Source organism: Dryobates pubescens, chromosome 6 (assembly GCF_014839835.1).
Source record: "Dryobates pubescens isolate bDryPub1 chromosome 6, bDryPub1.pri, whole genome shotgun sequence".
Classification (NCBI taxonomy): domain Eukaryota; kingdom Metazoa; phylum Chordata; class Aves; order Piciformes; family Picidae; genus Dryobates; species Dryobates pubescens.
This window is the reverse complement of record NC_071617.1, coordinates 48268-119092: the sequence shown is the minus strand read 5'-3', so window position 1 is coordinate 119092 and position 70825 is coordinate 48268. Positions and strand designations below refer to the sequence as shown.

Genomic DNA, 70825 nt, shown 5'->3' with positions numbered 1-70825 from the left:
AGAGGCCAAGGGCAGGAGATTGAACACATCCAAGTGCCAAGTTCTACACATTGGCCACAGCAAGGGAGGACACCACAGACAGCAAGGGAGGTTATAGCCATGTGGGGGTTGGTCTCTTCTCCCAGGCAACCAGCACCAGAACAAAAAGACACAGTCTCAAGCTGCAGGGAGGTTTAGGCTGGATGTTAGGAAGAAGTTCTTCCCAGAAAGAGAGATTTGCCATTGGAATGTGCTGCCCAGGGAGGTGGTGGAGTTACCATCGCTGGAGGTGTTTAGGAAGAGCCTGGATGAGGCACTTGGTGCCATGGTTGAGTTGATTAGATGGTGCTGGGTGATAGGTCGGACTCAATGATCTCAAAGGTCTTTTCCAGACTGGTTAATTCTATTCTAGTCTAGTCTATTCTAGTCTATTCTATTCTGTGTCATTTAGCATTCTCATTTGAAAATGCATCTTTTTTCCCCACTTGATTTGTTTTCCCTGCCACCAGCCTGATGACTGGCGTCTTTGATTTACACCGTAGAATTTTCTGACAGCATACTATTCATGGCCTGCTTTGTGTGGTATTCTTGCATTTTATAAATAATTTGGCCAGCATTGTACAGAATCCAACCTTCAGTCAGATTTTTAGATTGCTATGCAACAACACAGTCTTTAGGTCATAGAATCATAGATTCACAGAATGCTTTGGGTTGGAAGGGACCTTAAACATCACCTGGTCCCAACCCTCCTACCATGGGCCTGGACACCTTCCACTAGTCCTGGTTGCTTAAGGCCTCATCCAGCCTCCCCTCCAGGGAGGGGTCATCCACAGCCTCCCTGGGCAACGTGTTCCAGTGCCTCCCCACCCTCATTGTAAAGAACGTCTTCCTGATGTCCAATCTAAGTCTGCCCTGCTCTAGTTTCAAGCCACTGGCCCTTGTCCTAGACAAGCCATTATAGAAAGTCCCGTCTCCAGCCTTCTCATAGTCCCCTTCAGGTACCAGAAGGCTGCTCTAAAGTCTCCGTGGAGCCTTCTCTTCTCCAGGCCAAACATATGAACTAAGTAAAACTCTCATGCCTGTAATTTCCTAAGGGCCACACATGGCCATTACAAACCTCCTGAGAAGAGAGTAACTGCTCTGAGCAAGCAATGCCTGCAGTGGCACGTGCTGAATCCCAGCAAACTTCTAAAGCTTGAGATTTCCCTGCCCACCATTCTGCAAAATGAAACCTCCTCCGCAGGGTCAGCTGCAGGTAACGACAATGACCTCCCACAGGATGCATTTACTGACTTTACAGGTCAGATCATGAGAGGGAATCTCTGATGCAGTACCAGAGCCCCAGCACTCTCTCCAATGGATGGCAAGTTGGTTAAGCCTTCGAGTTACTACAAATGAATTATTTTAATTCTAGGACTGTTCCACAATTTAGTTTCATTTTATTCCTATTTAATCTCTCAAGCACAAAGAGCACTTAAGTATCTCTCAAGTATCACACACCCATGGTGTGCCATGGCGATGCTTTTGTTTCCTGCATCCTATGACACACTGTGCTTAGGGTCACTACCTCTGCACCCATCTGAGTGCAAGAAGTTGCAGATACAGAAGGAACTTCAACGGATTCTCTTTTTTCATTTTCATTCCACTCCAACTGAGAGAGAGGAAAATCTTCTATTAATTATTTTCATAATATTTAATAATGAATAGATTCATAGATCCACAGAATGGTTTGGGTTGGAAGGACCTTAAAGATCATCCAGTTCCAACCCCACTGCCATGGGCAGGGACACCTCCATCAGCCCAGGCTGCCCAGGGCCCAGTCCAGCCTGGCCTTGAACACCTCCAGGGAGGAGGCAGCCACAGCCTCCCTGGGCAACCTGTGCCAGTGACTCCCCACCATCACTGTCAAGAATTTCTTCCTAATCTGCAGTCTCAATCTGCCCTCCTCCAGCTTCAATCCATTCCCTCTCATCCATGGCTTGGATGGGAGCACACTGCGATGGGTTAGGAACTGGCTGGAGGCTGAGCCCAGAGAGTGGTGGTGAATGGTGCCACATCCAGCTGGCAGCCAGGCACTAGTGGTGTCCCCCAGGGATCAGTACTGGGCCCCTTGCTCTTTAACATCTTTATTGATGATCTGGACGAGGGCATTGAGTCCATCATCAGTAAATTTGCTGACGACACCAAGCTGGGGGCAGGAGTTGATCTGCTGGAGGGTAGAGAGGCTCTGCAGAGGGACCTCGACAGGCTGGGCAGATGGGCAGAGTCCAAGGGCCTGAGATTGAACACATCCAAGTGCCGGGTTCTGCACATTGGCCACAGCAACCCCATGCAGAGCTACAGGCTGGGGTCAGAGTGGCTGGAGAGCAGTCAGGCTGAGAGGGACCTGGGGGTGCTGGTCGACGGTAGACTGAACATGAGCCTGCAGTGTGCCCAGGCAGCCAGGAGGGCCAAGGGCATCCTGGCCTGCATCAGGAACACTGTGGCCAGCAGGAGCAGGGAGGTCATTCTGCCCCTGTACACTGCACTGGTTAGGCCACACCTCGAGTCCTGTGTCCAGTTCTGGGCCCCTCAGTTTAGGAAGGAGGTTGACTTGCTGGAACGAGTCCAGAGAAGAGCAACAAAGTTGGTGAGGGGTTTGGAACATAAGCCCTACGAGGAGAGGCTGAGGGAGCTGGGGTTGCTTAGCCTGGAGAAGAGGAGGCTCAGGGGTGACCTTATTACTCTCTACAACTACCTGAAGGGAGGTTGTAGACAGACGGATGTTGGTCTCTTCTCCCAGGCAAGCAGTACCAGAACAAGAGGACACAGTCTCAGGCTGTGCCAGGGGAGGTTCAGGCTGGATGTTAGAAGAAAGTTCTATACAGAAAGAGTGATTGCCCATTGGAATGGGCTGCCTGGGGAGGTGGTGGGGTCGCCATCACTGGAGGTGTTCAGGAGGAGACTTGACAGGGTGCTTGGTGCCATGGGTTAGTACCGCGATTGAGAGATGGAGACAACGCTTGATGCAAGCAAAGTGTCTACTTTATTGTACCAAGTCATTTCTTTATATAGGCTAACAGATCAGAAGGCTACTTGTAATTGGTAATTAGATGTGCTCGTGACAGTTACAGAATCGTGGTTGGCTGCCGAGGAAATGCAAGGGAACACACATTCCTAAGCAAGTCTCAGACAGATGTTAAACAAATGGCAAATGGTCAAGTATCTCTTATCTAAGTTCAGAGAGCAGACAGAAGGCTCTCTTGCAATGCTAACTCGCACTCGTTATCAGGTAGCTTCGTGCCTTCCTGAGGCACAAAGGCCGTAGGTAATTAGCTAAATACTTTTTTCTCTTCTACATAATTGCAGTTTGCTCACAGGGTTTGTGGCCCACAAGAGTAAAAACTTTTCCTTCTATCAGCTGACCATTGCTTGAGATTAATCCCTAAAATCAGTGCATCATTTCCCCCTTTCTGTTGCACAACAAGAACCTTCTTATGAGAACGCTCAAGCAAGCATCATTACAATATACAAGGCAACAGAAGTAATAAAAAGTAAAATAACAAAAGCATAAATGATTGTTTTAAGAAAGCTACATAATCACATAAAAAGGATGATGGGACTGGCCACTTATCCAAAGGCTATCCCATAAGGCAAGTAGAAAAAGGCTTATCAGGAAAGGCAGTAGCCAGACATAAAGCAAAACACAGCAAACCTAATCTTCACTATCTTGTACAACCTGCTTTAAAGGTATGTTACATCTTTACTTTTCTAAGATGGTCAAAAATCATCAATTGTTTGGTAGCAAGATTTCTCTAATCTGTAAAGGTAGATCTGGCCAGGCTCTAGCTTTACAGACAGAAGACTTGCAGGCAAAGGGTTAGAGCAAAAGTGCTTCATTGCTGGTTCAGAGATGGCATCCTGAATATTCATGGCTCTGCCCAATACAAAATAGAAGATAATACAATAATGCATTTTCACTCATCCTAATAATACTGATCTGTTGGTGCTTTGTTTTTGCTAAGGAGAGGTACTGAGTCCTAGTGATACTCACTTCGGCCTAATGCTGTTTCTTTTTCTTTCAAATTTCTCCTAGCTAAAACTTCCATAATTCTTATATCCTCTATACATTTTTCACATTTAAAATCACATATAAAATGAAAATTTGAGAATACAACATGCTTCAACCATTCTTTCTTGCAACATAATACCTGAATTCCCCTCTTTTGTTTTTATAACCTAAAATGAAAATGTATTTTGTGCTATAATCAATTTTGATTTTTTCCTCTAGGTGTATAGAATTATATCAAACTGGTGGGATAACATATAAGTCCATATAAACATATTTTTCTGATCATACAATCATTAAGCAATTATGATATTCAGTCTTAATTCAGATTGTTTTTGGTACATTCTTCTCGTTGTTGCTTTTGGTCTCAGATTATTATTGCAGTCGGTCTTAGGTAGTTCTGGTGATTTCCAGATTCATGGGAAATGCTGTTTTTAACTCTTCTTGATTCTTGTGCTGTTGTTGAGATGGTTGCAGTACTGCATTGCTGGTATCACTAAAACCCTAGTTATAAACCATGCCTCTTTTTTCTTTTTTCCCTTTTTTTTTTTTTTTATTATGCTTCTATTTAGGCACCTGACACAGGCAGAATCATTTCAAAAGACCTGTGTACCTTCAGAGAGTTTTGGGTAAACCTTTTGTATAAAAGTTATCTGTCTATAATGACAGAGGTATGTTAATATTTCACAGAAAGTCCAGAGGCTTCCTATCTATACAAAGGTTATCTGTCTAAACATAACAGAAGTATCCATATCATCCAGGTATCCTTTATCTTATACAAAAGATCATCTTGTCTAAGACTAACAGAAGTAAATCGCTGAAAAATCCTGTTATTCCTTATCTATGCAGAGGCTGTCTGCCAACTCCTCTCTGCCTCCATGCATTCCAGCATTTTGGCTAACAAGAGGAAGTTTCTCATCAACTCTGTTATTCTGTTAGAAAAATAAGCATTTTCTGTTCATCAATTCCTTAAAGCTACTATGAATACAAAGTAAGGCCCAAAAAAACCCCATTCAATAATATACCTATAAGAAATCCTTAACTTATGCTAATACCAAAAATCCTTACAAACTTAAACTACTATGTTAAAATTAATCCATCAAATTCATGTCTAAAGCGAAATAAGAAAGTTGTTACATTAACTAAAGAACACTTTCTAAAATTAAAATCTGTTTCCTACAATCCTTAACTATATTACAAGGAGCTCCTTTGAAATGCCTAGACAGACACAAAAAACAAAGTCAAGAAGGTTCGAACCAAAAGACTTAACATTTGAAGTCATTACTAAATACCTATACCTTACTATAATTACTAAATACTTATTATTACTAAATACTTACTATTCATTATGCTTACTGGTAAAACTTAACATCAAAATTACAAATCTATAAACCACATTACAATCAATAACAATGAAATTTGTACCGTTGCTTTAAATCAGAACACAACTTTCATGAACGAATCTTATCAGAAAGACAAGGAGGGGGGGTGGAAAGGGTGGCTGTCTCAGCAAAGCACCGTAGGTTCAGAGACAAGGGTGGAAGGGGGGTCGCCGCCCAGTTCACAGCCTAAGGTAGCTTTCCCTCGAAGGCAGGGCTGTGTCAATAGGTAGTAACAGCAGTGATTTGAGCTTAATTGCTGTTTGCTGTCCTTTTTGTTCTTTCTGTGGCTGTTTTGGCGGAGCAAAAGTCACTGCCTTGTCACCTTGTCCGATCTTAATTTCCCTTCTTAACATAGTCTCAACACCGAGAATGTCCCTTCTGTCCACAGTCAAAACTCGTTGGAGAACTTTCAGGAGAACTTTAAAGACTCAGCGGTGGGGGGGTCCAGTGGCGGGCGGGTAGAGGGCTGCTGTTGCTGTTGGGCCTGGCGTCTGCAGCTCCAAGGTTGCAGGAGGGCCTAGCAAAGTGCTGTTGATTACTGCTGAAGTTTCCTTAGGCTCTTCTTGCGCTTTAAGCCTCTCGAAAACGATCCGCCACCACGGGAGCATGCAATGCGCCTCAACCTTCCCTGTCGTAGCAGCATCCCATAACTTCACCCCCATCTGATTCCAAATTTTACACGTGAACACACTAGATGGTGTAACTGTCGGGATTTTCTCTTGTACCCACTTCTGCAGCACCTTAAGATCATGGCCATAAATGACTTTGCCATGCTTTTTAAGGAGTTCCTGCATGAGTTCATAAACATCTCTTTCTGAGGAAGACGCTTGATTCCCCATTTTTCGTTTCCCACGGCTCACCTCTCGTCCAGCGGGAGGGATTGCTCTGGCCGGCCGGCTTTTCCTGCTTCCTTTCAGCAGCTCATTCAAAGTTCCGTGGGACGTCGCGGCAGGTCGCAGCTTAGCGATTCTTCACCATCACGTCGGAGGTCACCATTTTACCGCGATTGAGAGATGGAGACAACGCTTGATGCAAGCAAAGTGTCTACTTTATTGTACCAAGTCATTTCTTTATATAGGCTAACAGATCAGAAGGCTACTTGTAATTGGTAATTAGATGTGCTCGTGACAGTTACAGAATCGTGGTTGGCTGCCGAGGAAATGCAAGGGAACACACATTCCTAAGCAAGTCTCAGACAGATGTTAAACAAATGGCAAATGGTCAAGTATCTCTTATCTAAGTTCAGAGAGCAGACAGAAGGCTCTCTTGCAATGCTAACTCGCACTCGTTATCAGGTAGCTTCGTGCCTTCCTGAGGCACAAAGGCCGTAGGTAATTAGCTAAATACTTTTTTCTCTTCTACATAATTGCAGTTTGCTCACAGGGTTTGTGGCCCACAAGAGTAAAAACTTTTCCTTCTATCAGCTGACCATTGCTTGAGATTAATCCCTAAAATCAGTGCATCAGGTTAGTTGTTTGGGTGGTGTTGGATTGGTTGATGGGTTGGACGCAATGATCTTGAAGGTCTCTTCCAACCTGGTTTATTCTATGTATTCTATGTATTCTATGTATTCTGTCACTACAAGTCTTTGCAAAAAGTCCCACAGTGGTGCTGGAGCACTGGAACAGGCTGCCCAGGGAGGATGGAGTCTCCATCTCTGGAGACAATCAATACCCACCACCTAGACACGTTCCTGTGTGAGCTTTTTAGCTGAATAATGGTAGACAATGACAGGGACTGGAAGAAGGAACTGCCCGTGGTGAGTGAAGAACAGGTTCATGACCATCTGAAGAACCTGAAAGTGTTCAAGTCCATGGGACCTGGTGGGATACACCCACAGGTGCTGAGGGAGCTGGAGAGGAGGTTGCTAAACCACTCTCCATCACATTCCAAAAGTCCTAGCAGTCCAGGGACTGGAAAAGGGGAAACATAACTCCCATTTTCAAGAAGTGAAAGGATAACCCAGGGAACTACAGGCCAGGCAGTCTCATCTCTGTGCCCGGTAAGATCACGGAGCAGATCCTCCTGGAGGCACTGCTGAGGCAGAAGAATAACAAAGAGGTGATTTGGCACAATCAGCAGGGCTGCACCAAGGGCAAATCCTGCCTGACAAACCTGGTGGCCTTCTGTGACAAGGTCACAACATCAATAGATGAAGGCCAAACAACTGACATCATTGACCTGGATCTGAGCAAAGCCTTCAACACTGTCCTGAAGCACATCCTGCTCTCCAGGCTGGTGCAGGATGGGTTCCATGGAAGGACCATTCAGTGGGTACAGAACTGGCTTGATGGCCACACCCAAAGGGTGGCTGTCAATAGTCCATGGCCAAGTGGAATCCCTCAGGGATCAGCACTGGGACCAGGCTTGTTTAACATCTTTGTTGGTGACATGGACAGTGGCACTGAGTGCACCCTCAGCAGGCTGGCCAATGACACCAAGCTGTGTGGGGCAGCAGACAGCTGGAGGGAAGGGATCCATCCAGAGGGACCTGGACAGGCTGGAGAGGTGGGCACAAGCCAACCTCAGGAGCTTCAACAAGACCAAATGCGAGGTCCCGCAGCTGGGTCAGGGCAATGTCAGGCACTGATATAGGCTGGGCAGGGACTGGCTGGAGAGCAGCCCTGAAGAAAAGGACCTGGGGAGGAGAAGCTCAACAGGAGCCAGCAGGGAGCACTTGCAGCCCAGAGAGCCAAGCAGAGCCTGGGCTGCAGCAAGAGAAGTGTGGCCAGCAGGGCCAGGGAGGGGATTCTGCCCCTCTGCTCCACTCTGCTGAGACCACAGCTGCAGCTCTGGGGCCAGCTCTGGAGCCTCTGTGCCTGGAAGGATCTGGAGGGGCTGGAAGGTGTCCAGAGAAGGGCCACGAGGATGAGCAGAGGGCTGGAGCTACGGAGACAGACTGAGGAAGTTGGGGTTGTTCAGTCAGGAGAGGAGAAGGCTCCCAGGAGACCTTGTTGTGGCCTTCCAGGATCTGAAGGGGGCTCCAAGAAAGCTGGGGAGGGACTTCTGAGGGTGTCAGGGAGGGATAGGACTTGGGGGAATGGAGCAAAACTGGAAGTGGGGAGATTGAGATTGGCTGTGAGGAAGAAGTTGTTCCCCATGAGGGTGGTGAGAGCCTGGCACAGGCTGCCCAGGGAGGTGGTGGAAGCCTCCTGCCTGGAGGTGTTTGCAGCCAGGCTGGAGGTGGCTGTGAGCAACCTGCTGTGGTGTGAGGTGTCCCTGCCCATGGCAGGGGTGTTGGAACTGGATGATCCTTGAGGTCCCTTCCAACCCCAACAATAATGTGATTCTATGAACCAGCCTTTGCAGTGGGGTTGGACTAGATGATCTCCTGAGGTCCTTTTCAACCACTACCATTTTGTGAGTTTGACCTATTTTGTGCAAACCTTTCTCCTGAAGGCATTCTGTATTCTGACAGGGCCACCTAAAATTTTTACCATGGAAATTTCTGTCCCCTTCAGTAAGATACATAGAATACATAGAATAAACCAGGTTGGAAGAGACCTTCAAGATCACCGCGTCCAACCCATCAACCAATCAATCACCACCCAAACAACTAACCCACGGCACCAAGCACCCCATCAAGTCTCCTCCTGAAAACCTCCAGTGATGGCGACCCCACCACCTCCCCAGGCAGCCCATTCCAATGGGCAATCACTCTTTCTGTATAGAACTTTTTCCTAACATCTAGCCTGATCCCACACAGGACACAATAGTTAGAACCGAGCCTTCCTTTCTGCTAAGCTGTATTATAAATCTGCCTGGAAATTCAGAGACTCATAGAATGTTTAGGTTGGAAAAGACCTCTAAGATCATCCATCAGGTCATGAAACCTTGCCCCAAAGAAGCAACATTAAAGCAAATGCATTCTAAAGTATTTTTGAAAGTAATGATTGTGCTGCCTAAAATACAGGTTAAGCTAAACCCTCTGTTTTGATGACAGCCTTTAACATGTTAATTGTATAGCTTTAAGAACAAAGAGAACTGTGTTTTTCCTAATCTAATCAAAATGTGAAGACAAAATAAAGGCAGGAGAGGCATGTAAGAGAAATGCTTCCTAAATCTTCAGGGTTTAAGGGCTTACAGCTCTTTGCAAGTGTTTTTGGCTAGGGGCATGGGGTTGAACTGAAGCAACTTCAATTCCTGCCAGCTCTGAGGGTGTCAATCCCTGGGAGACCTCATAACCCTCCAGAACTACCTCAAAGGAGGCTGGAGAGAGGTGTGGGGTGGTCTCTTCTCACATCCAACTAGTGACAGGACAAGAGGAAATGGCCTCAAGTTGTGCCAAGGGAGGTTCAGGTTGGACATTAGGAACAATGTCTTCACAGAAAGGGTCTTCAGGCACTGGAACAGGCTGCCCAGGGGGTGGAGGAGTCACCATCCCTGGGGGTATTTAAAATGACAGGTGGTTGTGGTGCCTAGGGATATGGTTTGGTGGTAGTAGCATTGCAGTAGTGGTGGGATTGTGAGCTCTAGGCAGGCTGCTAGACTTGATGCTCTCAAAGGTCTCTTCCAACCTTGATTCTATGGTTCTGTAATCTTCTGTGTTTCTAGGATTCTATGATCCTCTCTGAAGGAATCGCTCCAGACATCCCCTGCACATACTGGGGAGCTGTAAGCTTCTGCCAGACAAACATGCTGCACACATGTAGTATGCAAATCAGCCAAAATTGTTTGAAAGCCTTTTGCAGACAGGATGCAAAGCTTGGGATAAACAGAGAATGAAAAATAATCTCAAAATATTGAACTTGATCTGCCTTCTGTGAAGTTAAAGTGATCAGAGTGGAGCAGGCTGGCATTTACAGACTGCACATTGTGTGAGGGACTTCAAAACACAGAGGTGATACATCAACAAGCTTTCTCAGACCCGCAGTGACAAAAATGCAAGATGATTTCAGGGCTCTTGTAAGAAGAGGAAGAAAAGGAAAACAAAAATGTCTGGTTTTAGTCTCTGACAATTGTCCTTGTTGCAGTTGGGTTGCCTTGTGTCTAAGACACCTCAAATGCACCTTCAGCAGAGCACAAGGCTGATGAATGCTGATAAACTCTCAGTAAACATACGACACAGAGATGGGAACCACCAGGACTGTTTTAGCTTTGAAAACTGGTCAAGCCCATCTGTGCTTGTTTCAGAACTAGGATCTGAACTGGGATTTCCCACAACCAGTTCTGCATTACAGGCTGCTCTGTCTATTCCCCCAGCACACAGATTTCATAGAATCACATAAATGTTGAGGTTGGAATAGACCTTTGAGATCATCAAGTCCAACCACTTGTCTTGAGCTCACAATCCCAACACTACTGCTAAGCCACTGCTTCCTAGAGAGCTGCCTATGTGTGTCTCTCTGGTAGGACCACCCCACTGTGTATGAAATACTGGGAGCAGTAAAATGAGAACTTCTTGTTTGGTACAATTACATTAAAAAAAAAAAAAACAAAAAACAAAAAAGTGATTCTCAGAGAAACAGTTGGGTTTTTTCTTACCACTTCTCTACATGGCAGCATGCCCTTTGCAATGAAATTATGGTAAGAAGTGATTTACAGGCTTAACTGAATTGTGCACGTGAATTGAGTTATGCTACACGCATGATTTTTTGCAGAGCGTGACCTGAGCATCCGAATGCCACAGGCATCTCCTTGAGAGAGAGGAAAGGGCCAGGTTTGCAAGCTGCTTGAACTAGTGGTTGTGTTTCCACCTGTTTATGGCTCTAGCCTTGATCAACTGTGTGCTCCTACAATCTAAGTAATACAGCACAGAACACTGCTTTCTGTTCTACATCATGTTTTGAAGGCTTTAAAACAGTTCATGGATAGCAGACAAGTTGTTATAGAAACATTTACTCACAGAAAAAGGAAACACTGTGCATATAGAATCAGAGAATCATTTCAGTTGGAAAAGATTTTTAAGCTCATCCAGTCCAACCATTCTCTAACTCGATGGTGCTAAGCCATGGCCCTCAGCACCACAGCTCTGCCTCTTTGAAACACCTCCGGAGATGGGGACTCGACCACCTCCCTGTGCAACCTATTCCAGTCTTTGTGATCCCCTTAAGACAAGGAGTTTTTCTTCTAATATCCAACCTAAACCTGCCCTGGGGCAACTTGAGGCCATTTCCTCTCATTCTATAGCTTGTCACTAGGGAGAAGGGACCATCATCCACCTGGCTCCAACCTTCTTTCAGGGTGCTGTGGAGAGCAATGATGTCCCCCCTCAGCCTCCTTTTCCCCAGATGAAACAACTCTAGCTCATGGATTCACAGACTGCATTGAGTTGGAAGGGACCCCAAAGCTCAGCTTGTCTAGCACCCCTGCAGTCAGCAGGGACACCTCCAACTGGATCAAGCTGCCCAGGGACACATCCAGTCTGACTGTGAATGTCTCCAGGGACAGGGCCTCAACCACTTTCCTGTGCAGCCTGTTCCAGTGTGTCACCACTCTCACTGTGCAGAACTTCCTCCTGATGTCCAAGCTAACTCTGCCCTGCTCAAGTTTCAAACCATTGCTCCTGTCACTGCAAGCCTTTCTAAACAGTCCCTCCCCAGCCTTCCTGTAGGTCTCCTTCAGATACTGAAATGCAGCTATAAGGTCTTCCCAGAGCCTTCTCTTCTCCAGGCTTCTTCAGTTCCCTCAGCTGCTCCTCATAAGACCTGTCCTCCAGAACATGAGTTAAGAGAGTTACATCTCAATGGATTTTACTTTCTTTGCGGGTTCTTATAATTAAATTTTCAAGGAGATTCTACAGTAATTTTATCTCCAGAAGCAGGAGGACATGTCCTTAATTATATGGGTTCTGCAGGAAAAGAGGAGGCATTTTACTCACTTGAGATGCAGAGCAGACCCCATGATATCAGGCCATTCTCATACACATGTTCCCTGCCTGTGGGGATGAATTCCTTCCCCACTTCAGCCCTCTAGCCTTTACTCACCTGTGGTAGCACATTCCCACCTCTTTCAAGTAGCCTACAAGCAGGAAATCTTATCTCCACCAGGCTGCACGTGCAAAAGGATTCATCTATTCAGTGTATTTTTAAAATTGCTTCTCTGGCAATTCTAACATGTGAAGCTCTCTTAAGAACATGACAGGCTGGACAGATGGGCAGAGGCCAAGGGCAGGAGATTGAACACATCCAAGTGCCAGGTTCTACACATTGGCCACAGCAACCCCAGGCAGTGCTGCAGGCTAGGGGCAGAGTGGCTGAGAGCAGCCAGTCAGAGAGGGACCTGGGGGTACTGGTTGATAGTAGGCTGAACATGAGCCTGCAGTGTGCCCAGGCAGCCAAGAAGGCCAATGGCATCCTGGCCTGCATTAGGAACAGTGCGGCCAGCAGGAACAGGGAGGTCATTCTGCCCTGTGCTCAGCACTGGTTAGGTCACACCTGGAGTCCTGTGTCCAGCTCTGGGCCCCTCATTTTTGGAAAGATATTGATTTGCTGGAAGGTGTCCAGAGAAGAGCAACAAAGCTGGGGAGGGGTCTGGAGCACAGCCCTGTGAGGAGAGGCTGAGGGAGCTGGGGTTGCTTAGCCTGGAGAAGAGGAGGCTCAGGGGAGACCTTCTTGCCTTCTACAACTCCCTGAAGGGAGGTTGTAGACAGGTGGGGGTTGGTCTCTTCTCCCAGGCAAGCAGGACCAGAACATAAGGACAGTCTCAAGCTGCACCAGGGGAGGTTCAGGCTGGATGTTAGGAAGAGATTCTACACAGAGAGAGTGATTGCCCATTGGAATGTGCTGCCCAGGGAGCTGGTGGAGTCACCATCATTGGAGGTGTTTAGGAAGAGCCTGGATGAGGCACTTGGTGCCATGGTTTAGTTGATTAGATGGTGTTGGGTGATAGGTTGGACTGGATGATCTCAAAGGCCTCTTCCAACCTGGTTAATTCTATTCTAGTCTAGTCTAGTCTAGTCTAACATGAGCAAGAATAAAATCAATAGGTTTCTACAGTAATTATTTTAAAATGATCCCAGCAGTTTCCCTAGCTTTAGGACAGATTCCTGACACACAATTCCATATGGTGATTTTTAAAAACTACATAATAGTTATAAAAGTAAAACCAATATTTTTCCAGTAAGTTCCGAGAAGCTTTACAGGAGGGGAGATCTCATCGCTCTTACAACTACCACAAAGGAAGATGGAGCAAGGTGGAGAGCGTTCTCTTCTCACAACAAGTGACAGGGCAAGAGGGAACAACCTCAAGTCGTATGAGGTGAGGTTCAGGTTGGACACTAGCAAGAACGTCTTCACAGAAAGGGTTGTCAGGCACTGGGACAGGATGCCTGGGGAGGTGGAGGAGTCTCCACCCCTGGAGGTGTTTAAGAGGTGTGTGGATGTGGTACTTAAGAACATGGTTTAGTGGTATTGGCTTTAAGAGTAGTGGTGAGATGAGAGCTCAAGGTGAGTGGTTGGACTTGATCTCAAAGGTCTCTTCCAACCTCAACAGTTCTAAGATTCTATGATTTAAAAAAGAATTTTAAATCATTTGACCACAATGGCAAACATGGTTGCCAATGAGGGCTGAAGGTAGGAAACCACTGTAGAGATGGACTAGTCCAGTTCTATCAAGTGACACACTTGACTTGCTGGATTGTAACTGATAATTAAACATTTGAGCATAAGTTTACTATCTAAATTTAGTTTTCAGTTGCCCATGCAAGCAAATGAAACAATTTAAACTACCTAGTTTTGATATCACCTCTGAAAGCAAGACAAATATTCCATACAAGCAGTACTCGCAATTAATTCACAGATGAAATTTTAACTTCCCCTTGTTAATCCTACAGGTGACACTGAAAAAACAGAGTGATTCCTTTTAATTAAACCACACCAATTCATGTTAAACCAATCTTCAGGATCCAAACAGATCTGACCTTGAGTGACTGCACGTTGCCATAAACATTCATCCTTTTGCACAGCCGTGTCACCTCAACTGCTTGCATGGTTGCAATAGGCTGCACTCATCAGACTCCCTGCAGCACAGCCTAGAGCCACGAAACAGACAGAAAAGCAAAGACCTGTGAGAAAATGGTCAGGGAAAAAGGCCAGCTGCTCACTGGGAAGAGTTTGTGTAACTTTTGAGAAGTATTTGTTTATATTTTTACTTCAAAAGCAAGGAACACTGGAATTTTTATTTATTTTTTTAAGGACCCTACAAATATTTTTCCTTTTCAGGAAGAACTTTTTTAGTAGTTCTTTTTAGAGAAAACCAATTGATTCTTCCACCATCAGCCTAGTATTTTAAAAGCACTAATAGTAAATAGCAAGTTTATTTCTTGCCTTTGCAATTTATTTGGGATCAGCTCATCCCCATCTGGTTTGCAGCAACGCGACGGCAGGCTGGGACATGTGCTGGTGACAATCTCAGGCTACAAGACCTCCCCTATGCTTTAAATGTATTGCCCTCTTGCAGTGTTTTGGGTGTATTGAAGTGTCCATTTATTTACTCTTAACTGTCTTCCAATACGACAGTTGGGATGCACCTATCAATACCAGCAAATCTTTGTACTTCTATACATCAGGTTCATAATGCCACGATGGCTGCTAGTAAAGACAAGTTGTAACACAGGACCCTTTGCACCTCCTCTGTGATCACAGGGCTCCCTTTCTGCCTGTTACACCTTCCTCGTGTCACTTACATACACCATCATTTCAACTATTTGGAGATAGAAAACAGTGACTTTTGGCCACATCTGAAGGACGGTGAAAAAGGAAAGGAGAGGAGAAGGCTGAGGGCAGACCTTGCTCTCTACGACTACCTGGAAGGAGGCTGGAATGAGGTGGATGTTGTTTTCTTCACCCAGGTAACAAGAGACAGGATGAGAGGAAATGGCTTCAGGTTGCACCAGGTGAGGCTTAGGTTGGACATCAGTGAACATTTCTTCACTGGAGTGTTTCAGCCCTGGAACAGGCTGCCCAGGGAGGTGGTGGAGTCACCATCCCTGGAAAGCAGTGCTCTGGGACATGGGTTAGTGGGGACTGGGCAGTGCTGGGTTAACAGTTGATCTCTTCTCCCAGGCAACCAGCACCAGAACAAGAGGACACAGTCTCAGGCTGCACCAGGGGAGGTTTTAGGCTGGAGGTTAGGAAGAAGTTCTACACAGAGAGAGTGATTGCCCATTGGAATGGGCTGCCCAGAGAGGTGGTGGAGTCACCATCACTGGAGGTGTTCAGGAGGAGACTTGACAGGGTGCTTGGTTGCATGGGTTAGTTGATTAGGTGGTGTTGGATGATAGGTTGGACACGATGATCTTGAAGGTCTCTTCCAACCTGGTTTATTCTATACATTCTATACAAAGTCTTCATCATCTTGGAGGTCTTCTCCAACCCCAATGGATCTGTGATTGTGTCACACCATCCCCAGCACTGCCCCGAGGCCTAGAGCCTCTTGCATCTTTCGAGGTGGCAGCCCGAGCTTTGGGACAGGTAACAAGGCAGCCTGGTCAGGGAAGAGGGGCAGGGTGGCTCTCGTATTTGGATCGCGGGGAGAAGCGCCACTTCCTAGTGAACCTGAGGGGAAAGCAAGTACAGGCAAGCTGGTGCCCCTCCGGCAGCACGCACCGCGCTCCCGCGGCTGAGGAAGGAGCGCACTCATAGCGCCACGCTCTGCTTCCACCGCGCGTGGGGTCGCGCTGCTCCCTCCGGCCCTGAGGCAGCGGCGCCCGGCCCCTGGCCGGGGTGCGTACGGCGCGGTGAGCGCCGGGCGAACGGCAGCACGCCGCCATCTTAACTGCGGTCAGCGCTAAGCGCAGGCGGGGAGCGCCATTCCTGCTGAGGGCAGTGAAGCCGCCTGGCGCAGGGCTGCCCGCTCGCAGCCGCCGGTCCCGCCCTGCAGTGTGGCCGGAACGCCGGGGAGCTGCAGGTGGGCTCCGAGTCGGCGCTGTCCCCTCTGGGCTTGGGCGGGTGAGGCCGAGCGGCCGCGCTGGGGCGGGCAGGAGGGCCACCGTCCGCGGCTGGGGACAGTCCGTGCTGAGTTCCTTCTCCCTTAGCCTCCTACCCTGGCGCCCGCGGAGGGAAGAGCGTAGGTGCGCGTTGAAAAAGGCTCGAAACGCCTCGCTTAGGGCATCCGCGGTGGAAAGGAGGCCGTTTCGGCCCCACGTCGGGCTGTGAGCTGAGCCGCACCGGGGCAGTGCTGCTCCCGAGGCTGCCGAGCAGGTTCCGGGCTGGCCTGGGTGACGGAGAGACGCGAAAGGGTTTGCGTGTAGGAGGAGGGGAAAGGCCGTTGCATGTTGTTCTTCACCGGCTCCCGACATCGCTGGTACGGTATTCTCATGTGCAGAGATTTCTCTCTGTGGTGCCCTAGATTTCGGTGGCAGATGAGGCTGCTTCTCCTTGGCGTTTGTTCTGGAAGCACAGACGTGATGGCCATCACCAACGATGTGTAGCAGCGCTCATTTGTCGCTCGCAGGCGGCTGGGAGCTGTACCAACAAACCCTTGCCTGCCAGCTTTGAATGTCTTGTTCTCCTGCATCAAGTACAAGGTTTTGCAAGAGGTCAGAGGCTGGAAATGCAGGCAGTCGAGCTGGTTAAGCTCTTAACTCGGGTCGTGTCCCTTTATTGCTGGTTTTATTGCTGCAAACAGTGGGGCTGCTGGCCTAGTGAAGAGCAGTTAGCAGGATCAAGGGTTGCTCAGGTGCTTGTTTCTGTTTAACTTACAATACCATCAGACAGGGTTCATGCTACCTCATGAGACGGTAGAGTAACTGAGGCTGGAAGGGGCCTTCAGAGGTCATCTGGCCCAGCCCATGCTCAAAACAGGGAAAGCTTCAATGCTGCATTGAGGTTGCCTCCATTCTGGACTTGAAATGGGAGCTCTGTCGTGTGGGTACTCATCTTCCTGAAAGGTAGAATGAATTGTAGAATGCCAGGTTGGAAGGTCCAACCTTTCTAGGTGATAGGATTGTTGAAATCACAGTATCACAGTATAACTAAGGTTGGAAGAGGCCCCAAGGATCACTGAGTCCAACCTGTCTCCACAGACCTCAGGACTAGACCATGGCACCAAGTGCCACGTCCAGTCTCCTCTTGAACACCTCCAGGGACGGTGACTCCACCACCTCCCTGGGCAGCCCATTCCAATGACGAACAACTCGCTCAGTGAAGAACTTCCTCCTCATTTTGAGTTTAAACCTCCCCTGGAGCAGCTTGAGACTGTGTCCCCTTGTTCTGAGCTGGCCTAGCACCCTGTCAGGATGAGTCTTAAACCTGAGCACTGCAGGGGAGTCCACTGCTTCCCTTGGGAGGTGATTCCAGTCTCTGACTGTTCCCATGGGGAAACATTTCTGGAGTCCAATGGGAATCTCCTCAGCAGTAACTTGTGCCCATTGCCCCTTGTCTTTTCCATGGGACTCCTTGCTAAAAGGGAGTCTCCATGCTCCTGGCAGCCACCCTTTATGCACTGCTTCTCTTCTGAAGGCTGAACAACCCCATCTCTCTCAGCCTTTCCTTGTGTCAGGTCTTCAGTCCTCTATCGTTCTGGGCACAAGAAGTTTGCAGTCAAACTAACCATAATCTATTAACTAACATGCAGATCTCTCTCCATGTGGAAGGGAACACATGCTAATTGGCAGTAACCTGTGTGCAGAGCTGGGAACCTCAGGAGGACTTTGCTGGAATGAAACCTGTGATTGTGGTGCATGGTGGAGCTGGGCGGATCTTTAAGGAACGAGAAGAGGGATGTCGTGCTGGTGTGATCAGAGCTGCTCTGCAAGGGTATAGCCTCCTGAAACAGGGAGGCAGTGCCCTAGATGCAGTTGAGGAGGCAGTGCGGTCCATGGAGGATGATCCTCACTTTAATGCAGGTAACTTTGCAAGGACAAAGTGGGTTTAGAATCATAATTTAATGGTCATAGAATGATCTGGGCCAGAAGGGACATCCAAAGCTCATCCAGTCCAACCCCTCTGCACTCAGCAGGGACATCCCCAACTGGATCAGGTTGCCCAGAGCCCTGTCCAGCCTCGTCTTGAACATCTCCAGGGATGGGGCCTCAACCATTGGGCAACCTGTGCCAGGGTTCCACCACCCTCCTGCTGCAGAACTTGTTCCTCACCTCCAAGCTCAAGCTGCTCTGCTTTGAAGCCATTGTCCCTGCTGCTGTCCCTGCAGGCCTTTGCCAACAGTCTCTCTGCAGCCTTCTTGCAGCCCCTTCAGGTCCTGCAAGGCTGCTCTTAGGTTTCCCTGGAGCCTTCTCTTCTCCAGGCTGAACACCCCCCGTTCCCTCAGTGTGTCCTTGTGGCAGAGCTGCTCCAACTCCTGAGCATTTTCATGGCCCTCCTCTGGACCCTCTCCATCAGGTCCATGTCCTTCCTGTGCTGAGGGCTCCAGAGCTGGACACAGCACTGCAGATGAGGTCTCCTGAGAACAGAGTGGCAGAATCTCCTCTGTCTCGTTTCTGGCCACGCTGCTTTTGATGCTGCCCAGGCTGCCCTTGGCCTTCTGTGCTGCAAGCCCACACTGTCAGCCAAGTGTTTTGCCCTGCTTCTGCAAAAGCTGGCTTGCCTTTTCTTTGAATTATACACATTGCAGTGCAGTAAATACTGATAACACAAAGTAGTTTACCCAATAAAACAGTGTGGTATGTACTATAGTTTCTTGTGAGTACACTTAGACGGATGAATTGCTCTCATTTTTCATTGTTTTATACCTGCCAGTTTTGTATCTTCTCAGAGATATCCAGTGACATGAGGCAGCGGCTGCAAGCTGAAGCAGAGGAGGTTCTATGTGAACATAAGGAAAAACTTTTTCATTGTGACAGTGATAAAACACAGGAGCAGGCTGCCCAGAGAAGTTGTGGAGTCTCCTTCCTGGAGACATTCAAAACCCAGCTGGATGTGTGCCTGTGTAACCTGCTTTGTGTGGTCCTGGTTTGGTGGGGGGGGCAGACTGGATGCTCTTTTGAGGTCCTTTCCAACCCCTAACATTCTGTGATGACTTTATTTTTGCGGTGTCATAGCACTTTGAGGTTAATCTTTTCCTCTTGCTGTACTGTGTATTGAGTTTTAAGACACAAACCCCTTAATGGAGTATGTTTAGCCCATGTTCATGTTTAAGGCACTTGAATACATCTTGCAGCAGTGTTTAAGCCTTCATACTTGACCTTTTGCTGCAGCAAATCTAAGTTTTGGTAACAGGAGCTCTGGGTTGGGTCATTCGTGCTTGTAGTTAGGGCTTTTGTAAATATGCCAGGATGATGGAGACATTCATACCTGCCTGGATGTGTTCTTGTCCAGTGTGATCTAGACAAACCTTTAGCAGTGGGGTTGGACTCGGTGATCTGCAGAGGTCCCTTCCCACCCCTACCATTCTATTGGTCTATGATACGAATGATGGATTTATCCTGTAAGGGTCCATAACTGCATTTCCTGACGTTGAATGTTAATTAATGTCAATACCTGAACAATATTTCCCCACTCTCACTAAGGTGTGTCAGGAATGGACATGGAGAGAGCTGTCAGTGTTGAGTGTTTCAGATAACACATCTATTAGTTGTATGCACACTTGGGTTGCAGAGCTTCTCTTGTTCCTCCTCATCTTGTAATTGAAAGTCTGGGAGAGCTTCTACTTCACGTGAAGTGCTTTGTTACTAACTTGGGTTGACCATCTTGATTTCGGGGGGATTCAGCCTGAAATGATGAAGGGGACTTAGAGGTGTGTACTATTATAAGGGTGAGATTCTCTCATTTAACTTTTACTTGTGCCTTAAGCCCTAGGTCACGTTTGACTAAATGGTAATCACTTACAGATACATCTAATTGTGTTAACACTTATTAGATAAATCTGCTCTCAGTAGCTGGCAAAAATGAGCTGAAAGCTGTGTGGGAAAGGCCCTGATTGCAGTGGCTGCTTAAAACTCACTGTGTGGTATCTGTCCTTGTACAAGAAAAAACAGGTTTATGGTAATATTTTCTAGGAAAAGACAGACATTGCCAAGAGACAGCCCTAAAGAGTGGGCATAACAATCAGTGGTGTCCTTCTCTGAATGCTGTGCATGTACACAGCCATGCTGTGTAGATGCTGCTAGACATATTAGAAGGAAATTCTTTACAGTGAGGGTGGGGAGACACTGGAACAGGTTGCCCCAGGAGGTCATGGGTGTTCCCTCCCTGGAGGTGTTTGAGGCCAGGCTGGACAGGGCATTCAGCAACCTGTTTTAGTGGAAGGTGTCCCTGCCCATGGCAGTGGGGCTGGAACTAGATGATCTCTAAGGCCCCTTGCAACCCAAACCATTCAATGAATCTTGGTAGAGGGGCCAAGAAACAATACAGTTGCCTGAAACTACCATTTTAGTGACTTGTGCATTGGAAGTGCAGCAGGTCTAGGGAGGTTCTCCTCCCTCTCTGCTCTGCCCTGGTGAGACCACACCTGCAATACTGTGTCCAGTTTTGGGATCCCCAGTTCAAGAGAGAAAGACCTGCTGGAGAGAGTCCAAGGGAGAGCTACAAGATTGCTTGGGAGACTTGAACATCTCTGCTGTGAAGAGAGACTGAGAGCCCTGGGGCTGTTTAATCTGGAGAGGAGAAGGCTGGGATGGGATGTGATCAATGTCTATCAATAGCTGAGGGGTGGGCGTCAGGATGAAGGTGCAAGGCCCTTTTTGGTGGTGCCCAGTGATAGCGCCAGAAACAGTGGGTATAAGCTGGAACACAGGCTTCAACATGAGGAGGAATTTCTTTGCTGTGAGGATGCTGGAACCCTGGAGCAGGCTGCCCACAGAGGTTGTGGAGTCTCCTTCTCTGGAGACTTTAAAAACCGGTCTGGATGCATTGCTGTATGACCTGTCCTGCATGGTCCTGCTCTGGCAGGGGGGTTGCACTTGGTGATCTCTGGGGGTGTCTTCCTATCATTCTATGATTCTATGGTTCTGTGATCTGTGGGATAAGGAATTCTGTTCATGATTATTGGTCATTTTGACTTCCACACCTAGTATTTCATTTTAGGCAGCATTAGAAGTGTATTTTTCACATTATAAAAATAAAACAATTTTAAAGTAAATGTTTGTACTCTGCAAGGCTTCAGTTAACAGTTTGTGGTTACACTCAGCAGAGTTTCTGCTGCTTTCTTTGTATTCAGGGGATACTTTCAGTAAGTCAGGCAGCAAACTGGAAAAGAGTTTGCTTGACAAGATTTGCTAATTCAATCACCTGATGGGTAACTCTTAATGCCTTTTTCTCTTCCTTCCTGATTCTTCTATTTATATTATCTTTATTTTTATCTTTAGGCTGTGGATCTGTTCTAAATGAAAAAGGTGAAGTAGAAATGGATGCCATTATCATGGATGGAAAAAATTTAGACTCTGGAGCAGTGTCTGCAGTTAAATGTGTAGCAAATCCAATCAAACTTGCTCGACTTGTCATGGAAAAGGTATGCTGAGAATGCACTGCAGTGGGATGTGCTTTTCTCCCTTAGAAATTCAGCTGGTGTATTGATACATTGCAATCACAGGATGGTAGGGGTTGGAAGGGACCTTGGGAGATCATCCACTCCACCCCCCTGCCACCGCAGGAGCACTCAGGGCAGGTCACACAGGAACACATCCAGGGTGGTTTGGAAAGTCTCCAGAGAGGGAGACTCCACAGCCGCTCTGGGCAGCCAGCTCCAGGGCTCTGCACCCTCACAGTTAAGAAGTCTCTCCCTATGTAGAGGTAGAGTCTCCTGGCTTCCAGCTTGTAACTGTTTTTCCTTGTCCTGCCAGTGGGCACCCCTGAAAAGAGCCTGGCACCTTCATGCTGACACCCATCCCTCAGCTATTGATAGACATTGATCAGATCCCCTCTCAGCCTTCTCCACACCAAACAACCCCTGGGCTCTCAGTCTCTCTTCATAGCAGAAAGGTTCAGGTCTCCACTGGACTCTCTGCAGCAGATCCCTTGTACTCTCCCTGCACAGAGGGAGAGCACCTCTGGATTCTGTGGGTTTATTTGTGTAGGAAACTCTCCCAGTATGGACAGTGCTGTGAGAATGTGCTCCTGCTACAAGCCAGGAACCCTCTGGACTACCTGAGCTTGCTGAAATGTGGAGCAGAAGTCCCACTAATATCTGCCACTTCAGGCCTCTCATTTTCCAGAAACACAGAACTGGTGTGGATTAGGCTGTCCATGTCCATGTGTTCTGCCGTTACCTGGAGTTTACATTTTCCATCCTGTTAGTGCAGCTGTCCCATGTCAGGCACTGGCACAGGCTGCCCAGGGAGGTGATGCAGTCACTGTCCCTGGAGGCATTCAAGAAACCTGTGCCCATGGCAGTCTGGGACATGGTTTAGTGGCCATGGTGGTGTTGGGTTGATGTGGGACTGGATGATCTTAGAAGGCTTTTCCAACCCAAAAAATTCTAGGGTTGTTGTAAAGGGTTCATATTTGCAAAACCACTCATTAACAAAGAAGATTTATTTTTAACCTTTCAGTAGAACTTTGGAGGAAACAAAACCTCTTGATGATCTATAAAGATGACTGCAATATAATTTGTCCTCAGCAACCTCTGAAGAAGACTGGAATTCTGTTTTGCCCTGAACAGCAAGATAGTTCTGCTTTTCAAACCAGAACTTCCCACTAAAGTATTTAATACAAATTCTTTAGTGGGCAGTTCTGGTTTCACTGAAGCCTTTATGATAAATACTTTTCTAGGAGACATACATTTCACTTAAGCTTCTTAAAGTAAGTGACGAACAAGCTTTTTATTCCTTCAGATTGGTTTTATTCTGTCCTTTAGCTAGAACAAATAAATAGGTGACCAAATCTTTCAAGATTTGAGAATGTAGGTAGAAGGTTGGGGGCAGAGATTTCTTCTGGCATGTTGTAGTTTATTTTTCTTTCTCTAAATAACTTCTTTTAGTGCCCCTTGTACAGTTCATATTCTGCCCAATGACTTTTTTTCCTGTTGTCCTCTCTGTGACAAAATCTCATTTAAGTCAACAAGAAGGAAATCATAACAACTGTTGGGTTTTGGGAACATAATTTTCCAAAGAGTTCTTAAAAAATAAACCAAAGTAAAAAGGTCCCCCAGCAAAACCCCCTTTGCTCTTGACTCCTACAGGGGCTTCTTGTCATTGTGTGGTGCTTCTGGTGTTCAGAAGGGTTGAGGCCACATTTGAAAGGAAATCTTAACATTCATCTACAAGGATGATTAAGGGGGGGATCGAGTAAATGATTATAAATATCTGAGGGCTGGGTGTCAGGAGGGAGAGGACAGGCTCTGCTCAGCTAGGATAGGACAAGGGGCAGTGGATGGAAACTACAGCACAGGAGGTTCCCCCTCAACATGAGGAGAAACTTCTTTACTTTGAGGGTCACAGAGCACTTTATAACAGGCTGCCCAGTGAGTTTGTGGAGTCTCCTCTGGAGACTTTTCAAGACCCATCTTGATAAGTTCCTGTGTGACCTGTGTTGGATTCTGTGGTCCTGCTCTGGCAGGGGGGGTTGGACTGGGTGATCTCCAGAGGTCCCTTCCAACCCCTAACATCCTCTGAGCCTGTGAGGTATAATCATACAGTCATAGAATGTTAGGTTGGAAGGTACCTCAGAGCTCCTCTACTCCAACCTCCTCACCATGGGCAGGGTCACCTCTCAACTAGACTCAGCTGCTCAAGGTCTTATCCAGCCCCCTGTCAGGAGGCATCTACAGCCTTCCTGGGCATCCTGTTCCAGAGTCTCACTGTTCCCAGAGCAGAGGGGCAGGATCCCTGCTCTCCATCTCTGGCCGCACTGCTTTGGATGCAGTCCAGGCTGCCATTAGCCTTCTGTGCTGCAGTCTCACACTGCCTGCTCCTGGCCAGCTTCTCCCCCACCAGCATCCCCAAGTCCTTTTCCTCAGGGCTGCTTTCTATCCCCTCCTCCCCCAGTCTGTACTGACAGAGTTCCACCCCAGGTGCAGAGCCCTGCATTTGCTCTTGTTGAAACTCATGAGGCTCGCCTGAGCCACCTCTGCAGCTTGTCTAGGTCCCTCTGGATCCCATCCTGTCCCTCTGAGGTATTGACAGCACCACTCAGCTTGGTGCCATCTGCACACTGCTGATGGTGCCTGGATCCCTTTGTCTATGGCAGTGATACAAACATTGAACAGCACAGGTCTCAGTACAGAGCCCTGAGGGACACCACTTCCACTGCAGTGTTACTGTATGTTAGGATGCTTATTGCCCAGTAATTCTGAGATGCCTTGGTGCCCTAAGGAATTCTGAAATCTGCAGCTTCCCAGAACAACCAACCCTTAAATGCCCTCCCCACCTGCTTGTAGTTTTTTGTCATTCTAATCTGGAACAATCTGGGCTCCATCTGGTGGCCAGAGCAGCTCTTCTAGAGTGGTGGTGCACGTTCATCCTGTGTGCTGTCCCATTCCCACTGGGCTCAAACTTGTCTAAGAAGAAAAAAGGGCACCGGAATAATTTCTATTCATGATTTACTCCGTCTTTAGAGATAGAAGTAGGTTAGTCTGTTAACTAATTCAACAAATCCTTAAGCAAGCAGTTAAATTCCTGCTGAATTACTCCCGTTTGATGTATTGAAATGGCTTTTTTTTTTTTTAATGGGACATTGTAGTGCTCTCAGCTCCCACATTTCATGAGATGAACAGCTGGTGAACATTAGAGCACTCATTCATTGCTATAGGTAACTTGAGTCTATATTTTCCCCTACTATATCAGCCAGCCCTTTAGACCAAAGAGAATTGAGCTTAGAAGGCAAAGGTACACATTTTGCTGTGCCCTGCACACTACCAGCCTTGTTAAGTAAAGAACTGTGATCAGCTGAAGTTCAGGCCAGCTGCAGAGCTCTGAGGGTTTTTCCTCTTCTGTGTTTCCCATGAAATTAATTAAACTTGCCAACATTTGTTGTTTGCTGGTAAGACCTGTGGAAACTTATGGGTTACTTTGTATGAATATGTCCTCAGAAAAACAAAGCACTTCCAAGTTAGCAAACAGATTCATGAAACTGCAGAAAGATGAGACAGAAAAATGTGCTTTTGGTTGTTTGTGTTAGGTTGGAAAGGACCTTCAAGATCATCTAGTTCCAACACCTCTCACCACCCCAGGTTGCCCAAGGCGTCATCCAGCCTGGCCTTGAACATACCCATGGAGGGAGCGTCCACAACTTCCCTCTCCTACCTGTAGTTTTGATTGGCAGGGTGCATTGAAGAGAAAACCAAATGAAATTCTTGTTAAAAGACCTTCTTTCACTGAGAACAGAAAAAAACCCCAAAATATAAACCCCACAAAAAACCCAACCAACCAACCAAAAACCAAAACAAACAAAACCCCCAAACAAACAAAACCCAAAGCCAAACACAAAGTCTTACCAGTCTACCAACCCTTCTGCCAAGGCAGGTTCACCTGAAGAAGGTCACACAGGAACATGTCCAGGTGGGTTTTGAATGTCTCCAGAGAAGGAGACTTCACAGCCTCCCTGGGCAGCCTGTTCCAGTGCTCTGGAAGTTCCTCCTCATGTTTAGGTGAAAGTTCTTATGTTCCAGTTTGTGCCCATTGCCCCTTGCCCTGTTGCTGCGCACCACTGAACAAAGCCTTGTCCCACCCTCCTGACACCCATCCTTCAAGTATTGATCAGCATTGATGAGATCCCCCTCCTGGTGTTTTCCAGAGCAGCTTATTCCTCTCCATGCAAGTGTTTGTTGTTTGTGCGGCTGAGAGAGGTGGGTGTGTTATCAGAATCTGCATTGGGGGGGGGAACCCTTTGAATTAGTTATTGTAAAAAAATGGAAGTTTTTTCATAAAATCATTTAAAAAAAACCCAAGAACCTCCATTAAAGGGTGATACAGAGTCTTGTTTGCTGAAGAAAGCAAGTGCTGGATGACACAGGCCTCTGGCACAGACAAAGTCAAAAGAAAAGTTCAATGTGTTTCCTAATAATAACACCCAAAGTACACAAAGCCAATCCCAACCTGAATTATTTGGCCTTGTTTTTTGGAGGTTTAGTGGCAGAGGAGGGCAGTGTTGCACAAAGAAGTTGGCTTTCAAGTTGGCTCTGTTAGAGACAGGGAGGTCTCTGGTTGTCTTCACAGCATGAAAGCCTGCTGCTCACTTTTACATACACAGAAGGCTTCTTCCTTCTAACCCTTATTCTTGTTTCCTAAAACAATGCTCTCATGAATTGAGGACTTCATTTGTCAATAAAATGGCATGGGAATTTGCAAACCAAGGATCATGGAATGGTTTAGGTTGGTAGGGACCTCCAAAGATCCAGTTCAACCCCTCTAGACTCAGCAGGGACATCCCCAACCTAGAGCAGGTTGCCCAGAGCGCTGTTGAGCCTCCTTTTGAATATCTCCAGGGACGGGGCCTCAACCACCTCCCTGGGCAACCTCTTCCAGTGTTCCACCACCCTCATGGACTGGGTGACCTTTAGAGGTCACTTCCAACCCAAACCCTTCTATGATTGTATCTTAAGAAACACTTCAGTGTAGGAGGTTTATGTTTTTGGCTATTCTCATGAGGTTTAATACTTCCAAACAGAACAGAAATTTATTTACCATTGATAGCTTCTAAGTTAGATCCTTCTAGATCTCTTAGTTAACTGGACAAAACAGTTAAGTAGTGATTTGCTGATTGACTGGAAACAGATCAAAGAAGTTGCCTTTAAATCAGCAAAAGAGCAAATTTCCCCTTTTTTCTTCTCCTACTACAACAAATATTAATCAGATAAATCAGTTCTTTACTACTAACAAAGGCTTGGTTTCTGTGTTATGGAGAGCTGAAGGATTTTACCAGCTGGTGGAAGAGGCCAGAGGTACAGAAATGTAGCAAGTTGAAACTGATGAAACTGGGAGTGTCTTTGTGTGGATGCTTCTAAAAATAAAGAGTGATAATAAATACTGCTGGGTACAATGTGGAATAAAAATTGCCAAGGAAATCTCTTGTCTCCTGCAGACGAAGCACATGCTGCTGACAGAGAGTGGTGCACATCTCTTCGCTCAGGCCATGGGCATTCCTGAGACTCCTGGAGAGAAACTCATCACCAAGAGATCTCTGGAAAGATGGAAGAAGAACCTTGAGCCAGATTCCAACCCTGCAGAGTTTCAGAAGTAAGTTTTTCTTCTTAAATTCAGGTAATTTTGTTTGCAATCAGTTTAAAAACCAAACCAAGCAACAGCAACAACATGAGGAGTGCCATGGAAAGAAAAATGAGGCTCGTAAATTCAGAGCTTCATAGAATGGTATATGTTGGAAGGGACCTTAAAGATCATCCAGATCCACCCCCCTGCCATGGGCAGGGACACCTCCCCCCAGCCCAGGTTGCTGGGCAGGACTCATCCAGCCTGGCCTTGAACACCTCCAGGGAGGGGACATCCACAGCCACCCTGGGCAACCTGTGCCAGTGTCTCACCACCCTCACTGTGTGGTGCTAGTGAAGCAAGTTTAACTATGGTCTTGTAAACAAAGTGAAGTTGTTCCTTGACCATGAGATGCCAGTCATAGTTTATCTTGTATCTAATAGAAGGTTTTTTTAACCCTTGGTTTATCCAAGGGCTGTGTTTCTGTGTAGCCTGCTGTAGCAGAGGGGTTGGACGGGACCCGCTAACATTCTGTGTTTCTGTGATTCTTTGTTATGAAGAATTTTAAGGCTGGTGTAGACGCCCCTGCTGGGATGCCTCCTGAATATGTAAGTTGGAATGGCATGGCACCTGTGTCTCCATTCATTCTTCTTTTCTCTTGCAACAATGTTAGACACCTTCCATTTCAGCATTGTCATCTTCTGGAGTATTTGATAGCAGAGGCTTGTACATTTCTGAAGGGCTCAAGACTTTTTCTTGTCTTAACCGTACTGTTCTTTTTTCTGCCAACCAGTGCCCCAAACATCATCCTAAATTCACAAGGTCTTCTTTTATAAGCCCATTTGGTCATGTATCACCGAATCACAGAATGTTAGGGGCTGAAAGGGACCTTTGGAGACCATTGAGTCCAATCCCTGCCAGAGCAGGATCACCTAGGGCAGGTCACACAGGAATGTATCCAGACAGGATTAGAAGGAGAAGGAGACTCCACAGCCTCTCTTGGCAGCCTGTTCCAGTGTTCTACTCCCTCATAGTAAAGAAGTTTCTCCTCATGTTGAGATGGAACCTCCTGGGTTCCAGTTTGTGTCCATCACTCCTTGTCCTATCGCTGGGCACCACTCTTTTCAAAGAGCCTGGCACCTTCTTGACAACCACCCCTCAGATATTGATGGACATTGATCAGCTCCCCTTTCAGCCTTCTCTTCTCCAGACTGAACAGCCCCAGGTTACCCGTGGAATGTCCTTTTTGCCTGTTCTGTCCATAGTGTTCATGCAGAAACATACCTGAGATGAACAGACAGAAGGTGAAGTAGTGAGAGGCAGGCTAACACCAGAACAGACTGGGAATTTGAAGGCTGGTGTGTATATTACATCCAGTCCTTTGATCCTAACAATGTGGGAAACCATGGGGGTTCATGGCTTTCCAAGCAAAAGCTGATATCTCCGTAAGGGAGATCTTTCTCCTGTGCTGGTTAGAAGTCTACATTCATTTATGCTTAAAGCTTCTGATTCCATTGCACATACAATGTGGCATCTCCTGCACCTTTTGCTGAGAAGAAAGTGCAGTTTGGTTTTCCTTCAGTCTCGGTCCAATGATTCTGACCATATCTCTGTCAAGAATTTCTGGAGATTACCTGAGAACTCCACAGAAAGGCAGCTGAGTCCACCTATCAGGTAGCAGCTGGGCTTCTAGTCCCTGCATGAACTGCATGCACAATGACAGTTCTTGAATAACAGAATCATTGCTACAAACAGCATCCTCTGCTACACTGCAGGTGCTTAGAGAGTTACAGAATTGTTTGGGTTGAAAAAGACTTCTGAGATCATCCAATCCAACCAGCAGCCCAACACCACCATGGCCACTAAACCATGTCCACAGGTACCATGGCCACACATTTCCTGAACACCTCCAGGGATGGAGACACCACGACCTCCCTGGGCAGCCTGTGCCAGTCCCTGATCACTCTTGCAGCAAAGAAATTTTTCCTCATCTCCAACCTAACCCTCCCCTGGCACAATTTCAGGCCATTTCCCCTTGTTCTGTCACCTGATTCTAGGGAGAAGAGACTAACCCCAACCTCCTTTCAGGGAGCTGTAGAGAGCAATGAGGTCTCCCCCCAGCCTCCTTTTCTCCAGGCTGAACACCCCCAATTCCCTCAGCTGCTCCTCCCCAGGCATGTTCTCCAGACCTTTCATCAACTGTGTTGCCCTTCTCTGGACCTGCTTCAGTACCTCAATGTCTTGGTTCTTGCTGCTATTGGTAATTAACCATAGAGGGATGATTGTACGATCTCTACTTAGACAGTTTTGCCTGCCTTGGCAATGGTTCTGAGTCAACTAGCTGTGTATGAGCTTGTTTGTATCTCTTTTGGCTTTGTTCTGAAGAAGCACAAAGAAGCAACAGAAACGTTTAAAGAAACAGTAAGCACTAGAGTGTAGTTGTCTGTTTGCTCAGAAGAGGTGTGGGGCACATTCACTTTGTCATTTGTTGCCAGCTGAGTGCTCAAAACAGCTCAGCTGCCAGCAGCAGATGCCATCTGTATGCTTCCATTACTCTCACAGTTTACAGATTCATAGAATGGCTTGGGTTGGAAGGGACCTTAAAGAGCATCTAGTTCCAACCCCTGTGCCATGAGCAGGGACACCTCCCACTAGTCCAGGCTGCTCAAGGCCTCTTAAGTTGCTTAAGGTGAATACCTTAGGAAAATGTACATCTGGATGCACCTCTTGTGATTTCTCTGGAGGAACTAACCTTAGCTAGTTGCAGGGTGGCACTCAAGTGTGCAAAGGAGTCCTGAATTTATTAATATCCTTTTCAGCAAATCATTTGTAACAGATGGATGGGTGGGAAGCCCATCTGCAGCACCAGAGCAGTTGGAGATGAGGTCCTTCTCCACATAAATGTCAGAGCAGTTTGTAAGGTCTGTGATTCATCAGTCGACTTTGAGTTGCTGTGAATGAAGTTGAGGGCCTGACAGTGTATTTACATAAGCAGGAGGGAACAGGAAGTTGGGTCTCTGGGGAGCTGATGTCTCATGGAACACAGACTTTGTCTGACTTAATTAGCTACAATTTTATGTGGTTATAGGTAAACCCTCACCAGGGCCTGGGCAACTTCCAAAGGTATTCCTCTTCCAGTCATTTGTTGGGCACTGCCTTGAAGAATTTTTACAAACTGCTGGCTGACAGCAGTTGAACATGAGCCAACAGTGTGCCCAGGTGGCCAAGAAGGCATTCAGGCCTGGATCAGAAACAGTCTGGCCAGCAGGAGTAGGGATTGTGCCCCTGTGCTCAACCCTGGTGAGGCTGCACCTTGAGTACGGAGTTCAGTTTTGGGTCTCTTACTACAAAAAGGACATTGAGGGGCTGGAGCAGGTCCAGTGAAAGGTATCAAAGCTGGGGAAGGGTCTGGAAAGCAGGGCCAGTGAGGAGCGGCTAAGAGAACTGGGGGTGTTTAGTCTGGAGAAAAAGAGGCTGAGAAGAGGCCTTCTGCTTCTCTACAACTCCTTGAAAGGAGGTTGGAGAGAGGTGGGGGTTATCTCCATAGTATCAGGTGATAGAACAAGAGGATGTGGCCTGAAATAGTGCCAGGGGAAGCAGTTTAGGTTGGAGATTGGGAAAATTTCTTTTCCTGCAAGAGTGGTCAAAGATTGGCACAGGCTGCCCAGGGAGGTGGTAGAGTCACCTGGAGGTGTTCAAGAAAGGTGTGGCCGGGGCAGTCTGGGACATGGTTTGGTGGCCGTGGTGGTGTTGGGTTGATGCTTGGACTCAATGATCTTGAAGGGCTTTTCCAGCCAAAACAATTCTGTGAGTCTATGATAAATTCTTTCCCTGTGTGGAGGGATTTAGCTTTTCTTGGGATACCTTTCCTGGGCAGCTCCTGTTTTAGGTGTCTACATGAACTGCCAGGAGTGGAAGGCATGGACGCTTAGCCCCTTCTTCCCAGTAGTGTCTTGCTTATCGCTGCAGCAAAGGTTGCAGTGAGTTACTCTTGCCTTTGTTCCTTTGAGTGTGAACACACATTATGTTGTATGCAGCCTGTTATCTCTGATTTTTCCATGCTGGAGAATAAGCTGTGGTTGAAATTCTCTTTTCTTCAGTGCATGAAGGGTTTTAAGCTGATGTGCACTTTCAACTGACTGTTGCTGACCAAGTGGTTTAAACCTCAAGACTGCAAAGACAAAAATGTGTGAGCCATGTCTTGTGAAGAATGCTAGTTGAAAGACACAAAAAAACCTTAGGGGAGTAAGGAAGAGGAAAGATGAGGAACAGGAAGGAAATGACTCAGTGCGTGCATAACACTACTGTCCTGGTTGGTGCTCACTCAGTTATGTGCATTGTCATTACTCATTCTGCTTCACTTCCCATTCAGACAGTGAAGACCACTCTTGTGTCTTTCAGGTGTTCTTTTGCAGACAAAAAAAAACCTACTCCAGAACTGTTGGCTAGAAGTATTTCTGCCCTGTGTGCTTTTGTTGTTTTGGGTTTACTCCTCCACTGGTGAAAGTTTCCATCCTATTCATAGATTCATAGCATGGTTTGGGTTGGAAGAGGCCTTTAAGATCATCCAGTTCCAACCCCCTGCCATGGGCAGGGACAGCTCCCACCAGCCCAAGTTGCTCAAGGCCTCATCCAGCCTGGCCTTGACACCTCCAGGGAGGTGACATCCACAGCCTCCCTGGGCAACCTGTGCCAGTCTCCCCACCCTCACTGGAAAGAATTTCTTCCTAATCTCTAGTCTCAATCTGCCCTCCTCAGGCTTCCATCCATTGGCCCTCCTCCTATTGCTCCCCAGTTCTCCTGTGGCCTCCTTCAGGTACTGTAAGGGTGCTCTAATGTCTCCCTGGAGCCTTCTCTTCTCCAGGCTGAACAACCCCAGCTCCCTCAGCCTGTCCCCACAGGGGAGGTGCTCCAGCCCTCTGATTATCCTACGAAGGTAGACGAGTCATAGGAGGAGATAAAAACCCACTTGAGTGTTTTCTACTCTATTAAATATAAAGCTGTGAGAATTGTGACACATTGCTTGTTATTTTTGTCATGGGAAGCATGGTGAAAAATAGCTTGATGATGAGCAGTAATTTTTCTTGCAGCAATCCTTTTTAAAGGTACCTGGAAAGAAATGCAGCATGCTTTGACAGGTAGGCTTTAATTCTACCTAATTTTGTGCACTGTTTTTCTTGGCAGAGACCTTGGAACAGTTGGTGCTGTCGCCATAGACAATGAAGGAAACGTAGCTTGTGCAACATCCACTGGAGGACTCTCTAATAAACTGGTTGGCCGTGTTGGTGACACAGCCTGCATAGGTATGGGATGTGAGGTCTTGCCTCTCATTTTTGGAGATGCCTTATTTAAAGAAATTAAAGAAAAAGAAAAAAAATCATAGAAAAAACATAGAATGGCTTAGGTTGGGGGACCTTAGAGATTACCTACTCCACCCTTTCTGCCATGGGCAGGGACACCTGTCAACTAGATTCAGCTGCTCAAGGCCTCATCCAACCTGGACTTGAACACCTGCAGGGAGGAGGCAGCCACAGCTTTCCTGGGCAGCCTGTGCCAGAGTCTCACCACCCTTCTACTGAAGAACTTCCTCAGCTCCACTCTACACCTGCTCTGCCTCAGCTCCAAACCATTCCCCCTTGTCCTGTCACCAGGCACCCTTATGAAAAGTCCTTCTGCAGCCTTCCTGATGGAGCAGGTCCAGAGGAGGGCCATGAAAATGATCAGGGGGTTGGAGCAGCTCTGCTGCAAGGACAGGCTGAGGGAGCTGGGGGTGTTCATCCTGGAGAAGAGAAGGCTCCAGGGAGACCTAAGAGCAGCCTGCCAGGACCTGAAGAGGCTGCAAGAAGGCTGCAGAGAGACTGTTTGCAAAGGCCTGCAGGGACAATGGCTTCAAAGGAGAGCAGAGCAGCTTGAGCTTGGCTGTGAGGAGCAAGTTCTGCAGCAGGAGGGTGGTGGAAGCCTGGCACAGGTTGCCCAGGGAGGTGGTTGAGGCTCCCTGCCTGGAGCTGTTGAAGGGGAGGCTGGAGAGGGCTGTGGGCAACCTGCTGTAGTTGGGGCTGTCCCTGCTGTCTGCAGGGGGAAATGGACTGGGTGAGCTTTGTGGGTCCCTCTCAAGCCAAACCATTCTATCATTCTGTGATTCTCTGATCCTTTCAGGTATTGGAAGGTGGCTCTAAGTCCCCCACTTTTGGAACATAAATACTGGTACACTGAAATGAAAACCTGACACTTAAATACATCAAAGGTTCCTTAACACAATATTGAGACTGAAAGTAAGGATTGGGAGCAAAGGGGCAGTGCTGTCATTATTACCTTCATCCTGCACTGTTCTGACTGGAAAATGGGAATGGGAATTTCTTTTTTTTCTATTCTCTCCTGAGTGCTAACATTTTCTTTTTGTTTCATTTCTGTTCAGTCTAATAAAGCTCTTTTTTTGCACATCCATGCTTACAGATAAGTCAGAAGCTAGCCTGTTCCACACTGAGCTGCTGTTCTCTTCATACTGAAGGAAGTAGGTGTAATTGTAATTGCTGTTTGTTCTATCAGTGAGCCAGAACTCCAAAATGACTGGCAGCTTGGAGTGAATTCCTGTTCTTAGAGAGCCCTGATAAGGCTCCCTCAGAGACTAAGAGATGCAGTGTAGAATAAAGGAAATATTTTAAGAGAGCTCTTATCCAAGTAGAAAGAGTCCCTTGAAATCCTTTCCCCAGACTCCTTCCTCTCATGGGACAGACTTGCCAGTGATTGCTTCAGGGTTCAGCCATGCAGTTTGGATTTGGAAAATAATTATTTTTAGTAAAACATGTTCCAAACTCAAATAGCATTTCTGTTAGCAGGACATGTTTGTTGTAAAACTAATCCAGAGGGACCTGGACAAGCTGCAGAGGTTGGCCCAGCTGAACCTCATGAGGTTCAACAAGAGCAAGTGCAGGGCTGTGCACCTGGGCTGGAAGAATCCTCACTGTCAGTAGAGGCTGGAGGAGGAGGGGAGAGAAAGCAGCCCTGAGGAAAAGGACTTGGGGGTGCTGGTGGGGGAGAAGCTGGCCAGGAGCAGGCAGTGTGAGCCTGCAGCACAGAAGGCCAAGGGCAACCTGGGCTGCAACCAAAGCAGTGTGGCCAGAGATGGAGAGCAGGGATCCTGGAGAGACCTCACCTACAGTGGTGTGTCCAGCTCTGAACAGGAAGGACATGGACCTGATGGGGAGGCTCCAGAGGAGGGCCATGAAAATACTCAGGGGGTTGGAGCAGCTCTGCTTCCAGGACAGGCTGAGGGAGCTGGGGGTGTTGAGCCTGGAGAAGAGAAGGCTGCAGGGAGACTTGACAGCAGCCTGCCAGGACCTGAAGGGGCTGCAAGAAGGCTGCAGAGAGACTGTTGGCAAAGGCCTGCAGGGACAGCAGCAGGGACATGGGCTGCAAAGTAGAGCAGAGCAGCTTGAGCTTGGATGTGAGGAACAAGTTCTGCAGTAGGAGGGTGGTGGAAGCCTGGCACAGGTTGCCCAGGGAGGTGGTTGAGGCTCCTTCCCTGGAGCTGTTGAAATTGCATCTGGACAGGGTTGTGGGCAACCTGCTGTAGTTGGGGCTGTCCCTGTTGATTGCAGAGGGGTTGGACTGGATGAGCTTTGGAGGTGCCTCTCAAGCCAGAGCATTCAGTGATTCTATGATGCTAATACCAACTTTCTCTGGCACCCAAAGTTAATATTTTGGTCCCCTCTACATCTTGCCTATGATTCTCAGCTCATTTCTGATTGCAAACACCCTTCTCTTAGGTAGAGCGGGACCTAGGCCTGTCAAGTACAGGTGGAACTGGGCACTGTTGGGCATACTGCTTGCAACTTCTCTGCTTGAAAGGTATCTGCAGGACTGGTTACAGAAATGCTGGCTGGCCTTTTAAATATTAGAGCCTTTTGCAAGGGGCCTTTGACAGACTGTCTGTGGCAGTGTTTACCCACATGGAAATCAGAGCCTGGTGAAATTTTCTGATCTTTATAATGTACAGAAGAGAAGAAAATTCCATTGCTTTTCCTTCTATGCCTCTTTGCCTTCCCTCAGTGCTTTGTTTATAATGCTGTGGTATGTTCCTCCCCATCTCTTGGGAAATATTTTTCTTAGGGGATGTGCTAGAATCATGGGTGTTGAGCAAGCAGAAGCTTGGTGGAGAACAGGGTGTGGAATGTGCCAGCAAAACAAGGATGGGAGGGAAAAGAAAATGGAAAGGGGATCGAGTTTAACAGAAGATGCACTCTGCTTATGGTGAGGACTTGCAAGCTTCTGCAGGGGTGCTTCACCATGCTTCACTAGAGCCCAGGCTTATGCTCTTGCAGACAAGGTCCCCTCAAACTTTGGTCAGTTCAACAATATCCTCAGAAGATCTTCCCTTCTGTCTCTCAGTCGGTAATGTCGTGTGGCCTGGCATTGTGCATCCCATTCTGTCTGCTGACCCTTGGTGTGTCATCCCTTTGCTGGTTTGTTCCATCCCTCTGGGAAGTGTCGGCCTGCTTCTGCTTGAACCACAAGCAGATCAGTGCTCTTCCTGTTCTCTTGGTCTGGGAACTGACTTCATCCAGCTGTGAATCTCTTTCATGTGTTTTACAAACTGAGGCAGACACGAGACAGGGTTTTGGCACTGACACTTTGCTCCCAGAGGTGCACAGAACTGCCGGGACTTTGGTAGAGTGGTTGGTACCTGCTTGAAACAAGGCAGGGCTCATAAATGGTATTACAGAATGTTGCCTTCTTTCTTTTTCTCCCTCTGAAAAGGAAGTGGAGGTTATGCTGATAACAGTTCTGGTGCCACTTCAACCACAGGACACGGGGAGAGCATTATGAAAGTGGTCTTAGCGCGACTGATCCTCTACCACATGGAGCAAGGTAAGTTCCCAGCTTCTGTGAGCCACAGCAGTGAGCATAAGGAACACTGCCTCATGGCTGGTTTCAGCTGGTGTGCTACCACCATCCTACAGCAGCTGTCAGAGTTGCTCCCAGTTGTGGATGGGTCACCGCCCTGGGAAAACAAACAAGTAGTGCAATATTAATAGTGCTAAAGTAGCCTTAACCCAACAGGAGGTGTGCTGCTTGGTGTTTAATTGTGCTTTTAGATCAGGTACACTGAAAGACAGTATAGAATCATAGAAAGGTAAAGGTTGGAAGGGACCTCCAAAGATCTTTAAATCCAAGCCCCCTGCCAGGGCAGGCCACCCAGAAACACATCCAGGTGGGTTTGGAAAGTCTCCAGGGAAGGAGATTCTCTGGGCAACCTCTCTTGTTGAGCTTCATGAGGTTCCCCTCTGAACATACAGGAAAAAAGTCTCACAGTGAGGGTGCAGAGCCCTGGAGCAGGCTGCCCAGAGAGGCTGTGGAGTCTCCTTCTCTGGAGACTTTCCAGCCCCACCTGGATGTGTTCTTTGCGACCTGCCCTGCATGACCCTGCTCTGGCAGGGGGGTTGGACTGGATGATCTCTGGAAGTCCCTTCCCACCCCTCCTGTTCTGTGATTCTGTGTAGTCAGGTCTCCAGGCTGCCCAGGTCTCACTGAACAGCTGCACAGCCCGAGGGTGTCAACCAGTCCTCCCAGTTTGGTATCATCAGCAAACTGTCTGAGGGTTCACTCTATTCCCTCATTCATGTTGAATAACACTGAACCCAGTACTTGACCCCTGGGAAACACTTAGTTTAACTGAAGTCCTTCAATTTTTTCCCCCCAGTTTTAATGTGCTATTTTGTGACCAAAGAGCTAGAAACCAAGAAAAATCAGGATATATTTAAGGGAGCAGCAGGAGAGGGCTGGGGATTGGTAATCCTTGCAGAAAGATGAATGCCCAGGATATCACCTTTCTGAGTAACTGTAAAGGTCTCTCATTATAGCAGCAGAAATGCTTTTAAGACACTTGAACTATGATGTAAATTTTCTTCTTGTTTTGGAAAATACACTAGAAATGCCTGGGTGGGTATGTGGCAAGCAGCTGACAGAGGATGTCTGTGTGACTGTAATAGAATCTGACTGGGGGATGACCCTTTGGAGCTCTACCCTCATGAGTTGTCTGTCATCTAAACCCTTGGTTATATTACAGCCTGCAAACATAGCCAAACAACATACTTGTCTCTCCTGCAGCTGAAGAACCATTAATAGAGAGATCATCGTTATTTTTGGAAGGTATAGCTCCTGGGCAGTGCACTGTCACTGCCTTGGAGATCAGCTGAGCTGGGAAAGAGTTGGAGAACTTTCAATTTGCATATTCATTGGAGAAGCGGCAAGTAGAGAGACAAGTAACAGCTGAGAGTATTTTTGTTTGCATATAATGAGCAAAGGTCTTTGTAGTTTGAGAGTGTCTTTGTAAAGCTTTGGGAGAGAATCACAGAACGTTAGGGGTTGGAAGGGACCTCCAGAGAGCATCCAGTCCAGTCCCCTGCCAGAGCAGCATCACCCAGGGCAGGTCACACAGGAAGATGTCCAGGTGGGTTTTGAATTCTCCAGAGAAGGATACTCCACAACCTCTCTGGGCAGCCTGCTCCAGGGTGCTCCGGAGACTTCAAACCTCGCCCTGGATGTGTTCCTGTGTGGCCTGCCCTGGGTGACCCTGCTCTGGCAGGGGGATTGGACTCGGTCTCCAGAGGTCCTTTCCAACCTCTAACATTCTGATTCTGTGACTTCTGCAATGTACTTTGTGTGTAAAGACAGAGTTGTATGTTGTGATGATTCTATGAAATCAGTATGAAAGGCAAATGAAGCTCACATTGAAAAGTTTTTGTTTGTGAAGAGTCAAAAAAAACCCAAGGGAAAAAAAGGAACTAAAGGGCACATGTGTGTGTTTGACTGGTTTGCACTTGTTCCTCCTGCCCATGCCTGTCCTGCCCAAAAGCATAGCTCAGCTGCCAGGAAAATACATCAGCAGTAGACTGATTTTGGGGGTTTCTCCCTCCACATTCCCATGAAGGCACTGAAAACAAACCCTCAGGTTACTCTTGTTGAGTCCTGGAACTGTCAGCCCAAGCTGCGCTTTAAGTACAACTTCAGTTTCAGCTCTTCTTCTGGATCAATGCTGCAACATTTACTCTTGTGTTGCCAGTCTTAACAGCTGTTGGAGTCTCTGTCTTATGCTGGCAGCAGTTGTCTTGACACAAAAAAAATCAGAGTGGAATAGTGACCCTTTGAAGTCAGTGTCACTGCCTGGAATAGTCACAGTGACACCCCTGCTGTCAGAGGAAGGAGCTTGATCCTGTCAGTCTCCAGTGCTGGGAACAATTCTGACTCTGCTGAGGGGCTTGGTTGGTTTTAACTCAAAACTCTCAGGGAAGACAGGGAGGTCAGGTTTTCTTCTGCAGCCACATCACCAATGGTATATATCTTAGAACAGCTAAGCTGAGCCGACTGCATTCCCAAATTTCCATTCAGACTTGGAGAGAACAAATATTGTAGAGTTATTACAAGCCTGTGTGTGTGGTGTACACAGCAACTCTGGAGCTCTTCAGAAAATAGTTCTGTTGATATCAATGAAGTGTGATGGAAAGATAAAGTTGGTTTGCTGGTCCTTTCTCTGATAGAGTCATAGAATGGGTTGGGTTCAGAGGGACCTCCAAAGCTCATCCAGTCCAACCCCTCTGCATTCAACAGGGACAGCCCCAACTACAGCAGGTTGCCCACATCCCTGTCCAGATGCAGCTTCGACAGCTCCAGGCATGGAGCCTCAACCACCTCCCTGGCAACCTGTGCCAGGTTTCCACCACCCTCCTGCTGCAGAACTTGTTCCTCACCTCCAAGCTCAAGCTGCTCTGCTCTACTTTGAAGCCCTTGGCCCTGCTGCTGTCCCTGCAGGCCTTTGCAAACAGTCTGTCTGCAGCCTTCTTGCAGCCCCTTCAGGTCCTGGCAGGCTGCTCTAAGGTTTCCCTGCAGCCTTCTCTTCTCCAGGCTGAACACCCCCAGCTCCCTCAGAGTCCTTTCTCAGATACTTCACTGGATTCTCATCTTGCCTGGTGCTTTCAGAAATTCCAGGAAGAGTGATGCTGATGTCTGCTTTTGAGAAATGATGACAATGTGAGATACTTGCTTTGAGCTCCACTGCACCAGTACAAATTCAACAAGGCCGAGTGCAAGGTCCTACACCTGGGTCAGGGTAATTCCAAGCACAAATGTAGGCTGGGTGAGGAGTGGCTCATGAGCAGTCTGGAGGACAAGACTTGTGCCTGTCAGTTGATGACAAACTCCCCATGAGACAGCAATGGTTGCTGGCAGCCCTCAGGCTCCTCTGCTCCAAGCACCAAGCCCCAGCTCCCTCAGCCTGGCTTCAGAGGGAGATGGTCCACTGCCTACAGCAGCTCTGTGACTCTGTGCTGGACTCTCTCAAGCAGTTCCCTGAGGTCTTTCTTGAACTGAGTGGCCCAGAACTGGACACAATATTCCAGATGCAGCCTCACCAGGGCAGAGTAGAGGGGGAGGAGAACCTTTGTGAACCTGCTAACCACAGCCCTTCTAATCCACCCCGGAATGCCATTGGCCTTCCTGCTGGCTCATGGTCATCCTGTTGTCCACGAGAACCCCCACATCCCTCTCCTCTGTGCTGTTCTCCAACAGGTCACCCCCCAGCCTGCCCTGGTCCGTGGGGGTTTTCTTCCCCAGATGCAAGACTCTGCTCTTAGGCTTGTATTTCATTCAATTTCTCCAGCCTGTCCAGGTCTCACTGAATGGCAGCACTGTCTTCTGGTGCATCAACCAGTGCTCCCAGTTTGGTGTCATCAGCAAACTTGCTGACAGTGCACTCTGTGATGTTATCTTGTTCTTCTTTTTAGGAATGCCACCAGAGATGGCTGCTGACACGGCATTAGACTACATGAAGACACGAGTTGGGGGCTTGGGAGGTGTTATTGTTGTTAGCAGTTCAGGAGAGTGGGCAGCAAGGTTCTCCACCAAGCAGATGTCCTGGGCTACTGTAAAAGATGACCAGCTGCATTTTGGGATTTATGCTGGGGAGAGACATACAAAGTCTGTTGATGAAGCACTTGCATCTGAAGGTAAGGGATTCCAAGAATGAAGAAACACTGTCTGAGAAAACAGGAAGGTCACAGAATCACTCCAGTTTTTGCTGGAGGACAGTGGCTGTTGATGTCATCTTTCTGAAAGACCTGTGCCCTTTGGACTGGTTACATAATCACAGAGTCAGAGAACACATTCAGTTGGAAGAGTCCTCCAAGATCATCCAGTTTAGGGTCACCACTAAACCATGTCCCTGAGCACCAGCTCCACAGGCTGCTGGAACACCCCCAGGGATGGTGACTCCAGCACTGCCCTGGGCAGACCTCTCCAATGTTTGACATCCCTTCCAGTGCAGAAATATTTCCTGAGCTCCAGCCTGAGCCTGCCCTGGTGCAGCTTGGAACCATTCCCTCTGCTCCTGTCCCTTGTCACCATGGAGCAGAGGCTGCCCCCTCCTCACTCCAACCTCCCTTCAGGGAGCTGCAGAGAGCAGTGAGGTCTCCCTCAGCCTCCTCTTCTCCACCTGAACACCCCCAGCTCCCTCAGCCCTCCTCTAGCCCAGGGGCTCCAGGCCCTTCTCCAGCCTCATTGCCCTGCTCTGGACACCTCCAGCCCCTCAATGTCCTTCCTGCAGGGAGGGCCCAGAGCTGAATACAATACCCAGAGTGTGGCCTCATCAGTGCTGAGTGCAGGGTGATGATCACCTCCTGTGCCTGCTGGTTTCTATTCCAAGCCAGGATGCCATTGGCTTTCTAGACCACCTGGGCACACTTCTGGCTCATGCTCAGTCAGCTGCCTACCAGTACCCCCAGGTGCCTCTCCAAGTTGCAGCTTTCCAAGCACACATCCCTGGTTCATAGGCATTAGCACAGTTACAGTCAGAATGAGACCTGGACATGGTTCTCCAGTGCTTGCGGGCGTGTGTACAATGTTTATTGGTCCCTTTGGGCAATCATAGTATAGTCAGGGTTGGAAGGGACCACAAGGATCATCTAGTTCCAACCCCCCTGCCATGGGCAGGGACACCCCACACTAGAGCAGCCTGGCCAGAGCCTCATCCAGCCTGGGCTTAAACACCTCCAGGGATGGGGCCTCAACCACCTCCCTGGACAACCCATCCCAGGGCTTCAGGAGATCCTCCTTCTCTGGATAAGAAAGAGAACTGTCCAGAGGCTTCTTGATTAGCATGTCTCAATCCTACAGGAAAGAGGGCCTGAATTTCAGTATTGGAGGAACTCCTTTCTATTCTGTGCTCAGAAACTGCTGCCAAGTTGATGTGAGGGATGAGTACCTAGTAATTAAAAGCTGAACTGGGGAAACTGCATCACTCTCCAGAGTCTTCTGAGCAGTCATCCGAGGAGAACAAATTGCTGACCATCAGTGGAAGACCATCAAACAGCAGTGAGGAATCCAGGCTACACCATTGTCACAGGCTTTAAGGGGGAAATTACAGGGAAGGAAAGCAAACAGCTTTTCTTCAGAGAGGGGAAATGTGATGCTTTCTAAGGAGTCCTATTTTATCCCATTCATTGGTGTCAGACATGCAATTACAAACCAGCAGCCACAACAAAGTAGGTCACAATATTTCAAAGGCTTCATGGATAGGTAAGAGGATAACTGGGACTGACTTAATATCTGGGATAGTAATGAAGGAGGTGATGATTTCAGGACACAAATCCTGCAGCAATCCCTGCTACTCAAATGCAAAGGTGATAGGCAGCTTTTTAAGTCCAAACATGAGACAGATGCTGATTATTAACTGAGAAAATAATTATCTAAAATCAAGTGACAAAAGCAAGCAAGCTGCCTCTTAACAAGCTGCTGCTTTGAAGTCTGAAATGCTTTCTGGAGAGTTTTTTAAAAGACCTTTTAAACCACCTTGCTGCAAGTTGTCATACAAAAAATAACTGTCCTGTATTACCTCTAATATAGTTTCTTTCTTCTCCTGTGTTCTGACTTAACTGCACTTTTGGTGTGTTAAAACTCTGTAATTTTATGGCTTTTAGCTGGTGACAAGATTTGCTCTCTGGACAGGTTTGCGTGGCATCATTGCATGCCATCCTGAGCATGGACACATCATGAGCATGCCCAGAGAAGGGCAACACAGCTGGGGAAGGTCTGGAGAACAGGGCTGGGAAGGAGCAGCTGAGGGACCTGGGGGTGTTCAGTCTGGACAAGAGGAGGCTGAAGGGAGACATTCTGGCTCTCTACAGCTCTCTGAAAGGAGGCTGCAATGAGTTGGGGGTTGGGCTTTTCTCCCTAGTATCAGGTGACAGAGAGAAAATGACCTGAAATTGTGCCAGGGGAGGGTTAAGTTGGAGATGAGGAAAAATTTCTCTGCTGCAAGAGTGGTCAGGGATTGGCACAAGCTGCCCAGGGAGGTGGTGGAGTCCCCATCCCTGGAGGTGTTCAAGAAATGTGTGGCCATGGTGGTGTTGGGTTGCTGGTTGGGCTGGATGATCTCAGAGGTCTTTTCCAACCAAAACAATTCTGTGATTCTATGATCACACTGTGGAATGTTCCCTTTACATGATAACCCAAATAAACAGAAGAAAAATCTTAAACCACAAGTTGGGAACTCCTCATACCTGTGTCCCAGCTACAAGAGGCTGCCTAACAGAGTTAGCTCCCAGAGAATGGTAAGGCTGCCAAGGCTATCCATGGTCTATTAGATCTTGCTCATCCAAAATACAACCATGGAGTGCTTGATTGTTTTGTTCCACAGGAAATCATGTAGCATATAACTTGCTATTGGATAAGCAGAAAACAGTAACAGTATTTAAGGTCTGCTTATCTGTAGAGGAAAAAGTTCTTCTGACTTAAAATTTGAGAACCTGAGAAGCCTTTCAATGAAGAAGTTTCTTCTGATATCCTACCTAAACCTCCCATGGTGCAAATTGAGGCCATTTCCTCTCATCCTATCACTTGTTACTAGGGAGCAGAGCCCAACACCCACCTGACTCCAGCCTCCTCTCAGGGAGCTGTAGAGCGCAATGAGGTCTCCCCTCAGCCTCCTCTTCTCCACACTGAACTCCCCCAGGTCCCTCAGCTGCTCCTCCCCAGCCCTATCTTCCAGACCCTTCCCCAGCTTGGTTGCCTTTCTCTAGACTGGCTCCAGCCCCTCAATGTCATTCTTGTAGTGAGGGCCCCAAAACTGATTCCAGTATTTGAGATGTAACCTCAGCATACTGAACAGAGGGGGACAATCACTTCCCTGGTGCTGCTGGCCACACTGTTACTGATCCAGGGTGCTGGTGGTGTTCATGGCCACCTGAGCACACTGCTGGCTGATGGCAGCTCAAGCAAAGCAGTGGTAGCAGTGCCAGAGCCTGTGCTCACAGAGTCAGTGTTCCTCCAAACCACACCGTTTGCTCACTGCAGATGTGGGTGGCAGGCAGACCTCTTCCATGTTTGCTTTTCCCTGAGGGGGTGGGATGATAGCAAATGGTCAGGGATGAAGGAGGCCAAGCATCCAGAGAAGCTGGAGAGCTCTGGTCTTGTCCTTTCACTCCTAGGCTACAGCTAGAACAGGACAAGGCGCTGCTGCTGCTGTAAGAAGCTCTTGGTGTTGTGATGTCGCACCATGTGCCCTTCTGTACAAGAGAGCCAAGGGGATCCTGGGGTGCAGCAAGAAAAGTGTGGCCTGCAGGGCTAGGGAGGTTCTGCTCCCCCTCTGCTCTGCCCTGCTGAGAGCACAGCTGCAATCCTGGGTCCGGTTTGGGGCTCCCCAGCTTAAGAGAGACAGAGAGCTGCTGGAGAGAGTTCATGGGAGAGCTGCAAGGATGACTGTGGGACTGGAACATCTATAGAGACTGAGAACCCTGGAGCTGTTTAGTCTGGAGCAGAGAAGGCTGAGAGGGGATCTGATCAATGTCTATCAATAGCTGAGGGGTGGGTGTAAGGACAAAGGTGCCAGGCTCTTTGTGGTGGTGCCCAGTGATAGCACAAGGAACAACAGGTACAGACTAGAACCCAGGAAGTTCCACCTCAACATGAAGAGAGTTCTTTACTATGAGGGTGCAGAGCTCTGGAGCAGGCTGCCCAGAGAGGTTGTGGAGTCTCCTTCCCTGGAGACTTTCCAAACCCCGCTGGATGTGTTCTTGTGTGACCTGCCCTGGGTGACCCTGCTCTAGCAGGGGGTTAGACTGGATGATCTTTTCAGGTCTCTTCCAACCTTTACCATTCTGTGAGTCTGTGATTCTACCTAAGTTTTCCATGTGCCTACATGACCCCTGACCTTTGAGAATATGGAGAAATTAGACTTCTTGAGGACTTTAATGTAACATCTTTTATAATTCTAAATATGTCTGAGAGAAGCCAGACTTTAGGAGGGATTCTGGGAGCAGGAGGGGAGGTGTGTGCCATTGCCATGAACTGCTGCTGGAAATCCTGAGCCTCTAATCCAAATGGCTGTGACCTGGATATCAAAGAAGGGAAATTAGGGGTCTGTTGCCAAGAAACCCACTGTCCTTGGCATGTAGCAAAGCAGCACCACAGTTTTAATTACCTAATTAAAGTGTGGAATCCCATTATTTCTAATCAGCTGTGAATGCTGGCCTGCTTCTTTCTCACTGCTCTGCAGCAAGGGCCACACTGGGCTCCATACTGAGGCTGAGATGTTCCCAGGAACAGCAGAGTAACCACTCTGCGTAGCCACAAGCTATCACTGGCTGTGCTTGGAGCTTGCTAGTTCTGTGGGAGGGTTTCCTTCTTAATCTTTGCAAGTTGTGAGTAATTGAGAACTGTTCTGTAGGACACCAGTGTTTGGAACTCTCACTTCATTATATCCTTTTGATGTGTTCTACTTCGTTTAGTTCTGTGTCTCTGGGGTGGTTTCTGTTGACTTTGAAATCTCTCTTGGCCAAGTTCAGTGGAACTGGCTGCTTGCTTGTCCCCTTCTGGGCTGCTTGCCCTTGGATACACTCTGATGAATATTTGCTGTGGGGCCGATCTCAGTCTTGGTGACCTCAGTACAAGTGAAAAAAGCACCGACACTGAAGTCCCTGAGTGCAGCAGGGGAAGTGGTCAGACATGGGCTTGCCCCTCTGACTTTGTCACTATTCAGACTCAGAAGCAAACACCATTTGTCAGCAAGAGAAAAGAGAGAGGACAGAGGGCCTGCTGTGGGGAGTCACAGAATCACAGAATTGTTTTGTCTGGAAAAGCTCTCTACACTGATTCCAAGCACTGACCTAAGACCACCATGGACATTAAACAATGGCCCCAGGTGCCACGGCCACAGGCTTCTTGAGATCTCCAAGGATGGGGACTCCACCTCCCTGGGCAGCCTGTGCCAGTCCCTGACCACTCTTTCCACAGAGAAATTTTTCCTATTCTCCAACCTAACCCTCCCCTGGCACAATTTCAGGCCATTTCCTCTTGTTCTATTACCTGAGACTAGGGAGAAGAGACTGACCCACCTTAGTCCAATCTCCTTTCAGGGTGTTGTAGAGAGCAATGAGGTCTCCCCTCAGCCTTCTCTTCTCCAGACTAGAAACTCCTATCCCTAATCCCATTTCCCTCAGCTGCTCTTCCCCAGCCCTGTTCTCCAGACCCTTCCCCAGCTTTGTTGCCCTTCTCTGGACACACTCCAGGCCCTCAATGTCCTTCTTGTAGTGAGGGCCCCAAAACTGAACCCAGTGTTCCAAGAAATGGCCTCACCAGTGCTGAATACAGGCACACGGTCACTGCCCCGCTCCTGCTGGCCACGCTGTTCCTGATCCAAGCCAGGATGTTGTTGGCCTTCTTGGCCACCTGGGCACACTGTCAGCTCATGAGTCGCTGCATGAGACAGGGCTCTGCTCTCTGGCAGCCTCCAGGTGAAGATGATGCCCAGGGAAATAGGCAAATATGCACACTGGAAAATAAGCAAGTGTCAATTCAGGTGAAGGAATGCTAAGGTCACACAGATATGAGAAGCAAAGAGTCATTTTGGGTTTGTTGTGTAAACCACAGAGAATCTGAATCTCAGGCTGAGAGAGTTGGAGCTGTTCAGCCTGGAGAAGAGAAAGCTCCATGGAGACCTTACAGTGGTCTTGCAGTACCTGAGGGGGCTAAAAGAAAGCTGGAGAGGGACATTTTACAAGGGCTTGCAGTGACAGGATGAGAGGGAATGGATTAAACCTGGAAGGGGGAAGCTCTGGATTTAGAGAGAGAGATTTAGAATGGAGATAAGGAAGAAATTCTTTCCAGTGGGGGTCTAGAGACACTGGAACAGGTTGCCCAGGGAGACTGTGGATGTCCCCTCCCTGGAAGTGTTCAAGGCCAGGTTGGATGAGGCCTTGAGCAACCTGTGCTAGTGGAATGTGTCCAGGCCCATGGTAGGAGAGTTGTGATGTTTCAGGTCTCTTCTGACTGAGACCTTTCTGTCAATCTCTGAATTTCTGAGCCTCATTTTCCTTTGCACTGCTCTCCTTGTGCTGGGTTTATTGGGGCAGATGGATACCCTACAAGCTTTGTGGCAATGAGCTCTGCCCGACCTGCTCACTTCTGCTTTGAGTTCAATTATGTTTAACATTCTTGCTTTCAGCCTTTAACATTTTCCCTTGGTTGCAGTGAGATTCTTTTTCTTGCAGCTCCTCTGGAAGTGCTCTTCCTCTGAGGACAGGATGGGATCTGATGTGATCAGCGTGGGCTTTAGCCCTTCAGCCCTGCACTTTTGACCCTTTGCTGCACCTTAAGCTCTACAAATGCAGCTCCTCGAACACCCAGCTGCCTGCAGCCCTGAGGGCTCTGCCTGGTGCTGCCTGCTCCATGGCATGGCAGAGGCTGCCTGCCTAGCAACCCAGGCTGCTGTGAAGGCATCATCCACATGTGCTGCGGCCTCTGCTGCCTCCCCGCTGCACACAGGGAGGACTCTCAACTTTCCCTGATGCTGCACAAAACTTTGGCTAGGTTCGGGTGTAGCTGCCACCTGCCAGCCACAGCCTGTGCTAACCACAGCACCACCAGGGCTGACTAACATGGGAGGTAAAATCCAGGATTGTCAGAGGTGCTGGACCCCTCTGTGCAAGTGCTAATGACTGCAGCCCAAGCAGACCTGCCTGGACATGTGAAAACCACATTGTGCTAGCACTGACTGTTCCTTAGCAACTCAAAAGCAGTTGCTAGAATAACTCACAAACTGGCTCTTCTGGGCTGGGGAGGTGCACACTCCGATGGGACTTGGACACTCCTCTGTAGGTGCTGCATGGCAGAGGGATGCAGCCAGTTTGCATAGATTCATAGAATGATTTGGGTTGGAAGGGACCTCCAAGATCATCCAGTTCCAACCCCTTTGCCCTAGGCAGGGACATCTTCCACAACCTGGCCTTCAGGTCCACCAGGGAGAGGCACCCACGACCTCCCTGAGCAGCCTGTTCCAGTGTCTCCTCACCCTCACTGTACAGAATTTCCTTCTAATCTCCAGTCTAAATCTGCCCTCCTCAAGCTTCATTCCATTTCCTCTCATCCTGTCACTACAAGCCCTTGTAAAAAGTTCCTCTCCTTTCCTATGTTACAGAAGATAATTGGTAGTGGTGTGTGTTGGTTGTTTTTGGGGGGGAGTTTGTTTTGTTTTTTAAAAGCTGAAAGAGGCCATTATGGCTTCACTCAGGCTTTTTCACCTATCTTTCATGTGCCCTCAGGTAACCCCTCTGAGATCCTTGAGTGTGGCTCACCTAAGCCTCCAGGAAGAGAATCACGGAATCGTTTAGGTTGCAAAAGACCTTGCAAGGTCATGGACTCCAACCATTAACTCTAAGCCATATCCCCAAGTACCACATCTGTATGGCTTTTGAACACCTCCAGGAATGGTGACTCCACCACCTTCCTGGGCAGCCTGTTCCAGTGCCTGACAACCTAACCCTCCCCTGGTACAGCTTGAAGCCATTCCCTCTTGTTCTATCAGTAGTTACTTGGGAGAAGTGATGATGTTGGGCAAAATGAGTGAAAGATGAAGCCCAGCACATTTTCAAGTGCTTTAATCCAGGTGGAATTAAATTATTCATAGATTCATAGAATATCTTAGGTAGGAAGGCACCTTGAAGATCATCTAGCTCCAAGCACCTGCCATGGGTAGGGACACCTCCCACTAGTCCAGGTTGCTGAAGGCCTGAATGTATCTACTCTTACTTCCTAAATAAACAGGTCATAGGTCCCTGTCCCTGGGCTTCTGCTGAAGTGCACTCTACTCCTGCCATGGCTAGGATGAGAAGGAGGATGCTGCCTGGGAGAAAATATCTGAACCATCTTGTAAATAATTCTGGTTTAACAGAATTAAGGAAGTTTAAGGAAAAAGAAAGAAGAATAATTAAGAAGATACTATTATTGGAGAGGTGATGCTGCCCCTTTTCTCTGCTCTGGGGAGACCTTACTTGCAGTGCTGTGTCCAGCTCTGGAGCCCTCAACACAGGAAGGACATGGACCTGATGGAGCAGGTCTAGAGGAGGGACATGAAAATGATCAGGGGGTTGAAGCAGCTCTGCTCCAAGGACAGGCTGAGGGAGCTGGGGGTCTTCAGCCTGGAGAAGAGGCTCCAGGGAGACCTAAGAGCAGCCTGCCAGTATCACAGTATCACAGTGTAACTAAGGTTGGAAGAGACCTCGAGGATCATCGAGTCCAACCTGTCTCCACAGACCTCAGGACTAGACCAAGGCACCAAGTGCCACGTCCAGTCTCCTCTTGAACACCTCCAGGGACGGTGACTCCACCACCTCCCTGGGCAGCACACTCCAATGACGAACGACTCGCTCGGTGAAGAACTTTCTCCTCACCTCGAGTCTAAACCTCCCCTGGAGCAGCTTCAGACTGTGTCCCCTTGTTCTGGTGCTGGTTGCCTGGGAGAAGAGACCAACCCCTTCCTGGCTACAACCACCTTTCAGGTAGTTGTAGAGGGCAATGAGGTCACCCCTGAGCCTCCTCAGGTAGTTGTAGAGGGCGATGAGGTCACCTCCTGAGCCAGGACCTGAAGGGGCTGCAAGAAGGCTGAAGAGAGACTGTTTGCAAAGGCCTGCAGGGACAGCAGCAGGGACAGTGGCTTCAAAGTAGAGCAGAGCAGAGCAGATTGAGCTTGGATGTGAGGAACAAGTTCTGCACCATGAGGGTGGTGGAACACTGGAACAGGTTGCCCAGGGAGGTGGTTGAGGCTCCATCCCTGGAGATGTTCAAGGTGAGGCTGGGCAGGGCTCTGGGCAACCTGCTGACTGCAGAGAGGTTGGACTGGATGACTTTGGAGGTCCCAACCCAAACCATGGTTATCATGGCAGACACCCTGGTGGCTTCTGTTCTGCCACCAGGCTGTGCTTGAAGTCTCCATGGGCTGGGGGTGCCTACTAGAAACAAGACCTGCTGCCATTTCAAATCCAGAGCTACATGAGTCAGGAGTGCTCCTTGGACTGCTTGTGGTTTTGTAACAGTCCAGGTCCTCAGAGCAGTACCCAGAAGCTGAGAATTGATCTGCACAGCTCTTCAGAAGAGTTTATTGTATTTGAACTGGTTTATCTCTGGCGAGCACACAGGGAGATTAAACAACTGCTCTGGAGCCACCAAACGCATCTGAGGCAGGGCCAAGATTAGAATATTGATTTCTGGCCTCTGCAGTCCCAGGCTCAGTTCACTGCATTATGTTGTTTTTACAGATAATGTTTAGACAAATAGATCTTGACATATCAAAAGCTCAGTAGCCTCTCAGTAAATTGAGCAGGGCTTTAGCTGTTCAATTCCTGTGATTTGTGTGTGCCTCATACTTTGTCCTGGTAATCTTAGGAGCTATTGTCTATTTACAGTGAAACCCACTTGGAGCCTGAAGCATACTAGACTTTTTTCCCCCCTCTCAGAGTAGAAAGAAGCCAAATTATGATGCATTTTCTTCTTGCCAGTTGAGGTCTGCAAATACAGTACCTCAAAGGAATTCCCTTTCAGTCCTCTTGTAAAAGGAGGCTCTGGTGCTCCCAGTACAAGAGACACATGGACTTGCTGGCGTGGGTCCAGTAGAGGGCCACAGGTGATCAGAGGGTTGGAGTACTTGGCCTGCAAGGACCAGCTGGGAGAGTTGGGCCTGTTCAGCCTGGAGAGCACAAAGCTTCTGTGAGATCTTACAGCTACATTTCAGTATCTGAAGGGGCCCTGCAGGCAGGCTGGGGAAGGACTGTTCAGAAAGGCCTGTGGGGATGGGATGAGCTACAATGGTTTCATACTGGAGCAGAGGAGATTTAGGTTGGGCATCAGGAGGAAGCTCTTTACAATGAGGGTGGTGAAATACTGGAACAGGCTGCCCAGGGCTGTGGTTGAGGCCCCATCCCTGCAGACATTCAAGATCAGACTGGATGTGTCCCTGGGCAGCCTGCTCTAGTTGGAGGTGTCCCTGCTGACTGCAGGGGGCTTGGACAGGATGACCTTGGAGGGACCCTTCCAGCCCAATGCACCAACATGAGTTGGTGGAGATTCTCAGTTCAAACCCACAGCAGCTTGTCAGGCTTTCTACTCCCTTGTTTAGCTTAGATGTCATAAAAATGGGAGACGTCCCTCAGCCCCAAAGTGCTTTGAATGGAATCACCAGGTGTCACCTGAGGATATCCAAACCACCACGACAAGGCAAGCATTTCTTGGAGATCACAGAATGGTAGTGGCTGGAGGGGACCTCCGTGAGCCCAGGATCACCCAGGCAGGTCACACAGGAACACATCCAGGGTGGTTTGGAAAGTCTCCAGAGAGGGAGACTCCACAGCCGCTCTGGGCAGCCAGCTCCAGGGCTCTGCACCCTCACAGTTAAGAAGTCTCTCCCTATGTAGAGGTAGAGTCTCCTGGCTTCCAGCTTGTAACTGTTTTTCCTTGTCCTGCCAGTGGGCACCCCTGAAAAGAGCCTGGCACCTTCATGCTGACACCCATCCCTCAGCTATTGATAGACATTGATCAGATCCCCTCTCAGCCTTCTCCACACCAAACAACCCCTGGGCTCTCAGTCTCTCTTCATAGCAGAAAGGTTCAGGTTTCCACTGGACTCTCTGCAGCAGATCCCTTGTACTCTCCCTGCACAGAGGGAGAGCACCTCTGGATTCTGTGGGTTTATTTGTGTAGGAAACTCTCCCAGTATGGACAGTGCTGTGAGAATGTGCTCCTGCTACAAGCCAGGAACCCTCTGGACTACCTGAGCTTGCTGAAATGTAGAGCAAAGCCCTTTCTTCACATGTCTACACTCCAGGTCTCTCCTCTGCAGCTAGCAAATGACCCTGCTTGGCACTGGCAGCCCTACAAAAGCTGTGCTGGCCTTCCCAGCACATCAAGCTATCTGGCAGCCTCCTCCTGAAATGGGCCTACAAGAAAGCCTGAAAGGGAATTTTATAAGGGGCTATACTGACAGGACAAGAGGGAATGGATTGAAGCTTGAGGAGGGCAGATTTAGATTGGAGATTAAGAAGAAATTCTCTCCAGTGAGGGTGGTGAGACACTGGTACAGGTTGCCCTGGAAGTGTTCAAGGCCAGGCTGGATGAGGCCTTGAGCAACCTGGGCTGGTGGGAGGTGTCCCTGCCCATGGCAGGGGGGTTGCAACTGGATGATCTTTATGGTCCCTTCCAACATAAACCATTCTGTGAATCTATGAACGTTAAAGCTTTTTTCCAGCCACAATGATTCCATGATGAGTAGTTTTTATTTAATTCCATTTTCCTTTAGTCATGTTAAGACAGCCTTTATTTCTCTTTATGTGCCACTTAGCTCAATCAATCCCTTTGAAACATTCCTTGATGAATGTTTAAGCAAAGACTCTTTCTTTGTGTTCATTTTAGAGCAAGTCTGGCCAAACCTCTCTTGACCTGGAGAGGTAACAGTCAGGGTATGCCAGCTCCTCCTCAGTCCAGTTATTATTTTTTCCCCCTTAGTTCTTGTATGTTTCAGTTCTACCATGACTCCCACGGGTCTTAGTAAAGCCAGATATAAATAACATATATTCAGGATATTTTGAAAGCTAACAAGCTGTATCCCGTGCAGGAAGCGTGGGCTGAGGCACGCTGTGCAGGCCTGGGGCCTGTCCTTTCATCTCCTGTGGCAGGGACACGCTTCAGCCACGCTGCTTTCTGAGAGGATTTAATTAACAAACCAGATTACAGGTTCTGGGACTGCTAGAAAATGTCACTTTGTAGGAGCTGCTTTTCAGCTCCTTCTGTTGAAAGATGCCCCAAAGAATCCAATGTTTGTCCCAAGCACTGAGGAGTTAATGACCTACTCTACACAGCGCTGCCTGGCAGTCGGAGCTTGTCTTTAAGCTACTGCAACAGCAGCTCCTTCCCAGCTTTGCTGAACAAGCACAGGTACGAAACCATTCAGCTGATGGAGAAAAAGCAGAGTCCATTCAAAACTATAGACTACAGTGTTTCTAGACTTCACTTTTTGAGCAGCTGGCTTCTAGGAGATGGGAGTAAGTGCTAAAGCAGTATGCTGTCTGCCTTAGGACAGACATCTTGCAGCTAATCCAGCACAACAGTGCTATCAGTTTCGCAGACTTTTGGAACCCATGATGGCATGACCATGAAAGCAATGAGAGCCAAGCAGATGTGAGCTGGAATATGGGAAGTTCCATTTCAACACAAGAGAAATTTCTTTACTGTGAGAGTGCTGAAGCCCTGGAGCAGGCTGCCCAGAGAGGCTGTGGAGTCTCTGGAGACTTTCCAAACCCTCCAGGATGTGTTCCTGGGTGACCTGCCCTGGGCGATCGTGCTCTGGCAGGAGGGTTGGACTGGATGACCTCTGCAGGTCCCTTCCAACCCCTAACACTCTGTGATTGTATGAAACTGTTCTGGGTCTGGAAGATCTGCTCCAGGTGAAACATTCAGTGAGAACAAGGGCAGCATGCAGAGAGGAGGGTGGGATGTGAAGAAAAGGGTGAGACATGGAGACAAGTGTGGGATGCACAAGGGTTGGATATTAAGATTTTTTTTCCAGAAAGGGTTATCAGGTGTTGGAACAGGCTGCCCAGGGAGGTGGTGGAGTCACCATCCCTGCAGGTGTTTAAAAGACAGGTGGGTGTGGTGCTGAGCGATGTAGTTCAGTGGTAGTGGCTTAGCAGCAGTGGTGGCGTTGTGAGCTCTAGGCGAGCAGCTGGACTGATGAGCAATAAGGTCCCTTCCTCAACAGTTCTATGGTTCTGTGCAAACATGAGGGTGGAATAAGGGCCTGGGCAGAGAAGCAGCTCAAGTGAAAGAAGTCTTTCAGCAAACATTGTTGGCATCCTTCCTTCCAGCAGAGGCACACAACCTTGACTCTTCACAGTGGCTCTCTAAGTCCCTTTGGTGTCAGAGCCATCAGATACCTACCACTGTAAATCGAAAAGCATCTCTGCAGGAAAGCAGCAGCTTGCTTCAGAACCTTCTGGTTGTAAACTTGGAAATGTGCAACCATAAAAGGTATTTTCTGTTGTGGACAGCTGAAGGACACACAGAAATTCAGTGTTTCTGCTGAGAAACAGCTACTGAGACCTGCAAAACAGGTTCATGTTCTACAGATATAGCAGGAGGATATGAAGCTCATCTCTTTGGTTTCACATGTTCTTGGTGCTTGTCACTTGATCAGGCAGAGCTGTTGTCCTTTCTGGTCCATTCTTCCTTTGCTCTGCTCTGTCTCACTGGCACCTGTCTCTCCAGCACTGCTCTGCACAGGCAGATCACCAAGATCTTTAGAGAGGAAAGAAATGGAAGGAATGAGGCAGATTTGGGGCAGCTGGCAGGGACAGGGGATGGCTATGGATCAAAGGATGATGCCTAAAAGGATCAGGTGGAAGAGTTGGCATGTGAAAACAGTGTGGTAGGTGCTGGAGTGATACCTAAGCTCCTTAAATCTATAACTGCTGCTACCACTGAAACCCACTAAGGAGGCCTGGTGCTAAGGAGAACAAGCAACTGCTAGAAGCAAAGGTAAGCTCCTTTGAGGGGCTGTGGTTTCTATGGGGAGCCTGAAGGTCTCAGCCCCAGTGTGCCAGAGTCACACCAGCCCTGTCCAGCCTCACCTTCAACATCTCCAAGGATGGAGCCTCAACCAGGCAACCTGTGCCAGGGTTCCACCACCCTCCTGCTGCACAACTTCTTCCTCACAGCCAAGCTCAGTCTGCTCTGCTCGACTTTGAAGCCATTGTCCCTGCTCCTGTCCCTGCAGGCCTTTGCCAACAGTCTCTCTGCAGCCTTCTTGAAGCTCCTTCAGCTCCTGGCAGGCTGCTCTTAGGTCTCCATGGAGCCTTCTCTTCTCCAGGCTGAACACCCCCAGCTCCCTCAGCCTGTCCTTGGAGCAGAGCTGCATGGCCCTCCTCTGGACCCTCTCCATCAGGTCCATGTCCTTCCTGTGTTGAGGGCTCCAGAGCTGGACACAGCACTGCAGGTAAGATCCCAGCAGAACAGAGTGGCAGAACCACCTCTCTCTATCTGCTGACCCTGCTGCTTTGGGTGCAGCCCAGGATGCATGTTCTGTGATTTAATATTACCAAAGTAATAACGCAATACAATAGTGTGGTGTTCACTCCTCATACTCAACCTACTGTACAAATGTTTTAGTGGACAGCATGGAAAGCCTGGAGCTTGAAAGTAACTTTTAGGGGGAAAAAAATTAAGAAAAAATGCAATCTCTGAAAAAAGGCAAAAGATGTGGACTAATTACTTTGCTTTTCTGTCCCATCTAGAGAAGCTTTATGGAACTCCTGTGCTAGGTGTGAACTGAGTAGCTTGCACTGCAAAGCAGACCAGTTTTGTTTGTGCTGTTTGATGACAGCTCCTCAGAGTAGCCTGATCATTATAAGCTCATGCACAGCTCTACACATTACACACATTTACCATCACAAAACCATCCAAAACTGAGTAAATCCCAGCTCTTACAATATACCACTTCATATTGCTTTCTCTCTCGTTTCTTGATTCACTTCCAAATTTTAACTGGTTAGGAAATTGTAGTATTGTATGACATACATGACTGCGATGGGTTAGGAACTGGCTGGAGGGCCGAGCCCAGAGACTGGTGGTGAATGGTGCCACAGCCAGCTGGCAGCCAGGCACCAGTGGTGTGCCCCAGGGATCAGTGCTGGGCCCCATGCTCTTTAACATCTTTATTGATGATCTGGATGAGGACATTGAGTCCATCATCAGTAAATTTGCTGACGACACCAAGCTGGGGGCAGAAGTTGATCTGCTGGAGGGTAGAGAGGCTCTGCAGAGGGACCTCGACAGGCTGGGCAGATGGGCAGAGTCCAAGGGCAGGAGATTTAACACATCCAAGTGCCGGGTTCTGCACATTGGCCACAACAACCCCATGCAGAGCTACAGGCTGGGGTCAGAGTGGCTGGAGAGCAGTCAGGCTGAGAGGGACCTGGGGGTGCTGGTTGACGGTAGACTGAACATGAGGCTGCAGTGTGCCCAGGCAGCCAGGAGGGCCAATGGCATCCTGGCCTGCATCAGGAACAGTGTGGCCAGCAGGAGCAGGGAGGTCCTTCTGCCCCTGCACTGGTTAGGCCACACCTTGAGTCCTGTGTCCAGTTCTGGGCCCCTCAGTTTAGGAAGGAGGTTGACTTGCTGGAACGAGTCCAGAGAAGGGCAACAAAGTTGGTGAGGGGCTTGGAGCACAGCCCTGTGAGGAGAGGCTGAGGGAGCTGGGGTTGCTTAGCCTGGAGAAGAGGAGGCTCAGGGGTGACCTTATTGCTCTCTACAACTACCTGAAGGGAGGTTGTAGACAGGCAGTGTTTGGTCTCTTCTCCCAGGCAACCAGTACCAGAACAAGAGGACACAGTCTCAGGCTGCGCCAGGGGAGAACAACAAGAAGGAGTGACCAAATTCCTGCACAGGCAGAGGCCTGATGGCTTCACCGCTTGTGTTTGCTTCACGCTGTTGAAGTCCTTTCGTCCTCGCCTGGCAGCTTTGGAAGTGGGTAGGGATTTTTCCAGTACCTGTTTTGAACTGTATTCTATTGTCTGATAGCATCATTAGCTGAAACCTTAGCCACGAAATCAAAGTGAAGCCAGGCATGAGGAAAATCTTGAGTGCTGAAGGCCAACAATAAGGGCAATGTGACTTTGAGTTGCTTAAAGAACAAAGGGCCAGGTTTGCCAGACTGACATCAGAGGAAGTTTCTCCTAACCGCAATGGGACAGGGAGACCTTATATTGGCCTTGCAATACCTTAAAGGTACTAGAAAGCTGGAGAAGGACTTTTTATAAGGGCTTGTAGTAATAGAATAAGGGGCAGCAATTTTAAACTAGAGCAGGGTGTGTTTGGATTGGACATTAAGGAGCACTTTACTAAGAGGGTGGTGAGACACTGGAAGGGGTTTGCCCAAAGAAGTTGTGGATGCCTCATCCCTGGAAGTGTTTAAGACCAGGCCGGATGAGGCTTTGAGCAGCCTGCTTGAGTGGGAGGTGCTCCTGCTCTAATGGGAGGTGTTCCTGCCCATGGCAGGGGGTTGGAACTGGATGATCTCTAAGATCCCTTCTAACTCAAGTCATTCTATAAGTCTATGAATCTTGTACCAGGAGATAAATAAATAGATCTTGTACCAGGGGAACTTCTGTGTCTTCAGATATGTTTATTACAAATATTTCTAGTTAAAACCTGTTTGCCTCTGAGTGCTAGATTATTTTTCCTTTTTGCTAGTATCAAGTGGTGTCCAAGGACAGGCCAAGGGGCACTGGGGGCAAGCTGGAGCAGAGGAGGTGCCACAGGAATAGAAGGGAAAAGTTTGTCACTGTGAGGGTGACAGAGCCCTGGAGCAGGCTGCCCAGAGAGGTTGTGGAGTCTCCTTCCCTGGAGACTTCCCAAACCCCCCAGATGTGTTCTGTGTGACCTGCCCTGGGTGATGCTGCTCTGGCAGAGGGGTTGGACTGGATGATCTCTGGAGTTCCCTTCCAACATGATTCTGATGCTACAAGGAGGCAGAACTTTGTCAGGGCCACTCTCGAATCTACCCTCGACTTGGTTTTCTGATGGAAACAATCTGTGAGGCCAGGAGTATTGGTTCAAAAGGGACTTGAGCACATTACTTGAGATTGGATCGGGAGCAACAAAGCATCACTAGTTTTGCCCCTTAGTATTGCAGTATGTTTGTCCTTCATTAAAAACTCCAGTAAAACAACTGTGCTTTTCCTCCCCTCTAGCCTCTTACCCAGCAGCTCTGCTGCACATCAGATGCCTTCTAGGGTACACACCTCTTCTTTCCAAATGTCTTGTTTAATCTGCAACTTCCCTTCTCAGCTCCTCTCAGCTCCTTCTCAGCTCAGCTTCTCTTCCAGTACAATAAGCTTCAGGCACCACCCACCGGTCTGTGTGTATACATTAAGTCCACAACTTTGTAGTTCTGGTGACCTCTGAGGAGAATGCATCAACGCTTTTTCATCTCACTACTCACTGAAAATGAGTAAAACACAGTTCTTTTGTCTTTGAGCAAGGGATTTGATGAGAAAGTTCTCCTGGTAATTAACAAACCCCAGCAACCCCCAGGAATCACTGAATGGCTTCTCTATTGATCACTACAAGGACACCACTGACCTGCATTTGTGAGGAACGTGCACTCAACTCCAAGAACATTTCATTTGGCAGAGGCTAATCCTTTTCCCTCACAGATATTACAGTAATAACCTTTGACTGAAAGCAGTATCTTAAATATATGAGTGAAATGTATATGTTTACCAAATTATTTCAAGTGTAAAGTTCAGCTCTTCATAGGAGAGCAAGATTGGGCTAACCAAGCCTTTCAATTGAGTCCAATGGAGGCTATGAGGATGATGAAGGGACTGGAACATCTCTGCTATGAAGAGAGACTGAGAGCCCTGGGGCTGTTTAGTCTGGAGCAGAGAAGGCTGAGAGGGGATCTGATTAATGTCTATCAATAGCTGAGGGGTGGGTGTCAGCATGAAGGTGCCAGGCTCTTTTCAGGGGTGCCCAGTGACAGGGCAAGGAACAACAGGTACAGACTGGAAGCTGGGAAGTTTCACCTCAACATGGGGAGAGTTCTTTACTGTGAGGGTGCAGAGCCCTGAAGCAGGCTGCCCAGAGAGGTTGTGGAGTCTCCTTCCCTGGAGCCTTTCCAAAGCCCCCTGGATGTGTTCTGTGTGACCGGCTCTGGGTGATGCTGCTCTGGCAGGGGGGTTGGACTGGATGATCTCTGGAGGTCTCCTCAAACCATTACCGTTCTGTGATTCCACCCGAGTTTTTCATATGCTTACATGAGCCCTGACCTTTGAGAATACTGAGAAATTAAGACTTTTGAAGGACTTTAACGTATTTTATAAACATGCTTGAAAGATGCTGGGTTAACAGCTGGATTTTATGATTTTAAAGGTCTTTTTCGACCTAAACAACTCTACGAGTTTATTTATTTCTTCTGCAGCGTGTCAGGGCTTTCGTGTTCCTTACACTCTCAACCCGATAGAAGGCAAATCACGCCCACGGCGAAGACACCACTTCTCCTTCTTGGAAACTGCTCCGGTCTCTACGACTGCTGCCTCTGCACCCCAATCGGGAGGTCTCTCCTCTTACAAGCCTTTTTTGCATCTTACTCCTCTCCCCTCCCCCAAGAAGTCTGTGGGGAGGCAGGGCTGCAGCGTCGGAGGGCCGATAGCGGCCAGTAGGCCCTGCGGGCCCCGGTGCCACTGGCTAGCCCCGCCGCTCAGGGGACACCGATCAACCGCGGAACAGCCCCCGGCTCCTTTCCGCTCCGCACGCCCGAGCTTTGGGAACCGAGCCGCCTCTGCCAGCGCCGCAGCCCAGAGTCGACCCCGCGGCGCGGGCAACATCGGCGCTCCGAGCCCCGATCCCTCTGCCGCTGCCGGCCGGGTCTGCGCGCCGGGGAGGCGGGCTCGCCCGCTGCTGCCTGCCCCATTGGCTCACGCTGGGGGACTCTCCAACCTCCGCGCCGCCCTATTGGCCAGGGCTGCCCCTTTCCCCCTGAGCTAATTGGCGGAGCGGGACGGGGTCCCAGTCTGGCGGGGAGGGGGGGGATGGCGCTGAGGCGCCGGCCGGGGGCGGCCGCTCGGTCACCTGCGGCCCGGGCGGCTCCGCTACTCCGATCCCGCCGCTGCAGGAGCTGGGGGGACCCTGCTGGGGACAGGCGGCGCCGCGGAGCCTGCAGTTGTCAGGAGGAACGGCCGGGGAAAGCCGGAGAAACAAAGAACATGGCGAGGGAAGGCGGAGCTTCCGACCCCCTCTCCCGCCGGGAAGGGCGCTGCGGGGGCGGACAATGCCATGCCCTGCCCGGCCCGGCCCGGCCCGGCCAGCCCAGCCCAGGTGGCGGCGGTGGCGGCCCCTGAGGTTCGTCTTCCCCGCCCCCTTTCCCCGCCCCTGTGGATGGGGCTCAGCGGGGGCTGGGCCCGGCCCCCGCCCCGCGGGACTGGACGGGACTGGCTGGGCTGGAGGCCGCTGCCTGCCGCAAGTTTCTCCCCGGAGCGGTAAAGTTGGGCGCGGCGGGACCTGGCCAGGTAAGGAGCGGGCGCGGCGGACGCGCGGGCGGATCGGGACACCTGCAGTTGCGGGGCCGGGCTGCCCGCTCCTGCCTGCCGCTTCCCGGCGGCTCTTGTGGGATCCGCAGGTGCGGCCGGCCGGGAGGGACGGAGCTCCGGCGGCCCCCTGGGATGCAGGGTAGAGGTTAAGCAAACTCCGACTCTGGGAAGTTTTCAGGAAGTTTGAACGTCGACCGCTCGGGCCCCTGTCTGCGGGAGAACCGCCACCGTGCCCCTGCCCGGGGGCACCTCGCCCAGAACCCGGAGGGCACTGATCTGTGCCGGAATGGGCACGTCCTGAAACAGCCTTCCTAAAACTGCCTTGAGTTCGAAACCTGCCTGCGAGGGCGTGCTGGGACCGCTGCCCTTGCCGGAGCAGAACTCCTCAGCCTTTTTCGTGTGGCATCCGCGCAGAGCGCCACTCGCCAGCTCGCAACTCCCGAGTTACGCTTTAGCTCTGCCCTGGAAGAAATATTTCTGGTGTCAAAATAATTATAATAGTGTTGTGAGGCCTTGGCCAGGATTGGGATCCTTTCACTTTGTACCGAGATGGAGCCGTAGTTATTCTTTTTAACTAACTGAGCATCCAGCTTGTGAGCCGATTTAAATGGGTCTGTACCGAGTGTTCAGCTTCTGTCTTGAGCTAATTACCTAAAATTTGGATTTCCAGATATATTTAGAAGCGATTAGATAAAATGCTGCTCTGACTAGAATCATGATTAATGCGTTCATAATTAATTCTGCTACAGCCCGTCGTCCCTCGCTCCCTCCTCTAGAGTTACATCCAGGGCGCCCAATTGCGTATCAAAAGCCTCTTCTCATTTTCATGTACTAAATTATTAGACTTCCAAACTGTGCTTGCTCTTTTTTCCTCCCTTCACTCATATCCTGATCAGTTGAAATGAAATTTTGGGGAGAGGAGTGTCTCTACGACCTTGGTTAGACACAAGTTCTGAAGACAGTTTAGGGATCAGGTAGCCAGGAGCATTGTCATTATTTTCTCTTCAAGGTTAATTAATTAGCTTTTTAGCTGCACGTATAAATACCAGAGGGGTGGAATTTTCAGGTGAAAGCAGCACAGCGGCTCTGGAAGGTACTGCTGACATACTGCCCTCAACTTCAGAAGAGTATCTCTTTAAAAACGAGTTGACATTTAATTGACCTTTGAAAGTTCATTCTGTTAATCATACTCAAAGCGCCAAAGCTATGGTTGGCTGATCTGGTGTTCCTACGTTCAGCCGTGCGCAGCATGTAAATTCTGCAGCATAATTGCTACTCATTGAGCAAGAGTTTCTTTTCGTCTCCCGAAATGAGAAAGTTTTGCTTCGCCCGGGGCTGGGTGCTGCGGGTAGAGTCGTGAATCCGAGTGCTTTCCTGCCATCGGTTGTGGCGGCGGGTGTGGCCTCCGGCCAGGCAAGGAATTCCTTTGCTGAAACTGTGTTTTTTTCCTTCCTGAGGCTGCACGCAGGGCAAGGTAACCTTGAAAGTTACTTCTGCTTTAGCGAGTCAAAACACAGTGGCTCTCTTTTTTCGCTTTTAAACTCTTCAAAATTCAGAAGGCTGAAGGTTGATTGCAGGAGATGATAACTTCTCCTCAAAGAAACTTGGCTCTTTAAAGTTAGCCTTTATCTACTGGTGTTAAAACACGTGTGACCTGCTGCATGGCTGTTCTCCACAGCTTTGGTAGTAACCAAAGCTCGTAGAGATGCCAGGAACGGAAGCATTACCTGCGAGGTTGCTTTCAAAAGGTCTAGGAAACGATTAATTTTTGCTGTATTCGCTTCCTGGAGGTTTCCCAGTGAGGTTAAAATCACCAGCAGTATTTTTCCTGTGAGACCTCTTGTGTCATACGCTGAATTCGTGAATCTGTTTCCTCGTGAGAAGTGAGAGAGATCATGTTAAATGCAGTGTCTGTGATTCCTAATAGATCATTAGCTCCTTGCTCTTTCCATTGAAAACTAATTAATAGCTCTTAATTATAAATCTACTTACAGAGTGAGAGCCCTGGCCGTGCTGCTGCACGTCTCTAAGCTATTCTCTCGAGGCTGCTTTTGTCACTGGAATCCCCTTCCTTTAACCGTGAAGTCAGCTCTGATGTTCAGGCTGTTTGCAGCCCAGTAGCTGCACTGCCGTTCTGCAGAGCTAGGAGCTGTTCACCCCTGGGGAGAAAGGGAGGCATTTGAGGGAGTGTTTCATCAAAGCTGCCTCCACCAGTGTGCAAGTGCTTTGAATACTTGAAAGGAGATCTTGTGGTTGAGTTTTGTTTATTTTACTGTGATGGACACAAGTGCTGCATGTGATTCATTTCGCTGACTCTTTGGAGAGCCGAGTGAAGATAAATATGCCAACAGCACGTCTGTACTTTCTGTACAGTAGACAGAACCTCAAGTAGCTTAAGGGCTGAAGCATGCAGATGCCTGGCCTGCAGCTGCTCTCATGCCCAGCAGCCCAGAGTTGGCACCTGCTCCATCTGTGTGACCTGCAAGGCCATGCAAGGTGTCCTCTGACCACCTTAGAGCACAAGTGGCCTCAGCTGACCAGTGGGATGTGTAGAGAGATCTGCTCTGCAGGTCAGCTTTTAGAGAGGCTTACGTCTAGGGTTTAGCTGCATGAAAGTGTTTGATGTGTTCATGTTTGCAGCTGCAAATATTGTCCTGGAGCAGAGTCGCTTTTTGCCGAGGCTCTTCTTTAGGTAATCTTGCTAATTCAGGGCAGTGATTTGAATGTGCTGCTCTTCAGGGTGGCGGGAGCTCAGCCCAAGCCTCTCCTGTTGAATTAATTGGAAAGAGCATGAGAGGCATCATTGCAAGGGCATAGCAGTTCAGCTGGGGGAATGAAAGCAAAGGGTTTGCAGCCTGAGACAGTCCCAGTAGGGACTCTAAACCCAAACACTGCTTGTCCTAGTATTGGTATTGTGCAAAAAAGGCTTCTGTTGTAGCTGGCTCATTCCCCAAACTCCTGATTTTATTGTTGGGGAAAAGGACAGATCTGGAAGTTGCGCTTTGAAAAGCACATCCTTGTGTTTGGACAGTTGAGGTGTGAGAGGATGAGCAGGGCATTGGAGAACACGTGGAGGTTCTGGTTCAAGCAGTGTTACGAAGGCTTCGGTGCTGGTACATGCTCCCACTGGCAGAAAGTTGTGTGCTTCAAGGGCAGTAACAGCAGCAGCTGGGTTGTAGCACTGCTCATCAGGATGTTTAAAGTTCTGATCATGTCTAAAAACTCTACCAGGCACCTAAACCCTTGAGGGTTAAGAGGGAGAGTTGCATGACAGTGAGGGTTGATGTTCTTTGTGTCTGCATTCCTAGATTACTCTGAGGAGGATAATGTGAAGTCATTCACTGAAGATTATGGCATTGCATGGAAGGAATGTAACATTAGGCCATAAATTAACAGAAAAGAGGAAAAGCTCATTTTCAGCTCTGATTTAATCCAGTCATTTACATATCAAACCACTTGTGCTGCAGACTTCCACCTTTTGTAATAACAGAGCCTACCACAGCAAGCACAAAGCAAAATCTTCAATTCTCTGAGTTCAGATGTGTAGAAAAATAGTTACACTTTATTCTCTAAGGACTGGTCTTTGCCTGCAGCACTTCATCCTGAATAGAACAGGACTGCAGGGTGGTGTCCATCAGCACTAATCCAAGAGAGGCCTTTGCTCTGTAAGCATTTGGAATGTCAGGAAGCAGGAGTTGCAGACAGGTGTAGTTGCATTTTAACATACATGCTGGTCAAGGGGAGCCTGAGCCACCCTAATGTGCCGTGCTTGACGTAATCCAAAGGGGGTTAGTTAGGAATACATTGGGAAGGTAGAGTCTGGTCTTGCTTCGGTGTGGTGGTTTTGTTTTTTTCAATGACACATGTTCAAAATTAAAGCTTTTGTGAGAAGTTGATGATAAACTTTCTGTAAGTCTGAGCAACTGTGAGCTGTCCTTGGAGTTGTTAAGGTACATTCTAATAGCTCCAATTTTGAGCTGACTGAAAAAGCTGCATTTATCTGTTTGCTGGTAAACATCAGAAAAGGGGTTTTTTGATAGGAAACCATTTCATAGATGTCCTCTTGTCCGTTTTTAATATGCATTTTCTGTAACTTCTGGGTAATTATTTCTGCTGATCAGCAGCAACATGCAGTTACACCACTTACTTGAATCTGTAGAAGGCTGTGTGTGGGTAGCACTTAGAGTAGCTCTTTGTGACTTACGCTGGAAATTTTGGGGTGAAGAAGGATAATTTAAAGTTTCCAATGCCTGAAGCTAGGAAGGGAGTTTCTTCTTTGTGCCCTCTTCTACCCACCCCTTTTCCTGCAGGGTCTCTCTCCTGCAGCTCTGTGATCATCCTGATGCTTTCTTCTTGCTTTGCAGGACTGACTTGTTTCCCTCTTCACCTAGGTGAATGTTTTCCCATGTGTCTATCGGTCTGTTGCAGCTTCTGCTTCTGGAAAGCTGGGAGGAAAGACCCTTTCAGAAAACAGGCTGAGAGAAATTCTAAAGTGTAACATTAACAGGACTCAGGTTCATGGCCCTGCTACTGTGATGTCAGCATTTTATCCCCGAGGTCAGAGTACTTAATTACAAATATGGGAACAATCAGGTATTTAACAACCTGAAAGCTGATGTTCAGCCTCATTCTGCTTCCTCACGCCATGAGCTCGTTATGCCCAGGGAAAGGAAGGACTGTTGGGAATGAATGAGGGGCAGAACTTGAGCTGAATGTATTACATAGAATACATAGAATAAACCAGGTTGGAAGAGACCTTCAAGATCACCGCGTCCAACCCATCAACCAATCCAACACCACCCAAACAACTAACCCATGGCACCAAGCACCCCACCAAGTCTCCTCCTGAACACCTCCAGTGATGGCGACTCCACCACCTCCCCAGGCAGCCCATTCCAATGTGCAATCACTCTTTCTGTATAGAACTTTTTCCTAACATCCAGCCTGAACCTCCCCTGGCACAGCCTGAGACTGTGTCCTCTTGTTCTGGTACTGGCTGCCTGGAAGAAGAGACCAACATCCGTCTGTCTACAACCTCCCTTCAGGTAGTTGTAGAGAGTAATAAGGTCACCCCTGAGTCTCCTCTTCTCCAGGCTAAGCAACCCCAGCTCCCTCAGCCTCTCCTCGTAGGGCTTGTGTTCCAAACCCCTCACCAACTTTGTTGCCCTTCTCTGGACTCATTCCAGCAAGTCAACCTCCTTCCTAAACTGAGGGGCCCAGAACTGGACACAGGACTCGAGGTGTGGCCTAACCAGTGCAGTGTACAGGGGCAGAATGACCTCCCTGCTCCTGCTGGCCACACTGTTCCTGATGCAGGCCATTTTGCTCCATACTTCACATGTTCAGAGGTTAATGTATGTGCTGATCCTGAAGCTCTAGTTTTGTCCTTTAATTGTTGCTGTTCTGTTTTACTTGCCTGGTGTTGTGAATAAACAAATGTCTTCTAAATGACTTTAGCGCATGGTGTTGTTAACAAAGCTGCTTTCTGCACAGTTGTAGTGGATCATTTGCTTAACACATTACCCAGAAGTTCTCTTGCATCTAGCACTAATTTTGGGTAAACTTCAAGTACCTTTGGGACAAGATTAATCAATGCATTGCACAACCTCAGAGGTGAAAGCCTTCGCAGGCTCTTCTGCAGCATCTGGGGCTTGTGCAGTTCACTGTGGAGCACAGCAGGTAAAAACAGTCTTGTGGTCAGAGCTGTATTTGTTCTGATCTACTGGAGATGAAGGACAAACATCATGATTGTGCTGGTTGTATTGTAAGAGTCTTATGTCCTAATTGTGTGTTTGAGCTCTGTATGAGGGAAGGAGTGATGGAAAGACAAAAATGGCCTTCCCTGTGTTTGCAAAGGCATTGGGATGGGTCCTGTGTCCTGGATGTGGGCAAGCAGAACTAACTCCTGCATAAATTACTCAACCCTGAAATCAGAAATATGAAGTGGGCCACAGGACTACTGCGACGATCAGTGTTCTTGGTGCTTCTCTTTGAGTGTACAGCAGGGTGTAAAATTGTTTCTCCAGAGATGTGACTTAAGAGGAATTGTGGCCTGAGCAAGGGACATAAGAATTGTAGAATTGTTTTGGCTGGAAAAGACCTCTAAGATGATTGAGTCCAACTGTCAACCCAACACCACCATGACCCCAGGTGCCATGGCCACAGGTTTCTTGAACACCTCCAGGGATGGGGACTCCACCACCTCCCTGGGCAGCCTGTGCCAGTACCTGACCACTCTTGCAGGAAGGAAATTTTTCCTGTCTCCAACCTAACCCTCCCCTGGCACAATTTCAGGCCATTTCCTCTCCTTCTGTCACCTGAGACCAGGGAGAAGAGCCTAATCCCCACTTCACTGCCGCCTCCTTTCAGGGAGCTGTAGAAAGCAATGAGGTCTCCCCTCAGTCTCTTCTCTAATCTGAGCACCCTCAGCTCCCTCTGCTGCTCTTCCCCAGCCCTGTTCTCCAGACCCTTCCCCAGCTGTGTTATCCTTCTCTGGACCTGCTCCAGTTCCTCAGTGTCCTCCTTGCAGTGAGAGTTAGGAGACAGTTTGCAACAGCTAGGATGAAGGCATCCTAGAGATTCTTGGGATATACTGGGAGGGAGTTTTGTATTGGAAGGCAGTCCTGGTCAGCCCAAACATATGCTCACTCATGTGTGCAGAGATCTCAGACCAAGACCACCTGCTGCCTGTGGCATGTCCCCTGTGTCAGGCTTGTTCTTTCTTCAGCTCTATCTCCCCTTCCCTTTGAATATGGACAGTGCAGCTGAACGAGTTGTGTTCACCCTGTTAAATTGAAGTAAATGTTCTTTGCTAAACCTGGGATCTGGAGTATTAACACCTCCTGGGTAATGCTTCTCCCAAATAACCAGGCGAAGGAGTTCTTGCTCTCAAGGGCTGTTTTCTTATCCACTGTACACTCTTTGTTCTTGCACTTCCCCAGTATGTGCTCTGTGTATTTGTCTGAAATAGCAAAGGTAACCTTAAGCATTCGGTTTAGAGACTGACACCAGGATGCATGCTTTCACTCAGCTTCAGTCCAGTCACCTGCTCCACTCTGAGGTGGAGCAGCAGCCAGCCTGGCTTTTGGCTCTGCTGACAATGCTCTGAATGCTCTGAATCCCCTGGGCATTACCCACTTCTGCCAGCTGGTGTAGAGGGCAGTTGAGCTTATTGCCCCTTCCTCTGCAGTAGTAAGGAAGGCTTGTGGGCTGCACAGTGATGCCCTTGTGACACTGAGATGCAGAGTAGTGAACAACACCCTACTGATCACTGATGCTGCAGCAGAGCCCCTGCAGCACTGATGCTTCTCAGCCTTCACTTGTTGCTGGAGCTGGCAGAGTGACAAGAGAAGATCATAGAGTCACAGGATGCATCATATTGGAAGGGATCTCCAGAGGTCATCTAGTCCAACCCCTCCACAGTAAGCATGGATATCTCCAACTAGATCAAGCTGCTCAGAGTCCCATCCAGCCTGACCTTGAATATCTTCAGGGATGGGGCCTCTACCATCTCTCTGGGCAACGTGTTCCAGTGTCTCAGTGCCCTCACAGTAAAGAACTTCTTCCTAAAATCCAACCTAAATCTACCCTGCTCTAATTTAAAACCATCCCCCTCTTGTCCTATCACCACAGGCCCCTGTGGTACCAAAGTCCCTCCCCAGCCTTCTTGTAGCCCCTTCAGGTACTGGCAGGCTACTGTGAGGTCTGTCTCTCTGGAGCCTTCTCTTCTCCAGGCTGAACACCCCCGGCTCCCTCAGCCTGTCCTCGTGTTCCACCCCCCTGATCATTTTTGTTGCCCTTCTCTGGACCTGCTCTATCAGGTCCGTGTCCTTCCTATGTTGAGGGCTTCAGAGCTGCACGCAGCCCTGCAGGTGAGGGCTCCCCAGAGCAGAGGGGCAGGATCCTCTCTGTCCATCTCTGGCTACACTGCTTTTGGTTCAGCCCACTCTGCCATTGGTCTTCTGTGCTGCAAGCTCACACTGCCTGCTCCTGTCCAGCATCTCCCCCACCAGCACCCCAATGTCCTTTTCCTCAGGGCTGCTTTCTATCACACATTCCACCAGCATGTATTGATAGGGGGGATTGTCCTGACCAAGGTGCAGGGCCTTGCACCTGCCCTTGTTAGACCTCATGAGGTTCATCTGGGCCCCCTTCTCCAGTTTGCCCAAGTCCCTCTGGATGGCATCTTGTCCCTCTGGCGTATCAACAGCACCGCTCAGTTTGGTGTAATCAACAAAGTTCCTGAGGGGGAGCACTTGATCCCTCTGTCTGTGTCATTGGTGAAGGTCCCAGTACAGACCTCTGAGGGACACCACTTGTCACCCTGGACATGGAGCCATTGACCATTACTCTTTCTGTGTGACCCACTGAGCAGTCCAGCCATTGAGTCCCTGTCTCTGCAACTTAGAAGGACGTTTTTGTGCTACAGACTGCTTTACTTTAGTTCCCTTTGCTATGTTCTTCCACATACACTCACAGAATGGGTTGGATTGGAAGGGACCTTGAAGATCATCCAGTTCCAGCCCCCTGCCATGGGCAGGAACACCTCCCACCAGCCCAGGTTGCTCAAGGCCTCGTTCAGCCTGGCCTTGAACACCTCCAAGGAGGGAGCAGCCACAGCCTCCCTGGGCAGCCTTTCCACGTTCTTCTCAATCTCTATCTCTCTCTTTCTTTGGTGTTCAACTAGTAATGTGGTTCTGTCTTGGGTCCATCTACTGAAGGGTCCTCTATGTCCCTCTCCCTCCAGAATGACAGTGTGAATCGATTCCTTCTCTGTCTTAAAGGCTTAACAAGGAGCATTTTGCTTTTTGAACCTTGGGGATTTTGCTTTTCTGAAGTGATGCTTGATCTCAGATTTATTATCTTGTTTGGTTGTATAATTTCTTTTTTTCTTACAATAATTAACAAAAGAAGTTGTTAGCTGTCTATGGTGGGAAATTTAACTGCTTCAGTGTAGGTTCTGGATATTTATGCTACCTTGACATTTTAGCTTTTTCTCCTCTAATTGAGAGACAGCTGCATTCAGGAGTAATTTGTCACTTTGCACACTTCCAAAGTTTGAAGTGGCTGTGCCAGGAAAGGACAAGGTTTCAGTAAGAGTTGTTAAAAGCTATCTGACTTCTTGCAGACAGGCTTAATAATTAGAACTGTGTGATCTGAACTACTGAACTTCTGGAATTACAATAACTTCTGTTCATGTGTCTGATACAGATTCCTGGAAATGTGAGGAGCAGTCTTTGGCAGCTGAAGAATGCAATTCTCCCTGGAGGTGTGGTATCTCCTGTGAACAGGGGACTGAAGTAGGATCAGATGGCACCCAGGAAGTAAGTTCTTGGTTTTTCTCCCTCCAGATATATTTCTGCTGAGGTACCTGTGGAGTTAATTCAGATAAATGGATTAAAAGGTGATTTAATCACCAGGGATTAGACAGTGGGGACACTGTTGGGAAGAGGCTCATGAAAATGTGGTGTTGCTCTTTCACCAACAGTTGTGACATCTCATTCCTGTACCTTTGGATGTTCTCTGTCTCTTGTGGTGCATAATTTCAACTGCTTGCCTGCAACTGCCTGCTCAGCACAGGAGGAGCTTCCTTCAGGCATTTTAGAGTGAATTCAAATGCAGTTGGGAGAAGTGGATTTGTCAGTGACAGTTGGAGATACTCCTGCTGTATCCTAACAGCTGCGATCTTGAGTTCATAGGAGTAATGTGTGCTTAATCTTCCCTTGCTGTCAGTGACAGGAAGAGGAAGAGGGTTTTTTCTCCCATATTTAGTGATGATCTTAAGGTTTTTGACAAGCAGATGTGAAAATTTACTGGTATATTACAAAGCAAGTAGGAAAGGGTTGCCAGGAGTTAAGTTTTGCCTTTTCAAGTTCCATGCAGCTTTGAATTTACATTTTGTTGTATCTTGACATTCCAGTGTCACTCTAATATAATTAAAACTGATTTACCTGGCTGAGTTTGCATATCATCTCATCTGTATGAAAGGTGAGGAGACACTGGAACAGGTTGCCAGGGAGGTTGTGGATGTCCCCTCCCTGGAGGTGTTCAAGGCCAGGCTAGATGAGGCTTTGAGCAACCTGGGCTGGTAGGAGCTGTCCCTGCCCATGGCAGGAGGTTGGAACTGGATGAGCTTTAAGGTCCCTTATGGTGAAGAACTTCCTGACATCTAATCTGAATCTGCCCTCCAAATGCCCTACCATTCTGTAAGAATACAAATTGAAAACCAGAGTAGTAGAGATAACTGATTGCTTTCTCCTGCCCCAACAGGCCATGCTGTGTGATGAAGTGCCTCACAGTTTTAGGGTTTCATACAGATGTCATCTGTTTGATATCTTTTAAAAGCAGAAAGAAACCCAGCCGTGGAGTGGAACTGCACATTGTTGCTGACATCATGTCCTTAATCTCGTTAATTCAAAGTGGCAGGATTTCATAGACTCATAGATTGGTTTGGGTTGGAAAGGAACTTAGAAATCACCTAGTTCCAACCCCCTACCACGGGCAGGGACACCTCCACCAGCCCAGGTTGCTCAGGGCCACATCCAGCCTGGCCTTGGATACCTCCAGCGAAGGAGCAGCCATGACCTCCCTGGGCAACCTGTGCCAATGTCTCACCTACTTTTTCTCCTTTAAGTTGTATATAGCACACCAGTACATTTACAAAGGGGCCATTTCTGACTAGGTGTAATTAAGCTGAGATCTTTTCACTCTGTAGGCAGTGGTTTGCATAAAAGGACATGTTTGTTGCCTTCATTTTTTTGTCCACAGTTCACTCATTGCCTTGTGAGGTGACTGTGTTGTTCTTAGCTGACTTGTGATAAACAAGATGAGACCTGCAGAACAGGAACTCTGTTTTCCTTTTAGAGGTGTAGGAAATGTATTTCCTTGAAATGTATTTTCTTACCCTCATGTCTTTTGGTACACCTCATTCAGGGTTATGGTTGCCTTCTCATACTGGCAACCTTGTGAGGGTGGGCACCTTAGTGAGAGTTTTGGAGCTTGTCATGGTAGCTCTGCTGAGGAGGGAGTGAGTGGATCC

The 70825-nt window shown here is 48.4% G+C and overlaps 1 protein-coding gene across 1 annotated transcript; it reads left to right on the top strand.

Annotated features, from left to right (window-relative positions):
* Nucleotides 1-16190: 16190 nt before the first annotated feature.
* On the top strand, nt 16191-47657 carry ASRGL1 (asparaginase and isoaspartyl peptidase 1). The gene is made up of 8 exons (XM_054162517.1): nt 16191-16257; nt 17926-18196; nt 21614-21756; nt 27264-27418; nt 32573-32691; nt 36146-36256; nt 40168-40389; nt 46927-47657. Exons 2-8 carry the CDS (start codon nt 18010-18012, stop codon nt 46950-46952), a joined length of 963 nt encoding a protein of 320 aa, XP_054018492.1. The 5' UTR covers nt 16191-16257; nt 17926-18009; the 3' UTR covers nt 46953-47657.
* The last annotated feature ends 23168 nt before the right edge of the window (nt 47658-70825 follow it).

Coding starts and splice junctions, on each gene's coding strand:
- ASRGL1 (XM_054162517.1), top strand. CDS start 18,010: ATGAAACCTGTGATTGTGGTGCATGGTGGAGCTGGGCGGATCTTTAAG. Junction 21,757..27,263: donor CTCGACTTGTCATGGAAAAG/GTATGCTGAGAA, acceptor TGTCTCCTGCAG/ACGAAGCACATGCTGCTGAC. Junction 40,390..46,926: donor TGAAGCACTTGCATCTGAAG/GTAAGGGATTCC, acceptor TTTTTCTTGCAG/CTCCTCTGGAAGTGCTCTTC.